The sequence below is a fragment of the Anolis carolinensis genome, chromosome 1 (genome assembly GCF_035594765.1).
Source record: "Anolis carolinensis isolate JA03-04 chromosome 1, rAnoCar3.1.pri, whole genome shotgun sequence".
Classification (NCBI taxonomy): Eukaryota; Metazoa; Chordata; class Lepidosauria; order Squamata; family Dactyloidae; genus Anolis; species Anolis carolinensis.
The window spans coordinates 236,873,715-236,945,803 of NC_085841.1; the positions used below are offsets into that span (position 1 = coordinate 236,873,715).

At 39.0% G+C, this 72,089-nt stretch overlaps 4 protein-coding genes across 5 annotated transcripts; all 4 read left to right on the forward strand.

Annotated features, from left to right (window-relative positions):
* The first annotated feature begins 8,288 nt into the window (after positions 1 to 8,288).
* Positions 8,289 to 10,430, forward strand: LOC100552440 (olfactory receptor 5AR1). The gene has a single exon (XM_016994480.2). It carries the CDS (start codon positions 8,996 to 8,998, stop codon positions 10,034 to 10,036), a length of 1,041 nt encoding a protein of 346 aa, XP_016849969.2. The 5' UTR covers positions 8,289 to 8,995; the 3' UTR covers positions 10,037 to 10,430.
* Positions 10,431 to 17,894: 7,464 nt separating this feature from the next.
* LOC100552637 (olfactory receptor 5T17) lies at positions 17,895 to 22,543 on the forward strand. The gene is made up of 2 exons (XM_003215023.4): positions 17,895 to 18,335; positions 19,648 to 22,543. The coding sequence occupies exon 2, from the start codon at positions 19,677 to 19,679 to the stop codon at positions 20,634 to 20,636; it is 960 nt and encodes a 319-aa protein (XP_003215071.1). The 5' UTR covers positions 17,895 to 18,335; positions 19,648 to 19,676; the 3' UTR covers positions 20,637 to 22,543.
* A 6,985-nt stretch (positions 22,544 to 29,528) lies between these two features.
* Positions 29,529 to 48,972, forward strand: LOC100553036 (olfactory receptor 5F1-like). Of its 2 annotated transcripts, XM_062967177.1 has the most exons (2): positions 29,529 to 31,435; positions 47,412 to 48,972. In XM_062967177.1, exons 1-2 carry the CDS (start codon positions 30,842 to 30,844, stop codon positions 48,363 to 48,365), a joined length of 1,548 nt encoding a protein of 515 aa, XP_062823247.1. In that variant the 5' UTR covers positions 29,529 to 30,841; the 3' UTR covers positions 48,366 to 48,972. The 2 variants fall into 2 exon arrangements, with proteins under 2 accessions (XP_062823247.1, XP_008109448.1); XM_008111241.3 differs by lacking the exon at positions 29,529 to 31,435 and having other exon boundaries at positions 47,364 to 48,972.
* Positions 48,973 to 63,417: 14,445 nt separating this feature from the next.
* On the forward strand, positions 63,418 to 65,805 carry LOC100553224 (olfactory receptor 5AS1-like). The gene is given in 2 exon segments (XM_062967178.1): positions 63,418 to 63,628; positions 63,630 to 65,805. Coding segments are annotated over 2 exon segments (942 nt in total). The 5' UTR covers positions 63,418 to 63,448; the 3' UTR covers positions 64,392 to 65,805.
* The last annotated feature ends 6,284 nt before the right edge of the window (positions 65,806 to 72,089 follow it).

A 72,089-nucleotide genomic window follows, 5' to 3' on the forward strand; every position in this document is an offset into this window, starting at 1 on the left:
TCGCACAGGCCTACTATTCCATAGATAATAGACAGAATTTTGTTTAGTTGTGTTCCATTTCCTCTGCACTTTCTAACTTTATTGTGAACATTAAAAGAACAGTCCATGCAGACGTTGCCCAGGGGATGCCCGGATGTTTAGATGGTTTTACCTTCATTGTGGGAGGCTTCTCTCATGTCCCCGCATGGAGCTGGAGCTGATAGAGGGAGCTCGCCCATGCTCTCCCTGAGTTGGATTTGAACAGGCAACCTTCAGGTCAGCAACCCACCCTTCAAGTCATAGGTCCTGATGGCACAAGCGTTTAACTCACTGCACCACCGGAGGCTCCTGAGAGTCCAGGTTATAGGACCCCAGACCAACATTAAGAAGATAAAGGAATATCAACAAAATCCTTATGTGAAGATGATAAGCTTCCTTCTGTCTTTCAAGCTCTCTCTCTCTCTCTCTCTCTCTCTCATGAATATGCATCTTTCTCTCCTTTCTTTTTCCAACATAGGTGATTCTGCCTCTCTAGCTCCTACCTTGTTTAATTTGGTTCAGTGTGGTTTATTCCCACATAAGGCCATCATATCCTGCACCTTTTCATGTTTGTCTGATTGTTTAGAGCTCAATACCTTACTCGAGCAATTTCAATACAGAATTATGTTTCCTGTGGGATTTTGGAGACAAGAATGAGTGCGAGATTGCACAAATTGGCTGCAGATATTTCTCTAGGTAGGAAGGCAGGGCTAAAACCCTGCAGATGATGGAATATTGTGGGGAAAGAAAAGTATGAAAAAGAAAATAATAACGAAGTACTGAAACTGTGTCTCTCTTGCTTAATGTTAGATAGAAGATCAGGACTGTTCTCTTGAGAATACAGTCTATTATAGCATGTGAAGATAAAGAATAGATGCCACATGAGAGTTCTTTGGAAGAACTCCAAATATGATAGAAAGAGATATAAAGAAACCGAGAAAGAAGTACCGTCCTCAGCACATTATTTTCCACTGTTGTGTATCTCCTTGGTCTTTTAGACTTAGGATGATAATGCTGGTGATAGCACCTGATGAAGAGCTGGATATCATGTGGATCTCCATTTTTTACGTTTTTCCATATCATAAATCAGGTGCAGACACTAATAATGCAAATTTAAATAATGCAAGTCATACTTGGCCACAAGATATCACCTATGATCATGAATGCAAATATGCAGCTGAGTGGGATTTAATTACAAAAAGCTTAGAACTCTTAAGGTTTCATGAGAGAATAATAATAATAATAATAATAATAATAATAATAATAATAATAAACACTTTATTTGTATTCCGCCCAATCTCCCCAAGGGGAGATGGCAGTACTGGTATGCGGCAGGACTCTCCTCTACAGTTCCATTTCGCAAGAATCCTTAGCATTGAACAGTTGTGTTGTTAAAGTGCGAAGTATGGAACCCTGCGCAGACAATCGGTCAATGCGACTTAAGCAACATGCAGTCACTGAATTCTTGAGGGCAGAAGGTGTCACCCCAAAGGAGATTTATCAGAGAACACAAGCTGTTTATGGTGATTGTGTTGATGTGAGTACTGTACGTCATTGGGAGAGTAAGTTTAAAGATGTTGAGGTGGGAACATCTGACTTGCATGACAAATAAAGAGTTGGATCTTCCTATAGCCAAGCAAAGCAATAATGTGACCCACATGGTCTTGTGAAATGCTGATTATGCTTGAAATTTCTCTCTGAGTGATACGGCGATCGTCCTGAATCAATCTGTCAACCTTTTGCTTGTGAAACCTGGTGGTTGCTGTCACAGGACGTCCAACTCTTTGTTTGTCACACAAGTCAGATGTTCCCACTTCAACATCTTTAAACTTACTCACCCAACGACGCAGTCAGAGTTACGTAATAGGTATACTATTAATGGTTATCCCCATAGCTTATGGCAATTAAAATATCATAAATGAATAATAATCTAAAGTACCAAGAAGATTTTAACCTGTATTTTACTTCTATCTTTTGCAGCCAGCACTGAAGAAAAGATGCCTAAAGAGAATAGCACTATAGTTGTTGCACCCCTAGATTTCAGAGACACCTCAAACCACACTGGTCTCAGACTATGAGCAAAGCAAGTTGTTTATTGAAGAATATGTTTAAGTAGAAGTTCAAAGCCAATGAAACAAGGTTTTAGTCCATCAGGTACAAGATATCTGAGAATCTTGAAGCAAGGGTCCATGGAAATCAAACACAAGAATAAACTTCAAACAAGGTATCAAAATTAATCCAAGGAGCAGGAACAAAACTGGAACAAATAACAGGATCTTTAACTGGAACAAGAAATCCAAACTGCAAGGCTTTCAGGAACATTGACTTGATAATCCAAAATCCCCAGGAACAAGAATCAAGACTGGAACAAAACTCAAGGTACACGGCTACATGAACTTGGCATTAAAGTCTACAGGAACATGAAACAGAATTCCAGGAAGCATAAAACAAAAGTCCATGAAACAGGCATGAAACATGGGTCTATGAAACAGGAACAACTCTCAATGAGCAAAGTTACCACATCTGAAAATCTCTTTCAGAAGCAGTTCCTCTTAAATCTGAAATCAAGGCCTCTTTCCATGGGAAGTTTGTTCAAAACCATTTCTCATTAACAGTCATCTGCTTTATCTCAAAACCTCCCTTTCTTGTCTCTGTTGACATATATATATACCTCACAATCTCTGAGGATGCCTGCCATAGATGTGGGCAAAACGTCAAGAGAGAATGCTTCTGGAACATGGCCATACAGCCTGGAAAATGCACAACAACCCAGTGATTCTGGCCATGAAAGCCTTTGACAACAGTATACTGGTAGTTTTTGTATGAATGATTATGCAAATAAAAAAATAAAGAATCCCGAGTACTAATATATCTGGAAACAAACAACAACAAAACCACATAACCTTAGTTGCAGCTCTGTTTCAAATACAACATTATTTTATGTTCATGAGCTCAAATTAATGACTGTACTTCTGGGACAGAGTTCGTCCTTCCCAACACAGGCATGATCACAAAAGTCTCTTCTGAATATTCTCATCATACTTCTTGTCAACACCTGAATCTGTTCTGACTATTCAGGGAGGAAGACTCTCACAAGCAATAGAAGAATTGGGAATTGTTTGTTGCTAGAAAATGACCATCTTTTGCAGCTGATGACATTATTCCCATTAAAAGGTGATGTGCTGCCAGGACAACAAAGGGGGTTGAGGAACTAGCACAGTTTGCTAACTAAACAAGAGCACAAATCAATTAAGAAGAACATAATTATATAATTTGGGGTTTAAATAGTGGAGAGCTCTCATAAGGTCTTTTTGATGTGCAAACTAAGCACAGGCTTCAAGTCTTAAAACGTAAATTAATGTTATTAGGAAAATAACTATCAACAAAACTACAGTAAAATGATGCAAAGCTATCCCAGAAAGGAAGCCAAGGTATTAGCAAAATCATGTTCTCCTGCACAAGCTTGCTTGGGATTAGTAGTCTTATTCAGTTTGTGCCATCACCAGCAGAGACCATGTAGGTAAATATATGAAATGGTTTATTTCTGTATTGACCCTCCAACTATTAAATTGGATCATTTCTTCTGAGCATTCAAATTGTCTTGCCTGCCCATGGGGGGAAATTCTACTTGCTATCACAGAAGAATTTGAGTATTTTTAAAATTAATCAAAGAATAGCTTTTGAGTGTTTATCTATTTCAAGTCAAAATGATTTCATTTGCCTTTGAGCTTATTTTTCCTACACATATGGCACTGGCTATACCTCTGCATGATTCATAACATTTCATATCATGTGCATTTTGCATTAAGAGGAAAAGATATTACTTATCTGATTGTTAGTTATTTAGGGCTAAAGTGTATACTATAGTGCATATTTGACCGATTAGATCAATGGTAATTTAAAGCTATACTTATATGCATCCCACAGATTCAGTGAGTCTCTTTTAATTGGAGATTAACAGCAGGATCCAAACCCTAGTGTGATGTTCAGGATCATTATATTTTTCTAAAACCCGTGAACAGAGGCGGTTCAACCACCAGGCCAACTAGGCAGTTGCCTGTGGCGCCATCTTGTTGGGGGCGCCATCGAGGCAACTCCTGTCTCCTGCAGCCTGCCTCTGCAAGGTATTGAACTGCTTTTTCTGTTGATTTGTTGTAAAACATGATGTTTTAGTGCTTAATTTGTAAAATCTTAATGTAATTAGATGTTTTCCTTAATCCCTCCTTATTATCAAACATTTTCACTTATCCAACGCTTTTATTTTTCAATGATTGGTTTGGGGGGTGGCGCCAAAATTCTGTTCGCCTACACTTGAAAAATACCTAGAGCCGGCTCTACCTGTGAATGAACTGTGTGGTATGAATTTTTTACTTTAAAAAATTACCAAAAAATGCATTAAAAACAGCTACAACATTGAAAAAAAAGTTCGTTGTAGCCTGTATAATCACATTAAAGATATTTTTCCATATTATATTATATTATTGAGGGGAAACAGTTATTAAGATCAGCATGATTAAACATCTCTAGTTTCATTTAACATTATTGTGATTTAAATTTTACCTTACCCGCAACTCTACAGTCTAACAGATATTGCTGAATTTAATCTTCTAGAGCTGAACAGCCAGCCTGGACTCTTAACTGGAAGATAGTTCCACAGAAATAATGAGGCAGGAGATGGGGAAAATAATACCAAGTTTCGACATGGTCCAGCAGAGTTTGCCTGATACAATGTCAGACTACCCTGCTTACTGTGAGATAAGGACTGGGGAAAAGAGATTGTAAAGATGCTTTCTCTCACTACATTCAGTGTGTGTGTCAGACAGGAAACTGACATATTGAAACAGAAATATCTTCATCTTCTTCTGTAGAAATCTATTCCATATAATCAAACTGAAATCTATTCTTGTTGATTAGCACTGAATTGGTATCACTTGTATTCTGTTTAATAATACAATGTTTTTAAAAGTAAAGAAAGTATATTATTCATACTAAGATATCCCTGCTGCCCTCAAGGTTTTTAAGGCTAGGATCTGTTCTCTGTCCCTATATGGCTCCCCTATTGGGATTTCTGCAATCAATAAATCGTTTAATACACCACATTCCAAATTTCTCCAGAAACTAATGGAGCTCTTTAGATGTGTGCCTTACGATGTTCTATGCGTTGAGACAGGTCAAATCACGCTTGAAACCTTGTCATGGATGAGAGCTATAACGTTCTGGCTGCATATACATTTCAAGCAGACCCTGATAGCTATATTCCCTTTCTGTTATCAGATCATTTAATTTCAGAACTGTATTCGTTGATTCTCAGAAAGATCAAAGCAATTGGCCTGTCATTGGAAGTACTCTTAATGCTCATAAAAGTGGAAGCCTGCAAGTCAGTCAAGAGCAGACGTTTGGATCTTGACTTTCTTGCAGAAAAAACAACTTGTTCCCTTACAACATCATTAATTCCATGGCAGCATATCTTCACATTTTGACTAATCCCACCCAGAGGAAAGCTTTGGCGACTGCAAGATGTAATGTGTTGCCATCAGCTCTTTTGGGTGGGAGATATAAAAAGTGTAACGTTCCAAAATTGTTTGTTCTTGTGACTTGGTCTCTGATGAAACACTTCATAATTCTTTGTTTGCTCCAAATATGATAATATATGGATAAAATACCCATTTATTCACAGTGTTCTCAATGGCAAAAGTGTTATGAAATACTCTGACTGAGAAGTTGTCTGTATCACTTAGACTATGTCTGCATTGTGTAAAACCACCGCATTCAATACTTGGCCAAGGGAGTTAACTTGGGTTGGCAAATTACAGACAGTGTGATCTCAGGAGAGCCCCACACTGGCATATACATTTTTACAGCACATACTAAACAGTCAGTTACCTAGGTAAGTTATTTCAAATGCAACTTCATCTCTTCTTGTCTGTCCCTTTTTTCTACAACTCCTCGGAGCTTCACAGATGCACATGTGAAAAATGCACCAAGATTGTATCCCAAGGTATGTAAAAGTGCCTGTTACATTATGCTTGGTTGTTTTGGTATAGCAGCATCAGAAACAAAAAAAGTAATCCACATGGATTTTCTATCAGCTCTGAGCATAATTTAGATACAAATTGAATGTCCTTTCCCTGAAGTGATTGAGGCCAGAAGTGTTTAGGATTTTGGATTTCTTTCAGATTTTAGAATACCTGTATTTGCATATACATGCATATGGCATATGCAAATCTTTGATATGGGACCCAAGTTTAAACACAAAATTCATTTGTTTCATATATGCCTTATAAGCATAGCACGAAAGTCATTTTATACATTTTTTTCAAATAATTTTATTTCAGAAAATTAGGATTGTATATATATATAATAGTTTTGTGAATGATACAAAGTTTGTGTACATTGAACCAAAAGAAGCAATAGTGTCTCAGCCACCTCTGGACAATTTTGTATTTTGGAATGTTTTAGATTTTGGAATCCCAGGCAAGAAATACTTAACTTGTATCAATAAAGAAATACCCTGGTAATTTACTTTTTTGGACAACTCCAAGATCTCCTAACCACCATGATCATAGCCCATGTTATTTGAGGATATCTGGCAGTCGTAACATGAATACAGTAAAGTCTCACTTATCCAACATAAACAGGCTGACAGAATGTTGGATAAGCGAATATGTTGGATAATAAGGAGGGATTAAGGAAAAGCCTAATAAACATCAAATTAGGTTATGATTTTACAAATTAAGCACCAAAACATCATGTTATACAACAAATTTGACAGAAAAAGTAGGTCAATATGCAGTAATGCTATGTAGTAATTACTGTATTTATGAATTTAGCACCAAAATATCACAATGTACTGAAAACATTGACTACAAAAATGCGTTGGATAAGTGATTGTTGGATAAGTGAGACTCTACTGTACTAATAATTCTTACATTTTATCATGGGAGTATGTTTAATGATTATCTGAAAGATTAGACATTTACAGATCAGTTTTGTTTACTGAGATGTAAGTCTTACAATGTGCAGTTGGGTTTATTCTCCGATGAGTAGCCAATAAAAAAGTACCATGTGAGAAATTCTAGTGTAATTTCTATTAATATTATCTTACAGAGATTATAAAAAGATTCTCATTGATCCTCCCCTCTCCACCATATTCAAAGTCATAGACAGTAGAAGCATGCTTTCCATGACAGAAATATAATTAATATAGACAGTGCCAGAAAAAAATGTTTAAGTCTGAGCTCTGAGAGGGTGGCGTAGTCAGATCTCTAAACAAGGCTATAGTGCTTTCCAAAAACATCCATATTAATGCAGAAGGGCTGTGGTGTGCCCTTATATACATACATTGCTCTAGTCCTTATTTCACAAAGTAGACCGTGTCTACATTAGAGCTGGTTCCAGTATTAGTCGGATCAGCATCGCTGGGACCTCACAACAGAAGCACAAGTGAGACAATCTTTCTCACTAATTTTTTCATCTGAAATATATCATGTAATGGACATAACAAGGTGATTTCTTCTTGATAGCTCAGAGATCTAGGACCTGTCTACACAGACCAAAATACTTGGCCTCACCACAAATGCACAATTGCCAGATTCTTCACAATGCACAATAACTTCTGGTGAGTACTCCAGGATATTTTTGGGTTGTTTTAATCTAACTTTGCTCCACTTTAGGCAAAGTCATGGGATACTCCAGAGTTTGCTTGAAAGTCAGGGGTGTCCAAGGGCTTTTGGGCAGTCTCCACAGGTGGATCAGATCTGATTTGGATCAATCCCCCCCTCTCTCATAACAGATGTGATAAGTAATGGCCAGGCACTCAGATAGAGCTTAGTAGCTATTGAAGAGCAGTGGAAGTGACTCACAGGACAAGCTGATAGCTCTTTCTTATATATTTATTATTTTTCAAGTATCATGAGATTTGATCCTAAGATTAGCTGCTCACTGGACCATCTCTTGAAGGTTTGCACAATTATGACTTGTAAATCCCCTTTATTCTCTTGCAGCCTGAACTTTAGGTAAGGATTATGAAAAGACAATATTGATTAGATCAAATCTTCACCCCTCCCTTTTGTTTTCTTTTTTTGTATACTGTTGACCAGTTACATCTTAACTCTGCAATTATTTGGACTTGGATTTGGAGGGGGGGTTGGTAAATTATGAAGCATATACTACAGTATCCAGGGCCGTAGCCAGAAAAAAATTTCGGGAGGGGTTTTGAAAATTTGGGGGGGGGGATTGAACCCCTGACCCACCCGCCCCCCGGGTTCAGAGCTATCAATATCTGCTTGAGATATTGCCTGGAGGGACTCTTAATGTTTTACGTCTCATAGACTTAGCATGGGGATTTGGTTAACCAGTTAAAATTCATGAGTAAACCAGATTTTTTTTTTACCTGAAAAACCTGAAAAAACCCCTCGCTACAGGCCTGACAGTATCCACAATGTCTCATTTGGGTGTAGTGGCAGTTTTAACTAAACAAACTTCTCTGTTTTTTCAGCATTTTGGGGACTAACTTGGTAAAATGAATTAACACTTGAAAAATTTAAATTGAGACTTTCAAAATATGTAAGCAGTAAAATGCAATCAAATGGAATGTTTGCCTGGCGTATGATTTAAGAACACATTTCTTTAAACAAACTAAGATAAAATAATTATTACACAGACAAGCAAATTAGATAAGGATCTAAGCTTAAAAACATAATGCATGTATTTGTCAAGTCTCTGATGGTTTTCTCTGATTATGTCTCTGGAAGCCAAAAAGTCCTATCCTTTAAAGATCTGTCAAACTCCCTTGTATAGCCATACAAGATAGTTTAGAATTCAGAAAACTGACTTATTGGACTATAACTCTCAATATGAATCCTCCATTCAGCTATGCCCATATTGTGGCAATTGTGAGAATTGTAGTCCAAAAAGTTACTTTTCAAGATTTTGAGCTAGTAGCCGTCCCCTAAGCTGATATCATTGAATTCCAAATATGGCTTGTTTACTGAATAAAGAAACTGTAGAGTTAACAAACTATGCTGTTTTGCAGGTCTGGGAAAATAATCTGGATGTAATGTTTGAAGAAAACACCACCACAAAAACCAAGGAGTTTATATTTATAGGATTAACACGAAATTCTACACTGCAGTTCATTTTCTTTTTTGTATTCCTAGGTATTTATGTAATTACATTGGTTGAAAATCTAGGAATGATCAGCTTAATAAGGACCTGTCCCCGACTCCATACTCCAATGTACTTCTTTCTCAGCAGCCTATCTTTCCTTGACGTATGCTTCTCTTCTGTGTTTGCTCCAAAAGCACTGATGAACTTCCTAGCAAATAAAAAGTCCATTTCCTTTACTGGATGTGCAGTGCAAATGTACTTTTTTGTTGGACTGGGGAGCACAGAATGTTTTCTTCTGGCTGCCATGGCATACGATCGCTATGTAGCCATCTGTAAGCCATTGCTTTACCCAATCCTCATGTCTCCTAGATGTTGTATTCTTTTGGTGGCAGTGTCATATTTTCTTGGGCTTTTGCATTCTCTGCTTCATACAATATTCATCTTCAGACTGTCATTCTCTGGATCCAATGTGATCAATCATTTCTTCTGTGACATCACTGCACTCTTAACAATTGCTTCTTCTGATACCTACATCAATGAACTCCTGATCTTTTATGTGGCCGGGCTTGTCGAAGTCATTACCATCCTCAGTGTCCTCATTTCTTATTCACATATTCTTGCCAACATAGTGAGGATCAGCTCAGCCTCAGGCAGACTCAAAGCCTTCTCTACTTGCACATCACACCTGACCGTGGTCACCATCTTCCACGGGGCCATTCTCATTCTGCATTTCCGGCCCAAGTCTAGCAGTGGATTTTCTGTCCAAGATGTTGGTGACAAAATTCTGTCTGTGTTCTACACCATTGTCATTCCTATGCTGAATCCCTTGATATATAGCCTGAGAAATAAAGAGGTGAAGAATGCTCTCAAAAATATTCAAAGGAAGGTGTGTGAAAAAATGAGTATGTAATGAAACTTTGAATAGGGAAACCAATGTGACTGTTTAAAAAACAATAACATGTTTTAAAATGAATGATTGATACACTGATAGATCTTTCAGAATACCACTGCTCTTATGTATGTCATCCCTGCCCCCCCAATGATTTAGTTGACATTCAATTGAATCAATAAGTGAATAAATCTCATTGATGAATCTGCTTTAGCAAGGGCTAGCAACTGGATTTAGTCTTTAATAGAAGGGGGAAATGTTCTTTGCTGTAATGTATCAGATGCATGGCATATTAACTGCATGGCATATGGAGATGTAATGATATGTGAGCAGAAGTTAGTATTGCATCCTAAAGGCTTCAGATATAATAATGTTTAATGTTTTATCAAGGGATTGTCAATTTGATGTTTTATATTTTTTTATCGAGGGCATTGAATTGTTGCCAACATTGTGAACCGCCCTGAGTCCCCTTCGGGGTTGAGAAGGGCAGTATATAAATACCGCAAATAAAATAATACATAAATACAGTAGAGTCTCACTTATCCAAGATAAACGGGCTGGCAGAACATTGGATAAGCGAAAATTTTGAATAATAAGGATTAAGAAAAAAGCCTATTAAACATAAAATTACATTATGATATTACAAATTAAGCACCAAAGCATCATGTTGTACATGAAACTGACAGAAAAAGCACTTCAATACACATTAATGTTATGTAGTAATTATGTAGAAAAAGCAGTTCAATACACATTAATGTTATGTAGTAAAAAAATATCAAGGGCATTGAATTGTTGCCAACATTGTGAACCGCCCTGAGTTCCCTTCGGGGTTGAGAAGGGCAGTATATAAATACCGCAAATAAAATAATACATAAATACAGTAGAGTCTCACTTATCCAAGATAAACGGGTCGGCAGAACATTGGATAAGCGAAAATCTTGAATAATAAGGATTAAGAAAAAAGCCTATTAAACATAAAATTACATTATGATATTACAAATTAAGCACCAAAACATCATGTTTTACAAGAAATTGACAGAAAAAGCAGTTCAATACACATTAATGTTATGTAGTAATTACTGTATTTATGAATTTAGCACCAAAACATTGCAACATTTACTACAAAAACAATGACTACTAAAAGGCAGACTGCCTTGGATAATACAGAACTTTGGATAAGTGAAGCTTGGGTCAGTGAGACTCTACCGTAAATAAATAATCAAAGGGGTCCCACTCCCAATAGTGCTCAGATAAGAATGGGAGAGGCACCAAAGCAGTATATAGATACAGGCTGGAGGTAGGAGGAGCTCCTTTCCTGGATCCACAGAAAGAAATCTCCTTCCCCAGTAATTCCATGCTGGTGAATCAATGATTCAACCTTAATGAAAGAGCTGTTTTTCTGTCCCACACTCCAATAGACCAGAATCCGAACTGAATAGACCCTTGATTACAGTACTTGTATAATATAGATACCAGTTCACTTTGATTTGTGCTGGGAAAATTTTTATCCAACTAACATGTCTGACTAGTGACTTCATCAGATTACACTGGGAAGTGTTCAGAAGAAGAGAGTTCAGTCTAACTCCATTCCATAATAAAAAGGAGTTTTTCCCTACCTTGGGATCACACTGTTTAGTGTACTCAGTTGTCTTGTATGTTTTTCAATGAAGAGGTTTCCACACACTGCAGACATTTGGCCCCGCCCACCATCCCTCTCGGTGCTTTTTGGTACAGTAGAGTCTCACTTATCCAACATTCGCTTATCCAACGTTCCGTATTATCCAACGCAGTTTGCCTTTTAGTAGTCAATGTTTTGTAGTCAATTTTTCAATACATTGTGAAGTTTTGGTGCTAAATTAGTAAATACGGTAATGACTACATAATAATTACTGTGTATTGAACTGCTTTTTCTGTCCATTTGTTGTAAAACATGGTGTTTTGGTGCTTAATTTGTAAAATCATAACGTAATTTGATGTTGAATAGGCTTTTCTTTAATCCCTCCTTATTATCCAACATTTTCACTTATCCAACATTCTGCAGGCCTGTTTATGTTGGATAAGTGAGACTCTACTGTACTTCAATCCCCACAATTCCCAACAGCCAAGAGGGAGAGGGAGAGAGAAGGGGTGGGAGAGAATCCTATTTGGAACAGCAGAAGCAGAGGCTCAGCTGGTGTTTTGGACTACAATTCCCACAATTCCCAAAAGCAGAGAGGGAAAGAGAGAAAAGGGGTGCGAGGGAATCCCATTTGGAACGGCAACAGCACTGGCCCTCCTAGCACAGACAAATCATGAAAGGAAGGGAAAGGGTACCCTAAAAGGCTATTTTATTTTTTTGCTAAGTAAAAGCATTATGAGGTAGCTTACAACCAAACCTTCCTGGTTGGGGAGCGAAAGGAAATGCCGGAAATTGCCCAAAAAATATTATTTTGACTCCTCCCCCAATTTCTCCTCCCACAAATTGCGTGATTCTAACTTGAGAGCAACGAGGGCTACTTCATTCGAAATTTGGCAAAACATCCGGAGTTTTGAAAAAAAAATCAATTTCCTCACCTCTTCCTGATACGTAGGGGAAAAATTGATACCCACCACGTTTAAAACACTCAAAAACTGCACTTTAACCAAAACGAATGTAGTGGACCCACAGAATATCAGATTTTAAGTGTAGAACAAAGTGGAATTTAAGTTATATGATGAAATGGTAGATGTTTACCTTATCTTCCCAGACTAGACGCTTCTTAGTTAGCCTAAAATAACTCATATTAGTGTGTTCTTCCCCTTCAGTAAGGATCTAGGAAAATGACATTTCTCTGTTTCATCTGCTTGCAAAACTTTGGGCATTTGCTGTTCTAGATGTCCCATCCTCTGTTTTCCTAATTGGGAATGATGCTTTCTTCAGGATGTAAAGGCAGACTACTGCAACTGTCAAGGGGGTATTCTTCTTCTCCCTTGCAGGTTCAGGATCTTGGCCAGTACTTTAGGTAATAAGAACTTAATCAATTAAAGAAATCCAATTTGTTGGCAGTAAATTGATTTCCCATTTTTCCAAAATTTAATCTTTGTTGTTGTTTATTCGTTCAGTTGCTTCCAACTCTTCATGACCTCATGGACCAGAAATTTAATCTCGTTGAATCAATTTTTGAATTTACTGTTTAAAACTCTGGAGAAATGGCATGGTTGTTCTTGGAAATGAATAGTGACAGATGATCTATCTATTCCTATAAAAATAACAGGAGTTCAATAAAGTGTTTACCTTTAATTTCACAGTTATATCAGTTTTAACTGCAGCTTTGTATTGATTTTGTAACAGTGTCACTCCTCTAAGTTTTGAAAAAGTAGGTTACAGGATGAAAATGTGGGAGGAGAGTATGGAGCCCTGATAGTGGTAGGAGAAAGATCATAAGAATATTCAGGAGTGGGGCTTGAATCAATGGGGATTTTGGACAACTACAGATTTTGTCATATGGAAGAATTGTGGTTTTGTTTTTTTTATCAAGCCGACCAACCCCTCCTATGACTGCTGGTTAGGTAACTTACATGCAATTCCTTGGAGTCATGATACATGGCATAGTGAAACTGGCTTGCAAGACCTGGCACCGTTGATCTGATGATATATAGGTTATCACATATCATTTCTCTGGTTTTATGTTGGATTTACCAAGATTCAATAAAGTCTATAAATTAACCCCACTCCAGTGTTTTTCTATTCATTTTTTCTGCAATGACAGGTGGACTCATCATTAATTCAACCCCATTGTCTCCCCCAAATTCCCCTCTCCTTCACCCGCAACATTTTCACAAAAACAAAATTTTAATTGACACTGGAAGTAAAGTGCCTGAATATCTTGAGCTTCATCTGGATCCCAGTTTCAACTTTGCTAGTCTTGAAGGAAAGCTTGCTCCACTTTGGAAGACAGAAGATCTGGTCTGAAGGAGCATGATTCTATTTCAGCTTTGGGCTTCTTCCACATCTGATGTATAGCCATAAAATTAAATGATACCATATTTGTGTCTTCTCATTTGTTATGTATTGTTGTTAGATTTTATCATATTTTTCTATCTTATTTGAGGCCCACTGAGGACTCTTATGACCTCATCATATTGGTGAATTTGCCCGTCATACGCTGCTTGCTAGCCCATTACACTGTGCACATCTATTTCTGGAGGGGATCCATGGCAAAGGGGGAGAGCAAGCACCGTATGCTGTCACCACGGCCACACAGGAGGCATCTCACATAATAGATGAAAAGCTTTCCCTGCCTTAGAATCTGTCAGAGAAATCTCTGCTCTAAACTCCTACTTGACATAGTGTTGATAAGCAGCTAATCCCATGCTACTAGAAACTGAGTTGATGGAAGAACAGACATTCTATCTATAGTACCTTTAGATAGCCCTGGGAAAAACCACTACATGAACTCCCAAAGAACCACTCCCAGCCAGTTAAGACAATGTTGAAGTAGAAGAACCAACTGGCTCAATCAATGCATGGCAGTTTACTTTTGCATAAAATAGTACCAGTCACTCTTAGTCTGTAACGTGGTATTAAGCATATTGGCTTTTAAGTACAGATTAGCCAAGAAACAGGGACAGTGGATGAACTGACATTTAGTGGATTCCATTCATATACGGGGAAGACCTAGCCGGGGGCAAAATGTGGGAGAGTTAAAGGAGGAATAGGGATCCTGGTTTCCACCTCATTACATGTCTGTACTAGGCCCTACCTCCATCCAAAAAGAGTGCAATAGCAATGTTGATCCAATTCCAACATCACACGCTGCTGGTAATGTATATATGCCCCCCACTGAAGAGGAAACCACAAATCAGAACCCAGTGATCCGATTTGGAAATCTATGTTGGTGATCTCATAATGCAGAACTCAAATGCTTCTGTCATTTTGGGAGGAGACTAACACTAAGATGGGCCCAAATCTACCCCTCCTTATGCGATAATATTGAAACCAGGAAATATTTTTATCTAATTTATTCATTTCCTGTTGTGTTTTTAGTGCCCAATTCCCATTTTTTATTATTAATAGATCTTTATATTTGAGCCAATTTTCCCACCCTATTCTTCTTCTTTGGGAGGCCTCTAATGTTGATATCCATAATGGTGTTTTTTCATATAACTTTTTTATATTTCTCCCATATCTTAAGAATTGAGGACCTTATAAAACGAAATTATTTTCTATCTTTTTTCATACCAGAGATAAGAGTGCCACCCTAATCTCAGGTCTATTCCCTTCAGATTCAAAAATTTTAATATTTTCAAGTTTTGCCCAATCTGTGGCCCACAATAGTGCTGCCACCTCAAAGTATAGTTTTAAATCAGGCGTAGCTAAACCTCCCCTCTGTCTTTCATCAATCATGTATTTTACTTTAATTCTGGGTTTCTTGTTTTTCTTTTTCTGTTTTTTTTTCTTTTTGCAAAATAAACTTCATTATAGCTTTATGCCCCCCCCCCCCCCCAAAAAAAAAGGCCGGCCAGAATCCTGCACGGGATCTTTTTAACAGCTTGTTTATTTTAGCTTCTTTTGTACCGCGGGTTCTATGTTGTATGTATGTCTATGTGCTAAATGTTTTGATACAGCCGATGGGCTAATCAATAAAATGTGATAGCCTTTATCCTCTTCTCCTTGTTTCTTCACATAGTATTTCCTCGTTTCTTAAGGGGAAGCTGCAGTACCATAATGGCTTTGAGTCACTGAGCGTGCACACTTCCCAAGAGATTATGATGGATGCTGAGAAGTCCTCCAAGGACACAGAGCCCTGAGAAATGTGACTGGTGTTCCAGGAAACAATTGCATGACGATATATAAATGTTTGTAACAGTTTTAGAGCAATATCATGTACTTTTGAAGAAGTGGATTTGTTAACTAATGCTTTAGTAAATGTGTTTGCTCTTATGTGATTCTTCTTGGGCCTTGCTTGCTTCAACAGACCAGCATTGTTGCCAGTTGCCACTCTAGAATTAAGTTTTGTTCTATGTTGATTTGCTCTGATCATCTGGCATTTCATTTCCCATCACGAGTAAGTATGGACATATGGATTTGGAGAAGAACAAGCATCATGTGGTTGTTCCATTCTTCCCACTTTTTGCAGCTCACATTTATTTTGAAGCGGATCTTATTCTCAGCTATGCTGTTGGCAATCACCCCTTTGTTTGTTGTTTATTATCTCTTTGTCTATTCATACAGATTTGTATGCTTAAGGATTATATATTTAAATATTGATGACAACTTCTTTATTTTTCTAAAGTAATTGCTTGGGTTTTTTAAGACGGCAAGCTGCTCTCAAAAGAGAGCAGCGGCTGCCTGGCTAATCAGCATTCCACACTAGAGTATATCTATGCATCTTGTTTTTCAGAAGGTAGTTCTCCATTTCATCTTTTTGAAGGGATGACTAGATCAAATATGATTTAAAGATAAAGACCCATAAGGAGCAAATGAGGGATCTGGAAATTGCCTATCCAAAGTAATAGTCCTGGACAATGGACTGATTGACTGGTTAGTAGTACTCTCCACTATGATGAAATAGGTCATATTTGTATTGAAATTAGGTAACGATGTCTAAATTTGGATACACACACACACACACACATATATATGAGTATGCAGACATAGATATCAATATATGTAAATGTTATCCTTTCATTGTCTGTTTTGATGATGAGTGAGTGACCAACTACAGTACTCTGCATTAGCTACTCTGTTCTACATGGTGAAATCCTTTCCCATTAGCAATGATCCCCGGTCCACTCTACATCATCCCAAATATGTGTAAGGATTTCCCCAAGGAAGGAGGAGCTAACTGTAAGCTATAGCAACTGGATTGGGCAGAAGAAAAACATATATAGTCCATTATTTGTATTATTTGCTTAACCTAAAATGGGGAAGAGGAGGGAAATTAGAAGAGTATTGAGTTTTAGTCAATGAGCCTGTTTTCTCAGTATAGCTTACTTGACCTCGCCCACTGCCCTGGTTACAAATTACCATATATACTCGAGTATAAGCCAACCCGAATATAAGCCGAGACACCTAATTTTACCAACAAAAAAACAAAAAAAAAACAGGGAAAACATTTGACTCCAGTATAAGCTGAGGGTGGTAAATTTCAGAAATAAAAATGGATACCAATAAAATTACATTAATTGAGGCATCAGTAGGTTAAATGTTTTTGAATATTTACATAAAGCTCAAATTTAAGATAAGACTGTCCAACTCTTATCAAATCATTATTCTCATCTTCTTCAATGTAAATGTGCTTATGTATCCTTTTAATAATAATAGAGTAAAATAATACATGTAATAATAATAATAATAAATACAGGAAAATAATACATGTAATAATAAATAGAGTAATATAATAAATGCAATAATAATAATATCAGAGTGAAATAATAAATGTATTATTAATAATAATAAAAATAGAGTAAAATAAATGTAATAGTAGCAACAATAATAGAGAAAAATAATAAATGTAATAATACCAATAATAATAGAGAAAAATAATAACTGTACCATATATTCTCGAGTATAAGCTGACCCAAATATAAGCCAACCAGGACCCTCACCCAAGTATAAGCCGAGGGGGGCTTTTTCAGTCTTAAAAAAAGGGCTGAAAAACTAGGTTTATACTCGAGTATATACAGTAATCTCCTTTCCATTACAATCTAGCAGGGTTTGGCCAGAATTCTGTTCATGACATGCACAATGTGGCATTACAGTTGTGTAGATCTTGTAAAGGTCGTATGGGATTTACATATGTATAATCTTCAGAAGTTCTGATATGTCTGTCAGAGGCAGTCTGATTAGTCCTCCATTATTCCACTTTTCCAATTGCTTTTAATATGTTTTTTTTTCTTTGCACTTTCAGTTTTTGCCCCTACTTCACTTGCTGTAAACTGAGTTCAATGGGCAAAAGAGACATGTGCTGCTGTTGCTTACTGGTAGAGAAGATTGTGTGAAAGCATTTCAAGCCATGAAGCTACAACTCCTCTGAGCTCCTCAAAGAAGGAAAAGGAGGGTGTGCTCTATTTGAGCATGCCCCTTCATTTCTACCCCTATGACAGAGCTGAGATCACTGCTTCTCCAGGATTCCTCTTCCTATCTTGCTTTTTTCTTGAAATGTCCAAAGGCATCTATGTGCATAGGAAAAGATATCAAATCATCATTCCTAACATGATGCCCTCAAGATATGTTGGAATGTTATCTAGAGATGGTGACAGCTGTGGGCTCTTTCTCTGACTGGAGTGATGCACTGGGGGAGCTGAAGAAGAAAGTGATATGGGGACAAGCATCCTCTGCTGTTCTTCTCAGCACATGGTATGGATATATCTTAATAGATGAGAAGAGATGGTATTTTTATATGCTCCTCATTTCTTTGCTGCATTTATTTCCTGCCTTTTCTCTAAACACTTCAAGGCAATGCATATGTTCCCACCCCATTTCCCCTGCTAATAGCTGTCTGAACTAAGTGTAACAGACCACTAAAGAGTGACTGCTCCAAGATCACATGGTGAGCTTAATGCAGTAGTTATTGGATAGCATACCTGTTTGAGAATATGATGAAAGTGATGGGACCACTACTCCTCAAAAACTGCATTCAAAAAAGCCCAGATAGGCCATCCATTTATTTATTTACAGTATTTATATTCCGCCCTTCTCACCCTGAAGGGGACTCAGGGCGGATCACACTGTACACATATAAGGCAAACATTCAATGCCATATAACATAGAACAGAGACAGAGACAGATGCAGAGGCAATTTCAACCTTCTCCAGCTTCCAGCTTCCTGAGGGTATGCTTGATTCCAGCCATAGGGGGAGCAGCTGTTTCATCATCCACTGCAATGGCAACTTCCTCATTCCAACGGCGGCTGGATTATTTTTATGGTGTCATAAATTTGCCTCCCCACATATAAGTAGTACCTAAATTTCCTACTTGATAGATGCAACTATTTTTTGGTTGCTTAGGTCAGCAACGAGCAGGGGCTATATTTTATTTTTAATTGTCGGGTGCTCACCCCGACACGGGCTGGCCTCGAACTCATGACCTCTTGGTCAGAGTGATTTATTGCAGCCGGCTGCTAACCAGCCTGCGCCACAGTTTCTGAATTATAACAGTTTGACACCACGTCTACTGTCATGGCTCCATCCTAGGGAAGCCTGGGATCTACAGTTTGTGATAGCACCAGAGAAGGATAAATATCTCACAAAACTGCAGATCACATATTTCCATTGCAGTAAGCTATGGCAGTTAATGTGGCATAAAACATATAATTCTTCAATGTGGATACAGCCAAAATCTCCCATTTTTACCCCCTATTCATGGTTCTGCTAAAATCCAATAATGGATTCCTTCTGTGCAGTGTGACATAGAGGAGCACAGATCACAAATAAAGAATCTCTGGTTTAATGTCTCCATAGGGAGAAGAATCTGGTTGTCTCAAGTATTAGGCCATCGTGCCACCACTGCACCATATCAACTGTCCTGTATCTTTCACAAATATTTCTAACCTTGTAGTAAAGTAGAGCCCTTTTTCAAAGGTGGTGGAAATATAGTCCTTATGTTGGCTATTGGTGCTACAAAGAGATCATTGCATTTGCCTGAAGACCCACATTTCTTTATTTTTCAGGTCTGAGAAAAACAAAAGGTCTGTGTGCAATGACAGAAGAAAACAATACTACTCCAATCAATGAATTTGTATTTGTAGGCTTAACAAAGAATCGTGTACTGCAGATAATCATCTTTCTAGTATTCCTAACTTTCTATCTTACTACTTTGGTGACAAATCTTGGAATGATTGCTCTGATCATTGTCAGTCCACGTCTTCACACCCCAATGTACTTCTTTCTTAGCAACCTCTCTCTATTAGATGTCTGCTTTTCTTCTGTGGTGGCCTGTAAGACTTTAGTTAATCTCTTAGCGGAGAAAAAGTCAATTTCTTTTACTGGATGTGCTATGCAAATGTATTTTGTAATAGGTCTGGGAAGCACAGAGTGTTTTCTCCTGGCTGCCATGGCATATGATCGCTATGTGGCGATCTGTAAACCATTATTGTACCAAGTCCTTATGTCTCCTAGACTCTGTATTCTTCTTCTGGTGGGATCATATGTTCTGGGGCTTTTGCATTCTCTTCTTCATACCGTCTTCACCTTCAGACTCTCATTTTGTCAGTCAAATGAGATCAATCATTTGTACTGTGACATCACTGCACTTTTGTCGCTTTCCTGTAATGATATCTACATCAATGAGCTCTTGATCTTTTATGTGGCTGGACTTGTAGAAGCAACAACACTTCTGAGTGTCCTGGTTTCTTATGTTTATATTCTCACAAATATTGTTGGGATTGGATCAGCTGCAGGTAGACTCAAAGCCTTGTCCACGTGCACCTCCCACCTGGCTGCTGTTGCAATCTTTCATGGAGCCATTCTCATTCTGCATTTCCGGGCCAGGTCTAGAGGGGGATCTTCTACCCAAGATGTGGTTGACAAATGTTTGTCTGTGTTCTACACCATTGTTATCCCCATGCTGAATCCTTTGATTTATAGCCTGAGAAACAAGGAAGTGAAATATGCCTTAGGAGGTATTCAAAGAAAAGTATGTAATGAAATGATAAGCTAGAATTGTTTGGCAACAAGTCATTGTTAAATCTAAATGTCTTTTGAAAGGAAAGAGAGAAACAACTATAATACAACCGGCTGGGATTCATGTAACCTGATTCCCTTTATTACTATGCACACACCCCTTTTCTTCTATCCATATAAAAGGAGTCCACTTTCTTCTGCCAGAAAGCATGTAAAGAATTACAGCAGGGGTCCCCAAACTAAGGCCTGGGGGCCGGATGCGGCCCTCCGAGGTCATTTACCTGGCCCCGCCCTCCGTTTTATAATATAATATATTGTATATACATATAATATTGATAATAATATTATAATGTAATACAATATAACACTAATAATACCATATAATAATATTAATTATATATTCTATATTACATATAATATTACTAATAATATTACAGTATAGTGGTATAGTTCAACATAGTAATATATAATGCTAATATTGTGCTATGCTAATAATATATATTGTATGTACATATAATTTGTAAGCCACTCTGAGTCCCCTTTGGGGTGAGAAGGGTGTGATACAAATGTAGTAAATAAATGCAGTAAATAAATAATAAAGACATTTTAGATTTAGGCTCGCCCAAAGTCTGAAATGACTTGAAGGCACACAACAACAACAACAACAACAACAACAACAACAACAACAACAACAACCCTAATTAACTTGACTATCTCATTGGCCAGAAGCAGGACCACACTTCCCATTGAAATCCTGATAAATGTATGTTGGTTAAAATTGGTTTTAATTTTAAATATTGTATTGTTCTTTCGTTGTTGTTGTTGTTGTTGTTGTTGCACTACAAATAAGATATATGCAGTGTGCATCGGAATTTGTTTGTATTTTTTTCAAATGATAATCCAGCCCCTCAACAGTCTGAAGGATTGTGGACCGGCCCTTGGCTTAAAAAGTTTGAGGACCCCTGAATTGCAGGATATATGTTCCAGATATTGATGTGGTTATGCAAAACCATGCATAATAGAGAACCTTATGGAATGAACAATTTCCAGCAAAAGCATAGTATAGAGTTGCACTGGGTGACTTAGGAAATACCTAGATAAGACAAAAACCAGAAGTTTAAAAACATTTGAGCTTCATTTCACAGTCATTATTTAGCAAAAATTATATCCTGTACATTCCTTCATTTTATGCTGCATAGCATGAGAAGAATGCTGACCATTCTGAGAAATGTTTCTCATCTCTTAACAAGTTTAATTATATGACTTACCAAAATTTATTACAGCCATAAAAGCAGAACTTGAAAATGATTAATTAAAATGAAATGGTTTCTCTTCACTCATTAACTTGTTCAAAAATTTGAGTAATGTCTACCACGTCCAATTATTTTAATGAAATTACTTTTGAAACCTATTTTGTTTTCGGCAGCAGGCCATTTTTATTAATGTAAAGGGATTTTTAATGTAACAATTCCATAGTTATTGTGTGTTAACAATGAGTGTCTTAAACAGTTTTTTTTTATAAATGTCTTCTAGCAGTTTTGTAAACAGTCAAGGAGGTTTTTTTTATGAACGGTATTTGCTGGCAATTGGATTTCTACTTTAATTTTGATACTAAGTTTTGATGATGTGGTTTTGCCCCTTTCAGTTTTACAAAAACAGTTTAAACTACCTTTATTAGTAGTTTAAAAACTGAAAATAGCTACAACTGAAACATGTGTTATAATTCAAAAAAAAATCTGATGAAGTAGACTTAAGTCTATGAAAGTTTATGATACCAACTGCTTTCTCGGGGTGCTGTAGAATTTGTGCAGTTTGACTCTACTTTAACTGCTGTGGTTCAATGCTGAAAATAGCTACAACTGAAACATGTGTTATAATTCAGAAAAAATAAATAAATCTGATTAAGTAGACTTAAGTCTATGAACGTTTATGATGCCAACTTCTTTCTCAGGGTGCTGTAGAATTAGTATGGTTTGGCTCTACTTTAACTGCTGTGGTTCAATGCTAAGGAATCCTGGGTGATGTAGTTTGGGGAGACACCAGCACTCTTTGGCAGAAAGGACCTACAACTCTCCAGATTGCATAGCATTGAGCCATGGTGTCAGAATGCACCCTCAGTTAGTATCTTAGATCCCTTTACATATATAAATGTATTTTATGTACAGATAAATATGTCACGAAAGATTTAAAATGCAATAGAGAATTGGAACATGAAGGTATGATAAGCAAAAAAAAAAAAAAATCCCACAGAGAATATTGTTCTTGAAGACACTTTATTAGAGCATTTTGATTTCATGTTCATTATTTTGGATGAAATGGACCTAGAATGAGATAGAGATATTTCAGACCAGGTCCTCTAAGTGTTTGGGACATCAAATTGGCCAAGTTGGCTGGGTTTTCTGGGAGTTGAAGTATCAAATGCCTGGAAGAGCAAAGGTTAGATAACATTACCACCATCTAGATGTCCCATAATGCCTACATATTTTGAAAACCATATGAGTAAATTTGGTTTTGGAAAGTTCCTTAATATAAAAGTGTTGAGTAATTTCAGCTCTGCTAAATCATGGGTTCAGGGAGCCTGGGGTGTTTAGCTTTCCAGAAGGCTGAATGAGACACAGAGAAGTAAAAGGCAAACACAGAGGTTTTATTCTCAATGGCCAGAGAGGATGTCAGTGGAGATAGCACTCCAACGTACTGACATACTGCAATTGCAAATACAGAACACTTTTATTTCATCTGACAGCTATTCAAGAAACCTGTCCCAGCTCCTGATTGGTTCAGAAACTGTATAGCTAGGATCCGAGTGGCTCATGATTCTGTCAGGCATAGTTGCTGGTTGGCCCTTTGGGGTGGTGGGAAAATCAAGAAATGGTCATTGGAGCCATACACAGAAGAGAACTGGGACAAGAAAAAATGGCTCACTTATAAATAGTTGTTAAAAAAACAAAATGGAGATGTGATACTAAAAACACAGGAGGAAATTAGTCAAATAGACAGAAACATATCTTGGTTTCAATATGGACAAATGCGAGAAAGCTACAATAAAGTAAAAAAAATAATCGGATTCATGGAGAAAATTTTGGAAGAAAATGGCTACAGAAAAGAAATTAATTGTGAAACTGTATCAAAAGCTTTTGGACTGGTCAACAGAGGAAGAACAGATTAAAGACTGCATGGTCAAATGGGCTGCAAATATAGAGCACACATTCAAATTCAAAGAGTGGGAAAATGTGGAACAGAAATTAAAATACACATATTTGTATGATTTGAAAGAAAACTGGTACAAGATGATGTATCAATTGTATTTAACACCACAAAAACTCTCAAAATGTTACCAAAACAGACAAATGTTGGAAGTGTGAAGAGACTTTCTATCACATGTGGCGGACATGCAAAAAAGCAAAAAGATATTAGAAGGAAATATATGAGAAAATAAAAAATAGATACACATTTCCAATTTAAACCTGAGTATATTTTACTCTGAATGACAGACTTTGAAATGGGAAAAAATGAAAACAAATTATTCTTTCCCAAAAATAGAAATCAAATGAATTACCAACAATGGAACAATGAATACTAAAAGTGATAGAGATAATTAAAATGGATCTATAAACACAGGCAATTACTCAAGATTAACAGAAAAGAAGCACAACAGATTGATCAGTAATTATACAGTTTATGAAACAAGAAAAAATGAATTGCATAAAATAATTAAGTACTGAAGCAAAACCCATTTCCTAGAGGAAGAGACACAAAGAGGCGAAATTATCAAAGGAAATTTATTTATTTATTTATTTACAGTATTTATATTCAGCCCTTCTCACCCCGAAGGGGACTCAGGGCGGATCACAATGTACATATACATGGCAAACATTCAATGCCATTAGACATACAGACAGAGACAGAGACAGAGACGAAGACACAGAGGTAATTTAACATTTTCCAGCTTCCAGGCTTCATAAGGGTATGCTTGATTCCAGCCACGGGGGAGCTGCTGCTTCATCATCCACTGTGACACCGAGTCCTTGATGGATTACTTCCACATTCCTTTTCTGAACGCTGCTGGACGATTTTTATGGTGTTGTAAATTAGGTAAATTAGCCTCCCCGCATAAGCGGTACTTACATTTTCCTACTTGATAGATGCAACTATATTTCCGGTTGCTTAGGACAACCACTGAGCTGGGCTATTTTTAATGGTCGGGCGCTCATTCCGACACAAGCTGGCTTTGAACTCATGACCTCTTGGTCCAGGCTATTTGGCTGACTGCATCCCCTTGTCCGAACCTGCCTGGGCCCTGAGATCTTCAGGAGAGGGCCTTCTCTCGATCCCACCTCAACCTCAAGCTCGGTTGGTGGGAAAGAGAGTGCGGACCATCTTTCTCAGTGGCTGCCCATCGACTCTGGAACTCCTTTCTTCCCAGGGAAGTCAGAATGGCCCCCACCTTGCTGTCCTTCCAGCTAAAACCTTTTTATTCAAACAGGCATTTAAAAATAAAGGTGTTTAAGATCTAGTCAGGGGTGCTGTGGTTTGAATATGTTTTGATGGATTTTAACTGAATTATACTGTTGTTTGTGTATATTTGTATATTTTAAATTCTGTGCTAATGCTTTTATGTCAAGCCACTTTGAGTCACCTTTGGGGAGATAAAGCAGGGTAATAATAATAATAATAATAATAATAATAATAATAATAATAATAATAATAATAATAATAATAATTCATTTTCCTCAGTAATATTCCTAGATCATCAGCATGTAGGTTTATTTCATGTTGAACAAAGCAAGTTCTTCCAATGGTACATTATCAGCGTACATTTTTAGTTCTTGTGATTACAGACTGCATCCTTTAGGGGAAGATAGTTGTGGCTTTGTGGTCATCTGCAGCCCTTTGCTGTGTACATCCATCATTTCCCACAATCAATGTATCAAAATGACAGGTGGAATATTCCCAGCTGGGATCTTTAATTCCATTATTTATCCCACTTTGGTGGGCACTTTATCTTTCTGCCAATTAAATGAAATTAACCATTTTTCCTGTTAGCATTCTCCACCCTTCGACATGTCATATTGAGACACCACTATGGCTGAACTACTACTTTTGCTTTGTGCTCAGGGCAATATGCTAAATTCTCTCCTAATAAAACTGAGTCTCTCAATGTACATTGTTTCTACAGTTCTCCACATGAAGTCAGAGTAATGAGTAGAAATTTCAAAATAGCCTAAAAATTGATTGGCCCAATGCATCTACATAACTCATGATTTGTGTTTGCACATTCTGATTGCTTCCGTGAGCCCCCTTCTCTAGAGGAGACTAACAGTTGATCCAAGTCAAGATGTTTACTTACAAGGCAATACAAACTATCCAGAAGGTAAGAGTAAAGCAGTGTCCTTTTTACACCTTTGCTATTTATTATTTATTTATTTACAGCATTTATATTCCGCCCTTCTCACCCCGAAACGGACTCAGGGGGGATCACATTACACATATAGGCAAACATTCAATGCCTTGACATAGAACAAAGACAAGACAAATGCAGGCTCCGAGCTGGCCTCGAACCCATGACCTCTTGGTCAGAGTGATTGGTCTCAGCTGGCTGCTCACCAGCTTGCGCCACAGCCCGGGCCTATCACAACACTCACTCCTCTAATATGCTATCTGAGAGATAAAGAAGTGAAGAATGAAGTATTACACCCAAAGGATGTCAAGGTAGACAGGCTGTATTTTAAAGCCTAAATCACTCAGGTTTTCTTCCCCATGAATTGGCAAGTCAGCTGACTGATGTTTCTAACTCCTCTCATTTGAGTAATCTGTACTATGCAGGGGGAGTATGGCAGGGGTCCTGCTTCTGTCTGTTGCACCAGATATCTGTTACACTAGAGCCCTAAAACATATTTTACCACAAACCACACTCTGTCCAGATTTTTTTTTCATGTCAGGAGCAATTTGAGTCGCTTCTGGAGTGAGACAATTGGCCGCCTGCAAGGATGTTGCCCAGGGACGCCTGGATGTTTTGATGTTTTTACCATCCTTGTGGGAGGCTTCTCTCATGTCCCCGCATGGAGCTGGAGCTGATAGAGGGAGCTCATCCACACTCTCCCCGGGTGGGATTCGAACCTGGCAGCCTTCAGGTCAGCAACCCAACCTTCAAGTCACGAGGCTTTGGTCCACTATGCCATCGGGGGCTCCACTCTGTCCAGATAATTCATTAAGTAAAAGTTTATTTGGAGTAGGGTATATAAAAATAAGAAAATCTAAAGAAGAAAATCAAAGTTCCAAAACTTATTTCCAAGAGTGCAAAATCCTCTCAGATAAAGTCTCAAAAGTCAATCCACAGATATATCCATAAACATGATAGCATGAATCCAAGGCAGGCACTCTATGCCACACATGAACTAGAAACAGGAAGAAACTTAGAAACTTGAATACATGAATTCCCAAAAACATAAGACCAAGAACCAAGAGCTTTTCACCTGAATACAATGTTACTCTCACAAAAAGATGTACCAGCAGAAACCACTTTAAAAGGCCTCAATCCCTCCCATGACATCACTCCTCATACACCTGCTTTTCTTCTCCTTATCTCTAAGCCTCTGGGAAAAGCGAGTCTGTCTTTGTTGTATGCCCTGCCTCTGAAGTTCCAAGCACATGGGTCCTGACAAACATTCACCTCCCACATTTCTCTCAGCCTGCACTTTTGGCAGGTTCAACAATATCATTCAGGGGAAATAATATTCAACTGCTTTTAATTAAGTATCGCCTATCTATCTATCTATCTATCTATCTATCTATCTATCTATCTATCTATCTGGATTTCAAAAACCTAGCCAAAATGAGGTCCTAGTTGCCCTATCTGAGCACACTGGCCAAGATGCATCTTGCACACCTGCCTATAAGAATACAGAAAGATAATCTGCTGGGTGGGATGAATCTTTTGTGTTCTGTTTTCTATCCTGAAGCAACAGAGGCTGGTGGCTGTGCTGGCAGCACTGGTTTGGTGATTCTACCAGGTGTTTTAGTCTGGATGGTGAATGAGTTATCTAAGGTAACTCCCTCCCTAGGGACAACCGGCAGGCTCCATCCCTTTTGAGTTTTAGAAAGAAAGGGAAGACCTGGCTATGCGAGCAAGCGTTCAAAGAATAAGTTTCGTTGGCTTCGACTTGGTCTGGACTAAGGTTTATGTACAAGGTTTTGTGGATGAATGGCTCAAGTATTTTGTATTATTTTAAATCTGTTTTTAATTGCTTATATTTTATTATTTTGTATTGTTGTATATTGGCTTCGAATTCTGCCAATTTTGTAAGCCGCCCTGAGTCCCTTCAGGTGAGAAGGGCGGGATAGAAATGATGTAAATAAATAAATAAATAAATAAATAAATAAATAAATAAGGTGCTATAGCCTATTCCCAAGTTATATTCTGTATTTTGGAGAGTTCCTTCAAAGTTTGGATGAATAAAAGGAGTACATTCACTGGCCCTAGGACCTCCTCACATGGGACAAAATAGCTCTGTTTTGCCACTTTTATTTGCAGTTTGGATGGGGCCTGCCAAGCGCCATCAGACAACACACAGCAGGCTCTGGTCACATTCCTCTACCATGGGGAGAAAAGTGTGTTTTGAGTAACTCCAACGGAGCTACCCACACTTTCCTCTCCTTTTCCCCATATGTTGGAAGAAAGGGCAGCGGGGCAATGTGCATTGCTGCCCTTTCTCCCATGTGATGAGGACAGGGTGCCAATGCACCTTGTCCTATCTCCACCACATGATAAGGGAAGGCGCATAGGGCACCACAAGCCGCCCCATGCGTCTTTCCTTTTGCCAGAGAAATGGCATTGCCCAAAAGAGCTGTATGAAGAGGTCCTTAGTCTTCATTGTTTTGATGGTGATGCCATTTTGGGGTGCTGAAATCTTAAATTGTTCATTGTTTATTCTTGTCTTGAAACCACTGCTCTTCTTCAAGTTCTAACAATAAAGTGGTAGCTGCTGACTATCTAGAAAGTGCTTCATAGTCTTCATTCTGGCCAATAATAAGGTAACAGAAAAAAAAAGTCTTGAGTCTTTTTATCCCTCAAAGGATCAAGTCTCTCAAATTAGTGAGCACTGCTCCCTCATGAATACGCATAAAAGGAGTAGAAAAAAGAAATAGTACTTTTAAAGTCAGTAAAGTGAGTAAAGCCTAGGCATGAAGAAGATCAACACCTTCTAAGGTTCATGGATTGAAAACAGAAATGTGTATTGTACTTCTTCAAAACGTACAAAAGAAATTGCTTTGGAGATGCTGCAAAACAGTTCATTTGTTGACTTTCATCTTGCTCATTCAGATGGATCATTTATGATTGCATCTGGTCAGGTGAATTTTCTCATTCTTTTCCTAATTGTATGTATGTGTTTGAATGGGAAATGTGTTGGGAAGTGATGTTTGTATGAAAAGTACAATAATGAAAGCATAATGGGACATTTATTCATGAATTCTGGTAAATTTCCAGTAGCTTAAGTATCTTCTGTACTGTTTAAACTCATGCACATACTTTTATAATAAACAGAAAAATGACAATTTCCTCATTCTGGAAGGATTGTTTGAGCTGGCATTCTGTATGTCATGCAATGTGCAGGTGGAATAATGATATAGACAGGTCCCTCTTTCTAGGTAGAACTAACATATGACCTATGCACTTTACTTATTAGCCTAGACTTTAAATCATTGTTGCACTAGTCCCCCCACCCATGACAATAAGTGAAATTGATTTTGATTGCTGGTTTGATGCCTTTTTATATATTGTTATAATGTCGTTGTCTTATTTTGTCTTACATTGTTGTAACACATTTTAATGTAATTACATTTTAAACTGTCGTTTGGGCTTTGCCCCACGTAATTTGCCCTGAGTCCCTTCAGGGAGATGGTGGCGAGGTACAAAAATAAAGTTGTTGTTGTTGTTATTATTATTATTATTATTATTATTATTATTATTATTATTATTATTATTAACAAGGAAACTTGTATGCACAATGGCACAGTCACACTCTGAATTTAAGCGAGATACGTGTGTGATGTGTGTGTGAATCTCTCTCTTTTTGTACCCACACACATATATGTACACACACAGTAGTGATGTAGGTTAACACCTGGAGAGAGAGAAAATGTGCTGATTACTTGCACTCATCAGAGATCACATTTATTTGCAGAGCACCTACATACAAGCTGGACTTAAGGTCTCTAGATCTACTGCTACTTTGCTCTCTACAGAATTTTTTGAAAACCATGAAACAAGTCTCCATCTACTCCCATATCCCTAAAACAATGCTGGTTCTGTCAAATATATGCCCTGCTTTTTTCTCTCAACTAAATTCATAGATACATGTGCTGAATCTATCCAGAGATATAGGCGCATATATCACTAATTAGAGCTGGCAACTTTGCAAGAAGTGACTGCATTTATGTTTTGTTTTGTTTTTTCTAGGAAGAAGCAGGGGCTCAATGGACAACTGTCTCATTAATGCTGCTCAGGCAACTCTTGCTGTGTACTGCCTTAGGTAGGAACTGTCGACATATGTGGTGCCTGTTTCATCAGAAAATGACAACCACCCTCCTAGCCTTCTTTGTCCATCTAGAAATAAAGTGAAAATTCTTACTCGAGAGTATAGTAATGAAATTAACAAAAATGAAATAGTTTAAGAGTCCTATAGAGATAGTTTTCAGTACTGGGGAGGGATCATATACAGTGGTGTAGTAAAACTGTGCTCCTTATGTGAAATAATGAATAACTCAAATGAATGCTAGAGAGAGCTTGAGGTTCTGTGAAATGGTGGGAGGCTACAGCAGGGTATACAACACATCCACGTAGTGCTTCGCACATGGTAAAATCTAGGTTTGCTTTTTGGAATTATTATTTTTTGTCTGAATAATTTTGAGCCGTGTTTGATTGAATCTGTGGATTTTCAGGGCCAACTGTAAATATTAAATAATATATGTAAAATATCAGGAATATTAAAAATGTTTGTATGTCATTTCATGCCCTAGACTTTATATTGAAGTGTGTTTATATTTTATATTTACAGGTTAAGAAGGCAAAGCAAATAGTACTGTTTGGTCTACAACTTAAGGGGAACATGCAGTGAACAAAGAGTGAACTTCACATTACTAAACATAGTAAGACTTAAAGACATTTTTGTTTATTACTTCTGAAGGCTTCAGCAATCCAGATTTATTCACCGCAAACATCCCCTGGGAACTCCTGTCATATAGATGTCTATGGAAAATAGCAGTGTGATATCTGAATTTATTTTTCTGGGATTTGATGATCAGCCAGAACTGAAGATTCCCATTTTCATAATGTCTTTGATCATCTATATTATCACAGTGGTGGGCAATCTTGGACTAGTTTTGCTGATCAGAATGGACTCTCAGCTTCACACGCCTATGTATTTTTTCCTTGGTAATTTGGCTGTTCTTGATTTTTGCTACTCTTCCAACATCACTCCTAAGGCCTTGGAAATTTTTCTGTCAGGAGGGAGACCCATTTCTTTCACAGGCTGCTTCATCCAAATGTATCTCTTTGTTGCTCTTGCGAGTACTGAATTCATCCTTTTTGGGCTGATGGCCTATGACCGTTACGTGGCCATCTGCAACCCTTTGTTGTATACATCTATCATGTCCCACATTCAGTGTATAAAGATGGCAGGTGGAGCATTTGCAGGTGGCTTCCTGAACTCAATTATTCATACCACTTTGGTAGGCACTTTGTCTTTCTGCCAATCTAATGAAATCAACCATTTCTTTTGTGAGATCCCCCCTCTTCTCAAGCTCTCATGCTCAGATACATTTGTGGCAGAAATGCTTGTTTTCATTTGTGCTGGAGCCAACATGTTGGGTTCTCTCTTGATCATACTGAGCTCTTACACTTGCATCCTTTCAACGGTGCTCAAGATGAACTCAGCAGAGAGCCGCCAAAAAGCCTTCTCCACGTGCAGCTCTCACTTGGTTGCTGTAATTGTATTCTATGGAACTGGCCTGTTTATATATTTGCAGCCCAGTTCCAAACTTTCAGAGAATCGGAATAAATTTGTCTCTTTGTTTTATGCTTTCATCATCCCTATGCTCAACCCCCTGATCTATAGTTTGAGGAACAAGGAGGTGAAGGATGCACTGAGAAGACAAATTGATAAGAACAATTTTCACATTTACTCTAACTGTTTTGTCAATAATTTTTCAAGCCAATAACTACAACAAATTGGATCAACTAGGAAGTAGCTATTTAAGGAAAGGAAGAGAAGTACAAAGAACTGAGGCAGGCATTTGTGTAATTTGTTTTCTGCATAGGATCTTGTTATATCTCTCCCCTTACCCACAGCCCACTTTGTAACTGCTTACCAGATGACTTGGGGTCAGAAAGGAGCAGAAAATACAAATGCATGCAATTGTCAGAACTGTGTACACGTGGCCAAGATGGAGGACAAGAAATTAGAAGGTAGATCACAGGTAAGGAGAGTAGAAGGTGCTGCCTTGAATCTTAGGGAAAGGGGAGTTATAGATAATGTGCTTCATTTGATTGAGCTACTAAACTTTCTATAAGATCTGAGCAACTGCTGAGAGAGTAAAACTGGTCGAACTTAACTAAAACCCAGAGAAACTGAGATCGGTAGAGTCCCTAGATCTCTAAGGATCTCATCACATGGACTTTCAGAAAAGGGAATCGTACTATTAAACCCCCACTTGTCCGTTTCAGGTTCTGTCTTCCCATCACATGTGTTTCTCTCTTCAGGTTTTTGCCCGTTGTTGCCCACATTCGGAACCATCACACGGGGAATCCTTTTCTCTGCTCTCTCCATATTACTTTTTTTTTAATCAGGGAAAACTTCAGAAGTCAAGATTGCTATGGATATCATCCCATTACTGGGACAGGAAGAAATTTTAAACCCCTTTGCCATGACAAGTCTTTCCCATGGCTTCCTTCCCTCCATTGTACTAGTGCAATTATACAAGCATTGTACCAGGTTTCTAACTGGAGCAAATTACAGGGCGTGTTCAACGCCACTGTTTAAGGAGCTCCACTGGCTGCCGTTTATTTTCTGGGCCCAATTCCAGGTGCAGGTTATCACCTACAAAGCCCTAAACGGTTTGGGACCCACCTACCTTCGAGACCGCATTTTCCCCTACGAACCTGCACGACCTCTTCACAATCTCGGCTGGTGGGATGAGAGAGAGGGCCTTCTCCATCGTGGCCCCCCGGCTCTGGAACTCGCTCCCCGGGGAAATTAGGCAGGCCCCTACCCTCCTCTCCTGAAGACTTGGCTTTTCCGGGAGGCTTTTGGTGACTGATCTCTGTATCATCGACCGGTTGCCCATTACAGTGAATGCCTTCCCCTGCATTATAATGGCACTTTATAGCCATTACAGCTGAGTAACCTCCTTCCCTTGATGATATGATTTATTTGCACTCTTAGCACTTTGGCCTAGATTCTCTGAACCTAATCCATGATTTTAACATTTTATCTTGTATGTGGTTTTTATGACTTGTTTTTATGGTTTGATTATTGGTTTCATTGGTTTTCTTGTCTTGTTTTATTGTTCTGTTCAGGCTTGGCCCCATGTAAGCCATCCCGAGTCCCTTCGGGGAGATGGGGCGGGGTATAAGAATAAAATTATTATTATTATTATTAATTATAAATCCCTTTACCACTATCTCTTCTTGAAAGGCTTTGCTTCCCTTCATTATACCAGTGTAATTATAAACCATTTTGCCACGCTCCCCTCCTGTTAGGCTTTTCTTCCCTCCATTAGACCAGTTTTATGTTAAAAAGCTAGCAAGAGCACAATTTCAAGCCTAGATTACTATTAAGGGGAAAATGTAGTGAAAGCAAAGTGCTGAGTAATGCCCATTCCTCCACGTCACTGAAACGATTCAATACGGGCAAATCTGTCAGATCCCATCACTTGTTTTTCAGCGTTAGTGATGGTTCTGGTGCACATTGGGGGCTAAGAACATGATTATTCGCTTATGTTCTGAACTCCCTACTTTCAGCACTCTCTTCAGCTCCATTTCAAGGAGAAATGGTAATGGATGATGGCTGGAAGTAGGCAAACGTCATCTGATGGGCACCATGCCACTTCTTTTTAAAATAAAATAAAAAACTTTGACTTCTTAGCCGCTTCTCTTCATGGCTCAAGGTGGGTTATAAAACAATTAAAACACATAAACATTGCAAAAATCCCACAAATACATATATTAAAATGTATTTCTATAAAAGATACATATTAAACATATTTCTATAAAATACACTAAACAGAGATTAAACAAAGGACACACATTTACAATTCATGTTTAAAAACTGCCTCGATAGGCCTGCCAGAAGAGAGAGGTCTTTAGATGTTATTTTTTTTTTAAGCTCCAACAGCTCATTTAGCTGTCAGAGCTCTTCTGGCAAGTTGTTCCACAATCTTGGAGTTGCCAATGAAAAGGTCCTCTGGGTGATGGGTTCGGGCTGGTTGAAGTAATCCCCCCCCCCCCAAGTGTTCGGGGCAGATTGTACGGGAGAAAGTGATTGTTTAGGATTGTATAGAAGAGGGTGTCCTTGAAATGGACCTAAAGTGTCATACAATGGGGCAAACAGCCCATGTGATGAGGTCCTAGGTCTAGCATTGAGTGTCAGGGGCTGGAACCTTTGTATCAGTTCTCAGGGAGAAGAGAAAGAATCTCTGGGTAAGAGAGCTGCTTTGAAAATGTGTGCATATATTCTCTTTATTATACCTGCTTTTTAAAAAATGACATTCTGTACAAGTGTGTCTGATGCTTAATGTTTCATGCTTAATTACATAATCAGGGTATGACCATGTAAAATCTAGGTCTTAGGTTCCATCATAAATATCTCAGGGCCTGGGATAACCTAGACATAAGTGATTGGTGAATTTGGGAATGACCCCAAAGGATAGTGAGACCATATAGCCTGGCTAGGCTGGTCAGGTGCAAGCTCCATCACAGATGAAGATTTAACTAAAAGCATAGATCCCCTTGTTCTTCTAAGTGTAACTTGCTTAACTCTTAAGAAAGTTGCAACCACAATGTCAAACCACCATATGACTGTATCTGGCTCCTTCTTGTGGGTGTGTTAGTTGAGGTATTTGAGGAAAGGAAGAACTGCACTTAGATTTTGTTGATCCAGGAGATGGCTGGAGTCAGTAGGGTGTTTGGATAAGTCAGTTATGATGATGTCAACTGAGTAAATTGACTGCTGAATGAAACTCACCATTCGGGATGGGTTAATTCAACTGGTTTAGAACTCACATAAGGCAAATTCACAGTCCAAATAAAAGTGACTCTGACTTTCATGGTTTGCCAAAGCTTCAATCTAGTAAGCGATACTCCTTGAAACAGAGCACCTAATAGGTATCAGATTGATATTTGATTAGAACTGAACAATAATATACACATACAGGAAATCAGGGAACTGGAAAAGTTACTTTTTGGACTACAATCCAGAGGAATTAACTTCCTCTGGTTAGCTGTAATCTAAAAAATTAACTTTTACAGTATCAAGGAGTCCATATCTCTAACTTGGCAGCCCCTCTTCTAAAGAATCTACTTCTGACTTGGTTCATGGTAACCTCCTAAAACCATCTCTGCCCTTCTTTTCCAAGTACATGCTTCCTATTTTCCAGTCTCAACTTACTATGGATAATGGGCATAGATCTACAGAGAGAAGCATTTACTGCATGTGGTGAACTTGTTGAGCTAAATTCTTTATGTTGAGATCTGTTAATCCTGAACGTATTGAGGATTGTTTAAAGTTCAATACCTGTCTTTGAGATATATTCTGTTGTTTGTGAATCTAATGAATAAAATTGTGACCTCTGAAAATACAGAACTTGCCTCTCAATCTACCTTCTAATTGGTCCAACAGCATGGAAACATAAATGAACTGCGGCATAGTTGTATTCCTCTGAGATGAAGTATCTCACATTAGAAAATAGGGCAAAATATATGCTCCTACATGTATGTTTGCAAAGGAGTTTAAAGGAACAAGTAGAATAGCAGAAAAAAATAGCTCACTCCTCTGTTTTTAAACATTGGTGGTAAGCCATAGACACTAATAAGGCAAACATACATAATATTAATTAAAATTGTTAGATGAATGAGTTGTACAAGAATGAAGTTGTAGTACTGTAATACAGACAGGTAATGCTTCTGAAGGACTTGCAGGTAATTTGTTCTGCAAGGAGATTTTCTTTCTGGATAAAAAGGTAAGTCATAATCTCATATATCCTGGAGAAATGTCTAATTCTTATCTTTGATCAGTAGGTGTGGGGGAAAAGAAAGAGAAAGAAAGAGAGAGAACATAAATGTGGATGGTCTGAGACAATTATGGTCTGTGGCAATTGTGCCCAAAGCTGAGCAGTGTATGGGCTTATCATGTATAAATGCAGGATTTAATTGTGAAATGTGTTTGAGTGTGTCTGAAATAACTTTGTGAGGTGACAATAGGGTAACCTCAGTAGAAATATTAGCAATTTGCTACTTGTTAACAGAACTTTTATTTTCTCTTAATCTCTAAACACGTACAATGTCTGTCTGTCTATGTACTTATTGTCATGAAAGAAATAGTTATTTAAATTTGTATTCTCTGTGCCCTAAGATATGTAGGCTAGTTGTGGTTCTTGTCCTCACAATCCCACTGCCATCCTCATCACATCCATTTCACATTGCATTGAAATTTGTTTCCTTTCCATGCAGACATTCATGTGAATGTTAGTACATTTTCTTTCTCAATATGCATACTTTTAGGCACATATTTTTTTTCTTTAAGGCTTTTCTTATATTACCCCATAGATAGAATCATGTTTCTGTGCATTTTCCATATATGCATTATTTTATGTTGTACACATTGGGAGGTGGAGGTCACTGCAGGAGATTTTCACTGAAGGGATTTCCTGTTTACTCCAACTCCCTTAATTCAACCTTGTTCTTGCAGTGACTCCTCTCTATAGCCATGAGGTGGGGAGAATAAGGGACAATGGAAAAAGTGTTTACTGTGTCTATAGCTGGGTGCACAATGACAACATACTGTAACAAGTCGTGGAGGATCCCTTCATTATTGTGCATACAAAGCTAAAATATGAGGGAGAAACCACAGTTTTCTGTCTCCTCCTCTATTCCTTTGGTAAAATTATTTTTTATCCCAGGATATGTTTCCCTAGTGTTGGCCCCATTTTAGGAGGCAACCTCTGGCAGTGAGACCAGGGAGATGCCTGTTGGGAGAAACCCAGGCAAGTGATTCACCTAAGCTGCCCATTTTAGCGAGTTCCTGCTATGGCGAGCATTCAGATTAGGCCCAGTTGAAATTAGCCAGCAAGCAAGGAGAGAAGGTGATTTTCAGCCAAGGAACATTTTATTATCTGCAGATAAGATGCTAGATATATTCACAAAGTAGATAGCATACAGAATACAGTTTCATAGCCCTTTTTATACATAGGCTGCAACCAAGCCTCTAATTCTGACCAGTCACACCCACTGGCCAGCATGGGCTAGGAACAAATGATGATTGTCAATGAAGGGGGTTCCTTTTACTGAACAGGAAAAATAGCAAAGTGATTGAGGGCATCTTTGGCCCTACCCAGGAATGCTATTGTCTTATGAGATGAACATGACATGGCCCCTTAATAGGGATGGCTGGCATTCCAGACTCCAGAGAAACAAATCATCATATATTAATACAATCATGCAAAAATGACAGAGGATGGGTTTGGCTGTAGACATGCAGATTTTCCTTCCGATGCGAGAGGTCCCGTTCATCAAAGGCACAGGTGGTGAAACTGGTTCTTCCCCGGGGGGCAGGAAGAGGTGATAGCCCTGCCCGAGTAATAATAATATAATAATAATAATAAAACTTTATTTATACCCCGCCACCATCTCCCCAACGGGGACTCAGGGAGGCTAACATGGGGCCATGCCCAGAGCAATACAATATAATAAAATATAAAAACAACATATCATAGCACCATTAAAATACAATAAATAATAATAGGCATTACATCAAGAAATCAAAAAACAATAAAACAAGGGCAGGCCGCGTAAACACAAAGATAAAACCTGGAGTGAGAGGGACAGAGGGGTACTCCACTGCGGGCAGGGACATATGGAAGTGGGGTAATCTAGAGGATAGATGTTCGGGGTGGGAGTAACACAGAAATATATGACAGAAATTACTCACCGAAGGCACAGCGGAAAAGCCATGTTTTCAAGTCTTTCCTAAAAGCTAACAGCATGGGAGCTTGCCTAATTTCAGTAGGTAGTGAGTTCCACAATCGGGGGGCCACAGCAGAGAAGGCCCTCTCCCTTGTACTCACAAGGCGGGCCTGGGATAACGACAGTGGTGATAAAAGGGCCTCCCCGGATGATCGTAAAGATCGGGCAGGTTTATGGAGGGAGATACGGTCACGGAGGTAGGTGGGTCCCAAACCGTTTAGGGCTTTATAGATGACTAGCTGTGCCCGGCCACGCGTTGCTGTGGCTTAGTCTGGTGGTGTTGGTCAGTCTACATTAGGTTGTATTTATGCTGTGACCTCCACCCTTCTTTATATTCACATTAGTAGTAGTATTTGAAGTCTGTTACCGTCTTCAATTTTTGTGTTGATTGATAATTGCTTGAGATCCCTGTTGTCTTTGGTTTGTTGTTAATTGTAATGTCTGATTCTGCTGAGTGCGGTTTATATTTTTATTGTGGTACAATAGTCTTTTTTTTGTTTTGCCTGTGTAGGTGTTTATTATTATTGTTGTTCTAGTGGTCATGAAGGTTGGATAAGTTAGATGCTACTGTATTGTTTTTTGGAGGCCCAGTGTAGCACTGACTGGCCTCTCAGCCTCAGTGCCTGGCTGCTTCTTGCCTGTGATGGTGTTGATTCTTGTTGTTGTTGTTGTTGTAATTGTTATTATTGTAATTGTTTTTTTGGAGGCCAAGTGTGAATGTAGGGATTGGGGAGGTGGATGAGTTGTGTTGTCAGATTTTGTATTTGTTATAGTCACAATGCGTTGTTGTGAGTTTTGTGGGTCCAGATTGTGGTTTTGTGGTGTGGTTGTGTTGTTACAACTGAGAGGCAAGGCTTTTGTGTTGTGTTGCCAAGTTTTGTATTTCTGGGGCGTTTAGTTGTGTGCCAAGTTTTGTATTTCTGGGGCGTTAAGTTGTGTTGTTATAGTCACGATGCATTGTTGTGAGTTTTGTGGGTCCGGATTGTGGTTTTGTGGTGTGGTTGTGTTGTTACAATCAGGAGGGAATGCTTTTGTGTTGTGTCGCCAAGTTTCGTATTTCTGGGGCGTTTAGTTGTGTTGTTATAGTCACGATGCGTTGTTGTGAGTTTTGTGGGTGTTGTGTGGTTTTGTGGTGTGGTTGTGTTGTTACAACTGGGAGGCAAGGCTTTTGCATTGTGTTGCCAAGTTTTGTATTTCTGGGGTGTTTAGTTGTGTTGTTATCACATGATGTGTTGTTGTGAGTTTTGTGGGTCTGGATTGTGGTTTTGTGGTGTGGTTGTGTTGTTGTAACCTGGAGGCAAGCCTTTTGCATTGTGTTGCCAAATTTCGTATTTCTGGGATGTTTAGTTTTGTTGTTATAGTCACTGCGCAAACAACTTTATCATTTTATATATATAGATGGTCTGCACCTTGAATTGGGACCGGAAGATGAACGGCAGCCAGTAAGTGTTGCAATGTCCAGGTAAAGTCCAAGAGATAAAGTCCAAGAGGTAAAGTCCAAGAGCCACTATTGTGTTGCAATGTCCAGGTAAAGTCCAAGAGATGGGTGAGGCTGGAAATGGATGAGGAAATTCCCAGCTTGGTTTCTTTCCCCCAGGCTATGCAATTGTGTGGGATGCAAGACATCTTTGGGTTCAGGAACAAGGTTTCCCCCCAAAGGGAAGGAATGGGGATCTCAGGAGCATAAAACATTAGGTTAACACAACATATAGGCAAAATGGGAACACATAGGGAAAAAAAACATGGAGCATTTAGGGCAAATTATATACATGAGAGACATAGTTTTCCAAAGTACCTTTAACAAGCCAGGCTTCCCAGAGGAAAAAGGGGAAGAAAGGCAGGCAGAGTGGAAGAAATGGAGGAAAGGGGGGAAAAAGTGAGGAAGGAAGAAAAAGGGAAAGGGAAGGAAAAGAGGGAGGAAAGGAGGAAGGAAGGAAGGAAGGAAGGAAGGAAGGGAAGGAGAGGGAAGAAGGAAGAAAAAGGAGGGGAAAAAAACTTCAGTGAGTGAGGACCTGACCCAGGTAAACTAGACATCCCAAGGACCCAGGGCTGGTTTTTTCATGCAACACTAGCAAAACATGAGTAGCATACTAATGCCATGTGTTGGAACACATGGGAAATACCTTGCAGTGTGCAAGACCAGTCTCTTTAAAAGAGAAGCTTATATGGAACTAAAAATTATCTCTCCTTTGTGAGTGGCCATAACTTAGAAATCTAACCAGGACAGTGGTTCTCAACCTGTGGGTCCCTAGATGTTTTGGCCTTCAACTCCCAGAAATCCTAACAGCTGGTAAACTGATTGGGAATTTTTGTAAGCCAAAACACCTGGGGACCCACAGGTTGAGAACCACTGAGCTAGGATTTGTCAAGAGAAGCTGGTCTGCTGCATACACGACATGCAAGTTATTTTGTTCTTCATGTCTGTTTATAATCATAACTCCTGTCATTGTATAGTTAACTTTTTTCTTCTGCCTTCCTATACTTCAAAAATGAAATGGAAAGCAAAGTCAATTTATAGCAATACTCCTCCTGCAAACCAAAGAAATGCAGACCCTATGTCCCCCATACTAATTTAGTATATTTAAAGATAGTCCTTGTAGTTTCTACCCCAAGTAAACATGAGGCTAGCACTCTAGTGTTTCTATTAACAGGAAAGGCTGATGGTTTAAAGCCACAGTTAAGATTGTTGGACTATACCCACAAAAAGCACAAAAAATTGAACCACATATCACACACATATCCCATATGCATTCACAGTCCTAAGTTTTTTGGCAAATAAACAATACAATAAACACAAAAGGTGTACTTCAGCTTCAGATGTCAGTATTTGGTATCTATCTAACCATCATTGTTTCAGAACTGAAGGGATTGTCGACATTTACTTTCCTAAGGGAGAAATTTGAAAGTCACTAATTTTGATTTTTTTAAAAATTCTTCCCACGGCAAAAAACGGATTGGTTTTCAAAGATTATTCACAGTTGAAGATTTGCTTTGTGCTAAATGTCCACCTGCTTCTTTTGCATTTAAAATACCATTTTCTGCTCAAGAAACAATATTTGCTTACAAAACCATGTACATTTATCATAGAATAAACTCTCAAACTGCAAAGATTCACTGCAATCCAGAATTCTCTTCTTTACAGTTTCCCAGTACTTTAGAAATGTACTTTCAATTATTTGTTAAAGATTTCTGAATATTCTTTCCATTTCTAAATAGCAAAATTTCACTATAGTTAGTGAATGTTTCACTTAACTTTTTTTCTAGGAATAGGAAGAAACAAGTGGCACAGTAAAATGTGCAGTAACATAGAACTATTTAATGTTAGGATGCAATACAATCCACAAGTCATACCAAATATAGTGGAATCCCATATACTTAGTTTGCATGGGACAACCCAGTAAACACAACAAGACTTACTTCTCTCAAATACAATTTGGTTGTTGTAAAGATGTTGCAATTGTATACAGGGCTGTGTTGCAGATCTCTTATTAGATGCCAACATGTCTCAAAATCTATTTCTACAGCACTGAGGATACTCTATGTAGGTTTTGGAGTTAGGTAAAGGTAAAGGTTTCCCCTGACGATAAGTCTAGCCGTGTCCGACTCTGGGGGTTGGTGCTCATCTCAATTTCTAAGCCGAAGAGCCGGCGTTGTCCATAGACACCTCCAAAGTCATGTGGCCGGCATGACTGCATGGACCACCATTACCTTCCCGCTGGAGCGGTACCTATTGATCTACTCACATTTGCATGTTTTTGAACTGTTAGGTTGGCAGAAGCTGGAGCTAACAGCGGGTACTCAGTCCGCTCCCCGGATTTGAACCTGGGACCTTTTGGTCTGCAAGTTCAGCAGCTCAGCACTTTAACACACTTCGCCACCGGAGGCTCCGGTTTTGGAGTAGCTTATGGGATAACAACAACAACAACAACAACAATAAATAACAATAATAATATTTATTTATACCATGCTCTCACAAAGGGACCCAAAGTGGCTTCCAACATATTAAACAGCATACAAAATAGCAGCAATCAAACATATATATAAAACAAATAAAATAGTCAATAAACACAAACATTTTAAAAACAAGGCTTATTTTAAAAACAATCATTATGTAGTATTTACTGATCATAGCAAGTTATGCAATATCTACTAAGCTAAGAAAAAGTTTTATCAATGTGTTCTTTGTTTTGAGTTAGTTGGAATGGAGATGGGTAGCAATATAGCTCCATCAATGACCGTGTCTTTAAGACAACGCTTTCTTATTTGGAGAAATAAAAACAAACCAACAACTCATGTAAACTCACACAACAGCATCTCAAAAAAGCACAGAACACAGCAACACAGACATGTACACACCTACTCACCAAAATCATTTTCCTTCAGGGCATCAGACTTCCTTTTAGAGCAGTAGTTTCCAACCTTGGGTTCTCCAGGTATTTTAGACTTCACTCCCAGAATCACTGCCAGTTGATCTACAGCAGTGGTTCTCAACCTGACGTCCCCAGATGTTTTTGGCCTACAACACCCAGAAATCCCAGCCAGTTTACCCGGATTTCTGGGAGCAGAAGGCCAAAAACATCTGGGGACCCCAGGTTTAGAACTACTGATCTAGAGCAGTGTTTCTTAAACGCTGCTCCTCCTGATGTTTTGGACTTCAGCTCCCACAATTCCTGGGATTTCTGGGAGCTGGAATCCAAAACACCTGGAGGAACAGAGTTTGAGAAACACTGACCTAGAGGACCAAAGGTTGGAATCCACTGAACTACATAATTTAGTACACTAGGATCCCTATATCCATGGTGGATAAGTTCATGCACAATAAAATATAAATATATTTTAACTATACTTGGGTTGGAAGCATATCATAAAATCGCATTGGAAGGCCTAGAGAATCCCACAAACACTTTGGGAGGGAGGAGATATTTTTGTAGCATTGGTAAGTGAAACCATGGATCTCAAGTCCACAAATAAGTGGGTTGTAGCTACTAGGGTTGTCCAAATTTTCGTTATGTTTCTCGTTTCGTAATTATTTCGGATTGTTCTCGTTTTTTGAAACGAGTATTGAAACGTTTCCCTGGGCGCAACTGGCAATGTAATTCGAACCATTGTTGGCCCATTCTCTAATTGTTTCTTAAAATTTTCGTTAAATTTTTTCCTTCCAAAAATTTTTTTAAATATATTTTTTTTAAAAAAATTTTTTTGTTTCTGCAACCTAACATGAATGGGAGCCTAGCGCAGCCTAACATGGCTACCACTCCCTGGCCAATCAGAGACTTCCACGATGGCTGAAAAAGGTGGGGGCTAGCGTCCTCCGCGTCCACGTGGAGGATCTCTATAAAAATCCCCTCCCCAACTGAGCCAAGCCATTCTGGGCTAGGATACCGAGGAGAGAGGGTGGTTCGCGTGCACTGGGAAGCTGCTTGCTTACTTGGGGGAGAGAGGGCTAAGTGACTGTTCTGGCTATAGGGGGTAGAGTGTCTGTCTGTTCTTGCTGGTTCAATATTGTGTTTTTTGGGGGGGAAATTGGCTTGGGGCTTGTGGCAGAGTCCTTGCTGTGGCTTTAGGGAACTTTTATTTTCCAAAGGACGTCTGCGTTCCTGCAAGTGCAGAGCTTGGGGTGCTTTACTTTTCTACTCCAGAGGGAGTCCCTTTGCCTTTCTGTTTTCTTTTTTGGAATTTAGCAATCACCACATCAGCCCTTATTTGCAATCCTGAAAGGGGGGGGGACTTGAAAATAATAGTTTCCAAAGGACGTCTGCGTTCCTGCAAGTGCATTGCTTCCCTCCCGCTCCGTTTGTAATCCCAAGCCTGAGTGTTATTGCAGCAATCACAAAGACACACATTGTTTTCAAACCTAAAGGGTACATTGGAAGAAATAGTTTCCAAAGGACGTGGGGCACCCGCCAATGCATTGCTTTCCTCATGCTCCATTCCTATTCCCAAGCCTTGGGCTGAGCTTTATTTCTGCAATCACAAAGTCAGACATTGATTTGATTCAATAGAGGGTCCACAGCAATTTATAGTTTCCAAAGGACGTTGCCAATCCTGTCAAGGCATTGCTTGGCGTGTGCTGCATTTCTAATCCAAAGTCCTCAGCCAGAGTTTCATTTTTGCAATCACAAGGTCAGCCAGTGGCACCATTGATCAAAAGGTTCAAAGGCAATTTATAGTTTCCAAAGGACGTTGCCAATCCTGTCAAGGCATTGCTTGGTGTGTGCTGCATTTCTAATCCAAAGCCCTCAGCCAGAGTTTCATTTTTGCTATCACAAGGTCAGCCAGTGGCACCATTGATCAAAAGGTTCAAAGGCAATTTATAGTTTCCAAAGGACGTTGCCGATCCTGTCAAGGCATTGCTTGGCGTGTGCTGCATTTCTAATCCAAAGTCTACACAAGTAGAAGAGGGACTTTTATAGTGATAAGAACCCAATTGAACAGGAAATAAGACTTTCAAACCAGGAACAGGTTTCTTCAAATATTGAAAAATAGTGTATTATAAAAAGTTATGAAAATTCGCCAAAAATCATAGGAGACAGGAAACATTCTGCAATTTGTTGAGCAAAGAGTGTGGAATGTGTTCTCCCACTGTACCAAATTTGATGAGACTAGCTCAAGAAATGAGGGCGGGAGACCCCCAGAAAAGCCCCCCCCAGTTTCCTGTTTTTTGGCGATTGCGCATGCACGTCCGCCATTTTAGAAACATTTTAGAATCCTTATGAATTTTCGGAAATATCCGAAAATTTTGGGTGAAAAATTAAGAAATAATTTCTATATCGAAGAGCCGGCACCCCCTACTTTAGAAAAGAGAATTGAAACATTTTTTCCATCGATCGGACAAGCCTAGTAGCTACATCTCAAACTCCTTCATGCCCTTTGATCCTGCTTGGGAAGCACTCCATAGTTTTACTCTTACTCTACATTTCCCAGTGAAAGGATTCATCTCATCATAATCTTTTATTTATGCCACAAATATAAAACAAATATATCCATGCTGGAAAAGGGTAATACGTGAGATCATACTCCTTAAGGTTTTTGAATAGCTTTTAAATTATTTGAATGGGCAAGAGACTTCTCCAGCTAAAATCTGTTAATCTATGTGACTCTGTTTGTAAAGAATAGAGATGGCATGAAACAGATATGGCAGAAGAATGACTGGACTGATCATCTTTGTGGATGGAAGAGCTCTGCTGATGGAAGGTACAGCAACCCAATTTGGGGAGTTAAAGTGCATGAAATCTCATCCCATTAATCAGGGTCTCATGGACCTTTGTGGTTTTCATACCCAAACTATAAAGCCTAATAGGAGACTCATGGTCACTCACAATTTGAGTTAAAACGGGGGAAAAAAATTAAAACTGTATAGCAATTTCAGGATGGGTAGAAAGAGTTTCATGTGGAAGAGGGGGGTACTGAAGACTCATTGGCACATCATGGTTTTCATGTCAGTGGCTAGTGATTTTACAAATGAAGCACCAAAACATCATGTTAGACAACAAATTTGGCAGAAAAAGTAGTTCAATACGCAGTAATGCTATGTAGTAATTACTGTATTTATGAATTTAGCACCAAAATATCACAATATATTGAAAACATTGACTACAAAAATGTGTTGGATAATCCAGAACATTGGATAAGCGAGTGTTGGATAAGTGAGACTCTACTGTAATTACTACATAGCATTACTGCGCATGGAACTACTTTTTCTGTCAAATTTGTTGTATAATATGATGTTTTGGTGATTAATTTGTATAACGATTACCTAATTTGATGTTTAATCGGCTTTTCCTGAATCCCTTCTTATTATCCAACATATTCACTTATCCTGCCGGCCTGTTTATGTTGGATCAGTGAGACTCAACTGAATATTGATAATCTTATATTATCTTATATATTATGCACACTGAAGTGAATTATATGGTAGTGTGGAGTTAAGATAATCCAGTGCAAAGCAGATAATATAAGATTATAAATGGGTTATATAGCTGTGTGGAAGGGCCTTGAGTCTACGCTGCCATATAATCCAGTGCAAATTAGATAATCTGTGGAAGACGCCTAAGTGAGGCCTAAGTCTGCCTGTCCCCTGGGCTGAGTTGGTTGCTAGGAGACCAAGTGGGCAGAGATTAGTCCTTTAACTGGCAGCAATTGGATAAAAACAATTATTCCTTTCCCTCTAATTAGGACTTTATTTTTCTTTTCTTTTTGTTGTATCAACCTAGAGGCGTGGATGATGGGTTGTGTTGTCAAATTTCGAGGTTGGGAGGCCTGTTGTTTTGTTGGTCGCTGTGATGCCATCACTCATTTATATATATAGATGGAAGCAACAAGCCATTAGTGCAGTGGTTCTCAACTTGTGGGTCCCCAGGTGTTTTGGCTTACAACTCCCAGAAATCCCAGCCAATTTTCCAGCTGTTAGGATTTCTAGGAGTTGAAGGCCAAAACATCTGGGGACCCACGGGCTGAGAACCACTGCATTAGTCGGATGACTTAATCTGCAGCTCATTGGTAGCTGCCTCAGTCTGAATACAAACCTGATGGTGCTGCCAGCTGTCTTTCTGGAGAACGGCTCTGAGACTGATACCAGTATATTTTGGTAGGCTTTGGAGTTCTTCAATGGTGCTTCCACTCCAATCTGTGTACTTGTTAATAAATTGGAACATTCACAAATGCCCATCATTGTCCGCTGGCATCCTTAAGAAGAAAAACTGGGTAAAGTTTGAGCCAATAGAACCTCTTATTGCTCAGTTTTCTGAAAATAAAGTTAAAACTATTTTAAATATACCAGTATATATTTAACAATGCCTTTCTAAGGGTGCATCTACACTGTAGAATTAACACAGTCTGACATCACATTGCCTTAGCTCAATGCTATTGAATCATGGGAGTTGTAGTTTTACAAACTACGAGCCAAAGTATGTCACCGAATTACAAATCAAAAGATTCCATAGCATTGAGCCATGGCAGTTAAAATTACAACAAACTGCATTAATTCTATAATGTAGATATACCCTGAGTCATATTTGTATTTAAATCATATGCTTCATTTTAGGAACATTAGATATGCTACATCGATTATTGATACTATGATGTGGGATCATATTTATTTTGTATTATATTTACAGACTGAAAGAAAAAAGGAGACAATAAGCAAACAGCTACTTAACAAAAAAAGTTAAGTTACTGCTGAAGATATAAAGGTAAAGGTAAAGGTTTCCCCTGACGTTAAGTCCAGTCGTGACCGACTCTGGGGATTGGTGCTCATCTCCATTTCTAAGACAAAGAGCCGGCATTGTCCATAGACATCTCCAGGTCATGTGGCCGGCATGACTGCATGGAGCACCGTTACCTTCCCGCTGGAGCGGTACCTATTGATCTACTCACATTTGCATGTTTTTGAACTGCTAAGTTGGCAGGAGCTAACAGCAGGCGCTCATTCCGCTCCCAGGATTTGAACCTGGGACTTTTTGGCCCGCAAGTTCAGCAGCTCAGTGCTTTAACACACTGTGCCACCAGGGGCCCCAAGATATACCAAGATCCATATTAATTCATCATAAATACCCCAGGTATCATTCTGCCATATAGATGTCTGTACAAAACAACAGCAGGGTATCTGAATTTATCTTTCTGGGATTTACTCATCAGCCAGAGTGGAAGATTCCCCTTTTCATACTGCTATTGCTGATCTTCATTATAACTGTGGCGGGCAATCTGGGACTGGTTTTGCTGATCCGAATGGACCTTCAGCTTCATACTCCCATGTATTTTTTCCTCAGTAATTTGGCTTCTCTAGATATCTGCTACTCTTCCAACATCACCCCCAAAGTCTTGGAAAATTTCTTGTCAGAAAGGGAAACTATTTCATCCACAGGTTGCTTTGTTCAAATGTTTTTCTTTGTTGCTCTTGCAAGTATAGAGTGCATCCTTTTGGGGCTGATGGCCTATGACCGCTATGTGGCCATTTGCAACCCTTTGCTGTATACATCTATCATGTCCCACACCAAGTGCATCAAGATGGCAAGTGGTGCCTTCATAACTGGTTTCTTGAACTCACTGATAAATACTACTTTGATAAGTACTCTGTCTTTCTGCCAGTCCAGGGAAATTGATCATTTCTTCTGTGAGATCCCTTCACTTCTCAAACTCTCATGTTCAGATATATTTGTAGCGGAAATGTTAGCTTTCATTTGTGCTGGGCTTGTTCTCTTGGGACCTCTCTCTGTCATTGTCAGTTCCTATAGCTACATCCTTTTCACCGTGCTCAATATCAACGTTCGTGAGAGTCAAAGGAAAGCTTTCTCTACTTGCTTCTCCCATTTGACTGCTGTGGCCATATTCTATGGAACTGGCCTATTTGTCTATTTGCAACCCAGCTCAAACTATTCTGAAGGTCAACACAAAATAACATCTCTGTTTTATGCATTTGGCATCCCAATGCTTAACCCCTTTATCTACAGTCTAAGGAACAAGGAAGTCAAGGATGCACTGAAGAGAGTGAGGAAGAGAAATGTGCTACAGAATTGTAGACTGGCTATGTGAGGAATTCAAATTCGTATTCAGCTTGATGCCAGACTTATAAATGTTTGCTCTCGTGGTTATCTGTGAGCATCATATTCTGGGCTTCAGACAAAGAGGTTTTGCTAAACCAGAAAATAACTGTGTGACTTCCTCTTGGTGCACAATATTTTCTAACAGTGCATTAATGTTTTGGCCTAGATGTGTTAAGTCATAAACAAACACAAACACAAAGTCAACATCTAGTTTCTGAGAGTATCAGAAGTAATGGCTGGGTCTCCTATTACTAGTCGTATCACTAGTGTTGATCTCAACCAGTGTGATAACTTATGCTGGCACCCACATGGACCTCCTTCCATACCAGAATCCTTAGTAATGTTTTTTTTTGTATTAATGTTACTCATAAATTGCAATTCTTGTATATTTTTGAGTGAAAAGACAAAATGAGTTACTACAAAAAACTCAACAATGAAAGCAACCAGGCATGCTTGTAGCATGGGCAGATAAAACCACATCACTCAAAGCATAATTGTAACCGAGTAAAAATTACTGCTTTTTTTTTTCTTTTTCGTGTCAGGAGCAACCGGAGTTGCTTCTGGAGTGAGAGAATTGGCCGTCTTCAAGGACGTTGCCCAGGGGATGCCCGGATGTTTTGATGTTTTTTACCATCCTTGTGGGAGGCTTCTCTCATGTCCCTGCATGGAGCTGGAGCTGATAGAGGGAGCTCATCCGTACTCTCCCCGGGTGGGATTCGAACCTGGCAGCCTTCAGGTCAGCAACCCAACCTTCAAGTCACGAGGCTTTCATCCCCTAGGCCACCGGAGGCTCAAATTACTGCTTTGACTAGAGTGTATGTACATTTAACGATTCAAAATGTAATTCTGGATTGAGAATTATATTGTGTATATATATATTATATATATAGTACTTTGTAACCTGTGTTTAGGAAAATGTTTTTGTGGTTATAACTAATAACAGGGATTTTAAAAAAATAAAAATAAAAAAATAGCTGAAACACTGTACAAAAAATGTAGAAACTCATTTTCGAATGAGCCCCATTGATGGTGTCATCCAGTGCAGTCTGCACCCCCTGCAGTGCCCTAGTGACCCCATTAGGTAGAATGGGATGCCCATTGCAGGCAGAGGAAAGTAAGGGTAGGAAATTGCATGCACATCTGCCAAGAGGGCCCCATTGCTGCTCTAGAGATTGTCAATGGCTGCTCCTGGAAGCATCCAGCCAAGTTCTTCAAAGTAAGGCATGAGAAGACACAAATGAGCTGCCTATTCTGATTTTCCTTCGTAGTGAAGCCATAGCAGAGAAACATCCAGGTATGTTTTTTCCAGAGCTAATCAAGCTCTTCTTGCTTTAAGGGGTCCTCAGATCAAGCAATGTTTGCTGAGTTGCCCTGGAATATCTGGGCCTGACAAAAGACCACCCCAAGCTATAGTCTGGCTGTTTGGTGCTGTGGATGCTACTCTCCATAGAGATTGCTCACCTCCATAGAGACCACCCAGTTTGCTCTCAAAGTAAGAAAGAGGAAAAATGATACTAGCGATAAAAGGATGGTGATAGTGCTGATGATATGGCAGGTGGTGGCATGACAACATGGGTCCCAAATGTCAGAATCTGTGATGTACAAACAAAGCCCAGCTCTTAAGATACAGAATGTTTATTTAAGAAAAAAGAGTGAACCACAGTAAACCGTATGTTGTTAGGTCTGAGGTCTAACTACACAATACATTTATAGATAAAACAATTAAAATATTTTATTACTTTTCACCTCCTTTGTCAGTGAGCAAAGCCGGTTCTTCTTGTGTAGTGGTTTCCCCACATTTTATCAAACTATTTCAGAAGCAGCTCTCCATTCCCCCTTCATACCAGTCCCTCAGAAGAATGACCTTGCAGCTTCTGGCAGTTGTAAATTCCCTCTGCAGATGGTCATAAATCTACTAAATCAAGATAAGAAATTCCTAGTTAATGAGGATAGGAACTCCTGGTGGTGGTGGTGCAATTGGTTAAACCCTTGTGCCGGTGGGACTGAGGACTTGAAGGTTGGGTTGCTGACCTGAAGGTTCCCTGTTCAAATTTGAGGAGAGTGTGGATGAGCTCTCTCTGTCAGCTCCAGGGGGGGCATGAGAGAAGCCGCCCACAAGGATGTCCAGGCGTAACGTCCTTGCAGACGGCTAATTATCTTACACCAGTTTCTCAAGTCGCTCCTGACATGGAAAAAAAGCTAATGAGAGAAAGTGGCATTCCGCATTAACCCTAATATGCAAGTATGGTTAAATGCATGGCACAAGACCCATCATCCACTATACATAATACGTAACCAGTACAAACATCTAAATCTAATCTAATCTAATCTAAATCAGCAGCTGGATTGGGCAAATGAGGTCCATTCAGCTTCTGATATAAGGAAGATGACATTTTTACCTCTCTACCATGAGTGAGTGAGGCTGTGTCAATCACAAACAGGGCCCCATCACAAATCCTATATATATTTCTGTATTGCAGTCGATGACCAGCAACAAAAAATGTACAAGCATCAGAATATAATAGAAACATATACATTTAGGTATTAAGAAACACTGTCAAAAGCAGGGTTAAAACCCAGTATTGAATATGGTAGTTAAAATGGTATTAAACATTTATATGCTAAAATGACAAAGGTAAATGCTGAAGTAAATATTAAAACCTTCTAAGACTGTGACAACATCTTGCGCCAACAAGCTATTGCTACTGCACAAAAGCTAACAACTTTGGCAGTAATTTTGGGGTCTTGGTCCACCAAAAGATAATCAACATAAAACCTTATAGATCTCCCTGGTAAACTTTATAAAATTGGATTTATAAAATGTTTATGAAGGTCTCGGTAAAAAGAGCAGTACAACAAGACATGCTCCACAGTTTCCACTGCCTCAGCCTCACAGCGACATAGGCGTTCATTGTATGGTACTTTTTTCTATCTTCCCACAAGTATAGCAGAAGGGAGTACATTGAATTTAGCCAAAGAGAAGGCCTTCCTATGTTTTGGGATAATAAGGTTATCTAAGTGCTCTGTGGGAAGAAGAGCCCTCCCATTGTCTTTAAAGACTGGAAGAACAGAAGCTGCTGTTTAGGTAGTTTTGCAGCTCAGTGTCCCAGATATGCTGTCAATATGTTTTCTTTGGCTTTTGTGTAGTACATAGTTAGGATGGTGTTTAGTGAGAATTCCAGGTTTAGGATTTTCTCATCAACTAACTTTTTCCATCTTTATTGAAATAGATCACCAAGGGTCAATGAGACCAAACCTTTAGGCTTTCAGTTTTAACCAAAAGTTTAGTTTATATATCCAGATCCAAGACTCGACAGAGATCTGACCCGTCTCTAGTAGCAAGATTACATTAGGCACACAGCTTGGGAGACTAAGGATGCTTCTTAAAAATTTTGTCTGGATGGCTTCTAAAGCCTTGACACTTTTGAACACACACAGTTGTGCTCCATATAACATTTGTGGCAAGATTTTAGCATTAAAAACTTGAATTGCTGAAGGTACATGCTGGCCTCCTTTACCATAAAAACATAAGTGAGTTGTAACTCCACTGAGCATTTGCTATAGTATGGGACACGTGAGCTTTCCAGGAACCGGAGGACTGGAAAATGACTCCTAGATATTTATAGAGTTTGACTTGTTCTATTGGGTGCCTATTAATTTGCCAGCGGTGTGTGCATCTTTTCCAAGTAAAGACTAGCACTTTTGATTTGTCATAATTAATTGCTAGCTGTTCAGTATTACAGTACACATCTAACTTTTTTAGAAGCCACCTCAGCCCAACTCATGGTAATGATAAAAGTACTGTATCATCTGCATAAAGTAAAACTGATATTGCTCTCCCAGCCAATTTAGAGGGTGAGGGTTTATTTCTGAGAGTGAGTTCACCAAAGAGTTAATATAAATATTAAACAAAGTGGGAGCAAGAACACAACCTTGCTTTACTCCGTAAGTGAGGGTATTGGTCTAGTCAGATGGCCTTCACGGTTACATCTCACTCACAAATGCATTTTTTCATAAAGGCTGCGAATGAGAGCCAGCAGGCACCTGTCTATGTTGGTGGTCACAAGTTTGCTTCAAAGTCTGTTTCTTGAGATTGAGTCAAATGCAGACCTAAAATCTATAAAGGCTGTGTAAAGTGCTCCCCGGGAGGGAGAGGAATATTTTTCTACTAAATGTTGCAATATTAGGCCCTGATCAACAGTTGCATGTCCGATCCTAAAACCAGCTTGTTCCTCTTCTAAAACGTTTTCTTCCTCCAACCAGGTTAATAGTTTGTCTAGGAGATGACTAGCATACAATTTGCTGATGATGCTTAGAAGGCCTGTAGTTGGCAGGATCTGATCTATTGCCTTTTTTATATATATAAATGGGGATAATTATTGCAAGCCCCCAGTCAGATGGTATACAAGCAGACCGGTCAATGCATGTGAACAGAACTGCTAAGACTGCTGTCCACCATTCAGAGTTTGATTTCAGCAGTTCAGGGGGCACATGATCACTTCCTGGGGCTTTGCCCAGTTTAAGTTCAGAAATGAGTCTGCCAATTTCAGATGTTGAAACAGGGGGCCAGTTTGGTAGACCATTAAGATCTTGTGGTGTTAGTAAATCACCAGCTTGCCTCCCTCCACTCATACTGCTGAAGAATTTTCCCCATGATTTCACAGGGATGTGGAAGTCTAATCCATGAGGGTTGCTTTGCCAGCTCCCAGACACTATCTTCCAAAAGGCAGCTGTGTCATATGTTCGCAAAGCAGTGATTCGTTTATGCCAGTTTGATCTCAATGCCTGTTTCTTTTTTTCCTTAATTAAGTTTTGCGTTTCTTCTTCAATAGCAGCCATTCTGAAGATAGTGATGCCAAGTCTGACTTCCTGTACCCTTTGTACTTTTTGAGGAGCAACTTCTTCATTTCTAGACACTTTTGGTCAAACCAAGGTTTGGATGTAAAATGGCAAGAGTGTTTTTTAGTGTGGTTATTGCATTGCAGGCATTTTTGCAGTTGTCTAACAAGGTCCTGGTATGAGCACAGTACATCTTCGGGTGTTTTTGCAGATAGGAAGGCATCTCTTAATTTGAGAGTACTTTCTGAATGTAGAGCAGCAGCTGAGGTTTGCTCCAGATGGATGGTCCATTTGATGCGGGAGAATCTTATATCAGCCTCACGTCTGATTCCAGGTTCTGACTCTGCAAATAAGCCCCATGCCTCAAGATTTTGGGCTGCAGTTAAAGCTAAATGGTCACTTTCAGTTCATACATCACAAATCTTTGACATATCCTCTCTTGGTAGTAGGAGAGTGGAAAGGTCACCCCTTTAGTCCTATCAGAAACTGAATGTTCCTCCTTCGCTCAATCTGTTTGCTTACTCTTGAAGTAGGATAGAAGGGGATTATTTTTTTGTCAGTGGTTGTAAGTCATATCAGATTCATTAAATTCATACATACGATACAATATCTAATGCGTGGGCATGGCCTGCGCCAAAAGCAGAAGAATCAAAACTTACCCAATACTTTTTGTTTGAGTTTTGTAAATCTTGGAAGCCTTCCAAAGTCAGTTTCATTTTCAGTGCCAAGAAGCAAAGCAAAGCCAAAAAGGCTGCCTTTCCTCTTTAAATTAATGGTCTCTCACCATTAGGAGGAGCAGCAGGGAGAAAGCAGAGTTCGCTGGGAAAGAGACTGAGAAAGCACAGAAATCTGGGAAGTGTAGTTTGGGAAGACAAGGATCCCTATGCCAGAGAATTCAAAAGGCCCTGCCCTAAACTATATTTCCAAGAATTCTGCTCAGCATTGAAAGCCCCAATCAGGATAAAGGAGAGATTTGTCCCTCCATAGCAGCAGCCAGCCTGAGTTCCAATAAATTGTTGAATCTGCAAAGAGGAGGACTGACTAATACTTCTAGTAACTAAATCTCTGCTGGACTGGGAAGAAATCCCTAAATGGAACTTATATTGGTTAATATGAGAAACATTCAATGAGATAGCTGTTGTGGCTTTTATTCATTTATTAAAATATTTTTGTCTAAACTTTAAAAATTTCCCTAAAATCAGTTGGATTGGATAGGTCCTATGGTATTTTCCAATTTTATCATTATATGATTGTGAAATTGTTGCTCTAGTGGTTTGTTAAACGAAGTACACTAGTATTACTCATAAATTGCATATTTCTGTTGGGACTGGCACAATCACCACATTCTCTAGGTTTTGTGCACAGGGACATATGGTTTTTCTTTTAGATTTAATAAGGATCATCCAACCAGGGGAAAGATTAACAACAGAGCCTTGGAGCATTACACATTAAAAATACAAATAATCATAGCAAATTGTAGTGTCAGTGTTTGTTTGTGTACTATTAAACAATCTCCTTTGAGCATTAATATGTCCTTGGATCACTGAACAGACTGTTATTATTTTGTGTTTGCTCATCACATCACAAGATTTGATTGTCATTCAAATCTCTATGGGACAAGATTCTTCTAGAGTGAATAAGAACAAGCCTTATTATACATTCAACTGTTGGAATCACAATGCCCTCTAGAGGAATGGGAAAGCTGATGTGGGGAATAAATTTGAGAGACCTTTATGAAAAAGCAGACCCAAAGGCCAAAAGTGTTGAGGAACAAAGTGGGATTTAAGAATCTGTTGAAAAATTGCATGACTTCAAGAGTGTAACTTCCTGGGAAGGAGTGGCAGACAGGGAGCTACCTCACTTGCCCACCCCACAGCTTTTCCATCTGGCTCTATTTTATTTTTAGATTTTTTTTTCATGTCAAGAATGACCTAAGAAACTGCAAGTCACTTCTGATGTGAGAGAATTGGCCATCTACAAGGACATTGCCCAGGGGACGCCTGCAGGGGCATTTCCGTGTGGCACCGTATCCAGTAGGGATGCCATTGAGGTGCCTGGATGGAAACGGGGAGGAGCTGCCTGAATGACGTGCAGCCCCGGGCTGTCCGTCATTCAGGCGCCTCTGCCCCCTCCCCTTCCCGGCTGAGCACTCTGCAAGGCTATTCAATGCTAATCAAGGTGGCCAATTGCAACATTAGGAATTGTGGGAGTTAGTGGAAATAATAACCATGAAAATGAACAAAATCTGGCTACAAGTGTTAAAAAACCTCTAAAATCAGGACAGTAAACACTCAGAAAAAGAGGAATTCCAGACATGAAACAATCAGGATCAGCTAACACCTCCCAACAATTATGCCCCCAGGCAGGAGGCAACCAGGCTTTGAAGCTGCAAGGCTATTTAATGTCAGGAGAGAATGCTTCTGGAACATGGCCATACAGCCCGAAAAACTCGCAGCAACCCAGTGATTCTAGCCATGAAAGCCTTCGCAACACATTCTTGCGGGAGTTTGTTGCCTGGCCTTTGCAGCAGTTTCAAGCTAGTTTCGATTTCCATTTGCTTGTCCCATAGTGGGTCAGCCATCTATTCTTTACTCCATCACATTTGACGATCTCTCCAAAGCACGTGTAGAAAATGTCTGCGGCTGCATTTCCAGACCTGTGTTTGCTGCCAGTTATTTCACTTAAATCTGGCATCTGTTGCGTTTCTTTAGAGTCAGATCCTGATATGAGAAAACCAGTATGACCTTTGTACCAGTGCATCCAGAAACTGCAGCTTCATTTATGTATATGCAACAAAATGTATCATTTTCTATGACATAGTTCCACTGGAAGTTACCATATAATAATAATTATTATTATTATTATTATTATTATTATTATTATTATTATTTATTTATTTATTTATACCCCGCCACCATCTCCCCAACGGGGACTCGGGGCGGCTTACATGGGGCCATGCCCAAAACAATACAATGTAAACAGCATATAAAAGAACAGCACATCACAATACAATAAACAATACAATAAATAATAATATCCATTACAAAATAAAACAAGGAGACAATGAAAACAAGGGCAGACCACATGAACATTAAGTTAAAACTTGTGGTGAGAAAGACATAAAAATAAAAACCACAGCGAACAGGGTCATAAGGGAGTAAGGTATTCTGGAGGATAGATATTAGAGGGAGCAACGGAAAAGAAATATAAAATGGTTACTCTCCAAAAGCACAGCGAAAGAGCCATAGAATCATAGAATAGTAGAGTTGGAAGAGACCTCATGGGCCATCCAGTCCAATCCCCTGCTAAGTAGCAGGAAATCACATTCAAAGCACCCCTGACAAATGGCCATCCAGCCTCTGCTTAAAAGCCTCCAAAGAAGGAGCCTCCACCACAGTCTGGGGGAGAGAGTTCCACTGCCGAACAGCCCTCACAGTGAGGAAGTTCTTCCTGATGTTCAGGTGGAATCTCCTTTCCTGTAGTTTGAAGCCATTGTTCCGTGTCCTAATCTGCAGGGCAGCAGAAAACAAACTTGCTCCCTCCTCCCTATGACTTCCCTTCACGTATTTGTACATGGCTATCATGTCTCCTCTCAGCCTTCTCTTCTGCAGGCTAAACATGCCCAGTTCTTTAAGCCTCTCCTCATAGGGCTTGTTCTCCAGACCTTTGATCATTTTAGTTGCCCTCCTCTGGGCGCTTTCCAGTTTGTCAACATCTCCCTTCAATTGAGGTGCCAGAATTGGACACAGTATTCCAGGTGTGGTCTGACCAAATCCAGGAATGTCTCCCTTGCAGATATGTGGGTTCTACTTTAATAAATGACTCCACCATAAAATGAGGCTCAGAACATTTGTTATCAAAGATAATGAGTCTTGAAGTACAGGGCTTTGTGTTGATCTTCAAATACAAGATGAAAAATCAATTTGAACAATACTTCCTTCTCAATAATTCCTTCTAGATCAGACAGTTGAACAGAAAATCCATTTTCAAATTTATAAAAAGGATGATAAATGATGCAACAATGAATCACCCCATCTGAACTGAAGTACTGCCATCTATATACAGTCAATAGGCCACTCAATAAAAGAGAGATCCTCTATTAACTGTCTCATTCATTTTGATGAAAGAGGAAAATAAATCCCCTTCACAATTCTTTCAGTTAGTGCCAGCTAGAGAAGATCTATTAAATCCACTATTAAAAAGTGAATCAACATGTATGTAAATCTATTTAACTCAAGAGTAGTCAGGATTAATAATAAGATTTAGGTCTTTGTTTCCAGAAGGTGTCATCCTTCTGCTGAAGTGAGTGAGAAACATCAGACATCCTGCATACATGGTGGCGACTGGTGCTTCCATACCAGTGAAGTGGTTAGTCTTCTCCAGGACTTAGAGTCAACTTTAAAGGAGCTATCCAGCAGTTGAATCTTATACCACCAAATAGGTTCAGTACTTTGGATAACTCCTTTAAAGTTCAGACCAAGCCCAGAGGAGATTTGATGACACACTGAGATGGGAGCTATCAGCCACCACTGTAACTAGGTTGGGACAAGAAATCATTTCAAATGAAGCATTCAAGCTTTTGACATGTAAAAGGAGGGAAAGATACAAATAAGGGTCAGACAACAGGAAGTGAGAGAAATCAACCCCTAGGAATGGAAATGCATTCCTGAAAGAGTTATCATGGGGGAAGGGTATCTCCACTAAAGCTTTATCACCAATCTTTGTTTCTACCACAAGCCAATTCTTGTCAAAATCCAATTATCACTGGGACAGAAAGTGAGGCAAAATCTTCTGAACAGGGGCACAGACAGCAAAACAAACACCATGGAGGTATTCAACCTGTCCTATGCTATGAAATATGCATTGACTGGTGTTACACTTAAAAATGTACCTGTCCAATTAACTGTCGCACCTCAGGGTAGCTTCACCTTGCTATATACACCAAACTGCACACCGGTTGAAGTCTTTTTTGTTTATTAGAAAATAGAAAATAAAAGGTTCTTTAAAAGCAAAAGTAAAGTTCCAAAAAATGGTTACAAAACAAAGTCATAGAGAACAAATGCAGAAATCCCGAGGAGTAAACAAGGTCCCAATAGAGCATGACAAAGTCCCAAGAACATGAACACAGAAGCTGCAAGGTAATCCAGGAAAACAAGAGCTTGCTTCTTGGTTAAACGAAAGATGCTTTGACAAAGCTTTGTCTCCAAACACATTGTTTTAATACCCTTTGCAAAGCATGAAAGCCTTTCTCTGGCCTCTAATCTCCCTCTTGTTCGCAATTCTCACACCCCTCCGAACCCTGAATTCCAAATGGTCAGCTCGATCTAAGGAACCTGTTTCGTCAAGGTCAGCCTGCTCGTTAGTTTGCTGAGCCTCATTATCAGACTGAGAACAGTCCTCCTTTCCCAAGTCCATTTGCACCTGGCTAGTTTCAGTATTAACAACCTCATTCCTTGCTGTGGGAAAATGAACTTGCACTCCCTGATCCTCATCTTCTACAACAGGGACATTTTCAACCTGATTGTGTACCTGAATCCCATCATCCTCATCAGAGTCAATCTGAGGTTCCAGCTGAGTCACTTTAACTTAAAAACAAACCTACAATACCTATCTTGTTCATAAATTGGGGACTGCCTGTATATCGCTAAAGGCACTGCCGGAAATAATATTTATCAATATATGGACAAAAATATGTGTTATTTTGCCAGTGTATCATGCACACATTAACATGCAAATTTTCATTTGTGGTTTTGAACAACACCATATCTTTTTATGCTGGGAGTGGGTGACACTGTCTGAACTGAGATCCAAACAACATCCAGTACAAAATATAGGCTTGAGACTGTATGATTTCAAACATCTTTTGCCTGAAGAAAAATCCAGTGGAGCTTTGAACAATGTCTTTTGTGCATTTCCGTTGACCAACAAAGCTATCACTCCTTTGTGGATTTAAAAAATTGTTGTATTCTGCACATGCAGGCATGTAGCCCGGAGGGGGGGGGGGGCTTGAGGGGCTTCACCCCCCCCCCCAAATTCTCAGGGTGGTCCGTGAGAAGGCCTTACTGGTACATGGCACGTGGTACATGTTTATTCATATTATGATCTGATCACCATGCCCAATATATCCCATATGCATTGGAGTATTGGGATAATGATACAAAAGGTTTGCTAGGGTAGATCCTCTTTCACTCAGACTCAGCCCCCCATCCCCACCCCGAATCAAAATCCTGGCTACGGACCTGTGTACATGATATGTATCTTGACATCCTTTCATAGGGAGGTGCTGACCTATTTGTTTCAGAAAGCTTTCGAGAGCTAACTGTGCAGAAAGAAAGAACACTTTATGTTCTGTGTTAGCTATATTTATTGTTCTTTTTAATGATTTTAAAAACTGTGGCGCAGGCTGGTTAGCAGCCAGCTTCAACAAATCACTCTGATCAAGAGGTCATGAGTTCGAGGCCAGCCCGTGCCTGCGTTTGTCTCTGTCTCTGTTCTATGTTATGGCATTGAATGTTTGCCTTATATGTGTGCAATGTGATCCGCCCTGAGTCCCCTTCGGGGTGAGAAGGGCGGAATATAAATACTGTAAATAAATAAATAAATAAATATGCTTTAAATTTTATTGATGGTTTAATTATATGTCTAAATTTTGGACAATGTACAGTAGAGTCTCACTTATCCAACATAAACGAGCTGACAGAATGTTGGATAAGTGAATATGTTGGATAATAAGGAGGGATTAAGGAAAAGCCTATTAAACATCAAATTAGGTTATGATTTTACAAATTAAGCACCAAAACATCATGTTATACAACAAATTTGACAGAAAAAGTAGTTCAATATGCAGTAATGCTATGTAGTAATTACTGTATTTATGAATTTAGCACCAAAATATCACAATGTATTGAAAACATTGACTACAAAAAGGCATTGGATAATCCAGAACGTTGGATAAGTGAGTGTTGGATAAGTGAGACTCTACTGTATTATTTCTTTGACTGCATGCCTCCTCTTCCCTTTGAGAATGCACTCTAGCTTTTGAAAAGGTAAAGCACAATGGTGACCCATTGGTATTCTAGAGAAGTAAACAAATAGGCCACAGAAGGTTGACATCCCTCCCTGATAAAGAAACATATAAAAGAAATTGATGTAGTGTCACCCATATTGAAGAAGCACTTTTCAGGTGTGGGGATAGTACATGCCAGATGTCAAAGTTTTTTTGCCCTGTAGGGGTAAGCCCTTTGTAAGTGGGGACCTTTTCTGGTATGCACCCAGAAGACTTTCTTTCTCTGTATAGTAACATTAATTACTGTGATTTTAAAGCACTCATAGCAAGATAGAGGTGCATTTTCAATGCACAATTATCTAGCTTAGATTTCCAAGAAGAAATAAAAATAACTCATCCAGGAAAGGGCTCGTTATCACACCTGAAATTATTCATGTTTTGCCACTGCTGCATCCTAATAGGTATTTTCATCTTTTGCACGTACGGCACCTCTCCCCACCCGTCTCTGCACCCAGCCGCCTTCAGCCCCTCCGGGGGACTGGCCTCCAGTGGCAGAGTGATGGATGCTGAAGCCTCAAAAGCACCAGCCTCCGGTAATGAGGCAGAGAAGACTCCTTTACATGCTTCTCAGGTAAGTCTCTAACAATAAGAGCCAGTAGAGGAGACCTGACTTGGAATATGGGGCATTTGCTATTTTTGCGAGTTGGAAAGTAATAATGACAAATTGTTGTGCTCATTCTTAGAGAGAGCTCGGTAGTTTATTTTGGGTGCAACAAAGCATGAAGTTCTGTGAGCCCACGCTACGTGGGGGGCAAAGTATTTTGAGCTTCAAGGAAAAGATAGGAATCTCATTTGTAAATGTAATATTTATTATGCAGTAATGTTTGGAGCTGAATTTCAAGTAGGGCTCATGCCAGTAAGCTATTTTCAGTCTAAAAGGAAAATCAACTTTAAAAGCAATTGTGGCTCCGAGTAAGTAGACAGTGCTTTTTCTCCTTGTCAGTGTCCAAAAGTATATCCAGATTTGACAAGTGTAGTCTCCATATCATCAGGGGCAGTTTCCAGTCAAATCCAAGCTCGAGCACTCCCCTGTTTTACAAATTCTCCATTTAGAGGACTTTTACACATAGAACAGAAATTCATTTTCTGGTTCTCATGTAAATTTACTAGTAAAGCATACACTGGTATGCATGCATAAACCAGTTCTATTCACCATTTTGTCTCATGCTTATAAGAATTGCCAATGGTAGAAAAATAATTGACTTCAAACAACAGATATGGGCTGATGATTAAACAACCATTTTAAAAAAAACATATTTTCCAGATACATAAGATTTTTTTGTTCGTGTCAGGAGCAACCTGAGTTGCTTCTGGAGTGAGAGAATTGGCCGTCTGCAAGGACGTTGCCCAGAAGACGCCCAGATGTTTTGATGTTTTTACCATCCTTGTGGAGGCTTCTATCATGTCCCCACGTGGAGTTGGAGCTGATAGAGGGAGCTCATCCACACTCTCCCCGGGTGGGATTCGAACCTGGCAGCTTTTAGCCTTCAGATGTGATCAGCATGAACCTTATTTTTTGCAGACAGGTCTGCTGGATTCCAGAAATCCCTAAATTCTTACAAGAATAGCTCAAACACCAGGAGTTGACAAGTGCTGTCATTTTTCCACCCTCCATTCATTACATATATGGTTTTCGTTGACTGACTGATTTTTGGACCACTGTGAATGAGTCCCACTTAATGCTCTCCCACAGTCCACATGAATGCTGTCATTCTTTTTTGGTAGAAATGATAAGATATGAATGAATCAGTGAAAAATAAGCACATATATGTATGAATGCAAGACCTGAGCAGGGCTGTTGAGAAGAGGGTGACTTGGAGGTATCTTGTTCATTGAGTCACCATAAGTTGTAGTTGACTTGATGGCAGCTAACATCCAGTGCTCTCTTTCTGCAAAATGTATTTTTCACCAGGGTTCTTACTCTGTTAAATATTTTTTGGTTTACTTCTAATACAGGAATATAGCCAGATGTTTCTCCAGTGGCCCAAACTCACTAGCACTTTCTCAATTTTCTGCTAATCATGACATTATTATTATTACGTTTCCAATAATTTTTTAATTTTAGGACTTTTTATGGAAATATTAACTGTTGTAGAATGTCTGTTTTCTATGTAAAAACATTCTATTTGTTCTAACACAACTTTTTTAGCAAAAATGAAATTTTGTAAACGCAGTCTCAAAATGTAAAAAAAAAAATCTTGTGAAGGTTGACCATATTTTTCAAACTTTATTGCATACATTTTAGTGTTATATATATAGAATAAAAGGGGGAAAAGAAGAACCCCTCCCCCCAAAAAAACAAAAACAGAAAAAAATATAAAAAATAAGGTTGACCATATTTTTGGAGGTTTCTCAAACACTGAAAAAGAGAAAATACGCATGTATTCTTTACTTCTCTACCAGGATGTAATCATGGCTATATGGCAAGAGTGTTTTACCTTATAGAGTTTGTCCTAGGCAAAATGTAATAGGATTGTGGAGGTGGAAAGGGGAAAGAGAAATAGAAGATGGTATAAAAATAGCTGTGAAATTTCTTTCTTAAACAGGAAAAGGAAGACGCCAAACATAGCCTGATGTTTCTCTCTTCTTTGGGAAAGGCGCTGTTGGCAAGGCAGCCAGAGTTGTGCAAAAGTAATCGTAGCCACTACTGGAATCCTGACATCTAAAAATCATGTGAGGCTAGGGTCATCTGCAATATAAGGACCTGTTTTTTCAAGGGAAGTTTAACCAGTAGTGTCTGGTGGGTTTGTTTCAGTGCCACAGTGAATCTGATGTAGGTTTACTACACACTTTAAAGGATCCACTATCCAAGGTGCCGAACCAATTTGTGAGATAGTGTTTAGGACCTTGGAAAGCTCCTTTAAAGTCTGGACTAAAAACTATGGTGGATTCACTATCCCGCTTACATGAAAACCACAAGCCATTGCTGTCCAAATCAAATAAACAAGGGTTAGTTTTGCTTGTTAGTTTGCTCCCATCCTTATTTCAATTTTTTTTTTGCTGTCTCATTCAGAAAACAAAAAAGCTGAGAATATTTGCTGTCATTATTCTGTTTCATGGGGAAGCAGATGAAATAATTTTCTAAGACCAAAACAGGTCAAGAGTAGATTTTTCTCCTTGATTTTGTCTTTCAGTGATCCAGAAGAAGTAAAAACAAAACTATAAAAATGATGAAGTGGAATAATAGCACAGTGGCTGAGTTCATTTTCCTTGGCTTCACAGACTGTCAAGGAATTAAGGTACTGGTCTTTGCTCTCTTCTTGACCATCTATGTGACTACTCTGCTAGGAAATATCGGGATCATGGTGTTAATCTAGATCAGGCCCTGCTTGCATAGTCCAATGTACTTTTTTCCTCAACAATCTGGCCTTCCTGGACCTCAACTATTCCTCTGCCATTGCTCCCAAGATGCTGGTCCATTTTTTAGCCAAAAAGAAGACAATTTAATTCCCAGGATGCATTGCCCAAATGTATCTGTTTGCTTCCTTTGCAGATGCAGAGTGCCTCTTGCTGGCTGCCATGGCATATGATCGCTACATGGCCATTTGCAATCCACTACTCTATCCAATTCTCATGTCTCACAAAGTGTGCATTTTTCTGGTAGCTAGTTCTTATCTCATAGGCAGCATGAGCTCTTTGGTGCACACTTGCTTTACTTTCCACTTTTCCTTCTGCAACTCCAATGTGATCAACCATTTCTTCTGTGACATCCCTCCATTGTTAGCTCTTTCCTGTTCCAACGCTTACATCAACGAAATCCTCCTCTTCACCCTATGTGGCTTCATCCAAAGTAGCACGTTTTTGTTCATCCTGGCCTCTTATGCCTATATTGTTTTTACCATCTTGAGTATCCCCTCAGCAAAACACCGTCATAAGACTTTCTCAACTTGTACCTCACATTTGATAGCTGTTGTCCTTTTCTATGGTGCCCTCCTCTTCATGTACCTGCACCCAAGTTCCGAATATACCTTGGACAAAGATAAAATAATTGCTGTTTTTTATACTGTAGTGTTTCCCATGTTGAACCCCTTGATCTACACTCTGAGGAACAAAGAAGTGAAAGATGCCTTGAAGAGAACATTGGAAAGAAATGTGTGCTGTCATCAATGATGAATACTCAGCTGTGGGGAAAACACTCACTAAATTACGAATTCTCAATGAAACAGGCTGTCTCAATAAATTTAGCTACCTTTTGGCAGTTCATAACATAAGACTATGATCACTTGTTGTTGCTGTAGTTTCCACAGTTAGCATAAAAGGTCGCTGCTCAAAATCAGGGTAATTTCTTTCTTCGAAGCACAGCAAATACAGGAGAGCCCTGTGATTGATCAAATGGATATAACACATCCTCAGATGCTTCTGAGTTTTCATGATCCATGCTCCAAGGAAGCAACAATTGTAGTTTAGCTATGAAATAGGTTCAGTTAACGAAATTTGTGCCAAAGAAGACCAATGCAAACTATTGTGTTCTTTCAAATGTGGTTTCTTTCACATTTCCAAAAGAGTCAAGCAAGAATTAACTTCCCTATTCCCAAAATACAAGCTTCTAGGCATTATGTCAGGGATGGGTAGAAGGTAGTTGTAAGTCTACTCAGAAGACAGGAAAAATATTGTATGGGTCTACTCTGGGCAGAGGGTAGGTATGGGTCTATTCAGCATTTAAGTAGAATGTAGTCAAGGGTAAGTCTTATGCAGTAGGTCTTTAAAGATATTTGACTCATAAAAATTATTATACCTCATTCTCAAATTATATTGCTGAAATGTAAGATGCTTGTGGTGACCAAGAATAGCTTTTGATATGGCAGGATTTAGAAATGTGTGCAGAACAATAGGGTTCTTATATAAAAATCTCTAAGTAGACCACACAAATTTGATGTCTGCCCATCCTTGGATCTCTAGCCTTGTATAGATCATATCAAAGTTGCATAGGGCTCAAACACTTACAAACCTGACATACAAAATCACATTATTTCAGAGAGGTACTACTAAAGAGGTATATCCTCTTCCTGATTCTCTTCCTTACGCTTCCCTGTTTTCATTCTGAATGCAAGAATGACATTTTTACCATTTTAAGTTGATACTTAAAATTATTTCTGAGTAATTCCCAAACTACCTACGAAAAGAAGAGTTTGGCTACCAAGTTTTGTCTTCTTTTCATATTTCTCTGATATTGTGTATGTAAAGAATGCATGTGAGCCTAAATGCAATTGCTACTCCCAAGTAGATTAGATCTGCTAAAATAATGGGAACCTGATAAGTCAACATTTGTGTAATTTCTATTAATGTATTGGGTCTATTGCAATAACAATTGGACTCAGCATAATGCACTGTAGAGATACACAGACTCCTTCTGAGAAGAGCAGCCATTTAAAGTAAATGTCTGAACACAATGATTTCATATCGCACATCTTTTGTATTAAGCATTACCAGGAAGTATAAATGATATCTTGATATTATATAGCTGGGGCCTAAACAAAAATAACAGTAGAAACAACACTATAGACTGCAAGCATAGGTAAAGGTAAAGGTTTCCCCTGATGTTAAGTCCAGTCATGACCAACTCTGGGGGTTGGTGCTCATCTCCATTTCTAAGCCGAAGAGCCGGTGTTGTCCGTAGACACCTCCAAGGTCATGTGGCCGGCATGACTGCATGGAGCACCGTTACCTTCCCACCACAGCGGTACTTATGATCTACTCACATTTGCATGTTTTCGAACTGCTAGGTTGGCAGGAGCTGGGGCTAACAGCGGGCGCTCATTCTGCTCCTGGGATTTCAATCTGGGACTTTTTGGTCTGCAAGTTCAGCAGCTCAGCGCTTTTACACACTGTGCCACCAGGGGCTCCAACTTCAAGCATACCTATTGAATATCTGCATCTCTAAGAATATTCCAATTTTTTTTCAAACCACCTTACATTGTTTATGCCAGATTGGATTTCCATTAATGTGGTGTTGCTAGGCATTTTTCATGTACACAACCCACCCAATGGCCTGATTGCACATGATTTTTTCCCAAAAGAGAGTGAGGTTGAATAAGAACCTGAATCAAGATTTTGTTGAACTAGACCCCTGCATAGACTGTCTTCCTCAAACTCTGAGTTATTGTGTATGTCAAAAGAAAAGTTGCAGGAAGAAGAGATGGTGGACCCATTAATCTGATACACTCATTTGGTATACAGTGTTCCCTCACTTATTACGGGGGTTACGTTCCAGGACCACCCACCATAAGTGAAAATCCACAAAGTAGGGACACTATATTTATTTTATATTTATATTTTTAGTAGTTTTACAATATTTTAAGTCTTTATCAACCAATCATGTGTTGATAAATCGCCTCCTTCTCCTCCTGTTGCCGCTTGGGCTCCTTTTCTCTCCCTTTGGCTTCTCCTTCCTCCCTTCCTTAGGCTGTAAATTGTAATTTTTTATGATTTATAATAGTCTTTTAAAATTTATTGAAAAACCGCAAAACAGCAAATCCGCGAAAAGTGAACCACGAAGTAGTGACGGAACACTGTACTTAAAAACCAGTGCAGGGTTCAGAATGTCGTTTGGTTTGAAAGTAACAAGAGTCACTTTTGGTAAATTAAAATGAAGTAGCTTTATAATGGGACTAGGCAAAGTGAAGTCCAATTTTGTTTTGTGACCCTTTTACCCACTTTCTCAGATGACTTTTGGCAATTGATTGGCTGCTACAGAGTGAGGAATGTATATAAATAGTAAATGTTAACTTTTAACAGTACAAAGAAAGTAAAATGCCTCTTGGAAAGATAGTAGAAATTCCTACCAAGTCTAAAAGCAACCAGCAACTGCCTGTACTGCCTAAAATTTATTATTTATTTATTTATTATTTAAACTTATATGCCACCACTCCCCTAGGGCTCGGGGCAGCTTTTAAGATGAACAGAGCAAAGGACAAAAAACAAAGAGCTGACCTGGGAACTGACCTGTAAAACCTGTGGGCTCCTCCTCAGCCTTTCCAAGCCTGGTATCATATACCTTATTGTAAATGCTCACTACACACCAGTCTTCGTACCAGCAGTGAGTAATGGCATCCTTTCGCCGTAGTCTGGCAGGAGTGAGGGTACATTTCTTTTCAAGCAATGTAACATTATTTTTAATGTCGTTATTATTTAATATAATCATCTGTATATGCTTTAATGTTATAATTTATTGCATTTTGGTTGCATTTGCTTAATTATGTCATAAGGCAGTATTGGAAAAATGGAGGGGACACCGAAGAAACAAACAAACAATGATACAAATGGGAAAATGTTTAAACAAATCAACAATACCCAAAGTAGCCTCTGGTTTCAGTTACAAGTATGATGATCTACAATTAAAAGGCAAGCATTTAAATCAGGAAACCAGGAAGTATCTAGACCAGACAAAATTCTGTGCAACATATATTCTATGTAACTCATTCTAATTTTTATGTTAAAAATGGCAATTTAGGTAGCATGGCATCAGCATCAGGTTATTGACAGTTCAAACCAGAGAATCTCTGTTTCTGTGCTTCCAGTACATCCCATCTATTTGTCCCTACCACTACCCACTGGAAGGCATTGAGATGACATTATTTGTTCAAGTATAAGAATCATAAATATTCTGTAATCTTCAGACCTGGATTAGTTTCATGAAATATAACTAATTATTAGGGTTGTCCATATCGTCGTAAAAATTGTCATACCGTTATAATTTCGTTATGTTCCCGTTTTTTGACACGAGTATTGAAACGTTTTCCCTGGGTGCAACTGGCAATGTAATACGATCCATTGTTGGCCCATTCTGTAATTGTGTCTTAAAAATTTCGTTAATTTTTTTCCTTCCAAATATTTTTTTAATATTATATATATATATATATATATATATATATATATATATATATATATATATTTGTTTCTGCAACCTAACATGAACGGGAGCCTAGCGCAGCCTAACAAGGCTCCCGCTCCCTGCCAATCAGAGTCTTCCACGATGGCTAAAAAAGGTGGGGGCTAGCGTCCTCCCCTCGACGTGTAGAATCGCTATAAAAATGGCCTCCGCACGGAGCCAAGCCATTCTCTGGGTTGGGATACCGAGGAGAGAGGGTGGTTAGCACGCGCGCCGTGAAGCTGAGAGGGCAAAGTGGCTGGTTGTTGCCGGTTAGATATTGTGTTGGGGGGAAATTGGCTTGGGGCTTGGGGCAGAGGGTTAGGGTTAGGATTAGGGTTAGGATGTTGGGAATTTTTATTTTCCAAAGGAGTCTGCGTCCCTCCCTGTAACCACTAGCTTTGGGGCTTTTGGGGTGCTTTTTCTTTTTGAGGTAGACTTTTTGCCTTTCCTTTGCAAAGTTTTCTGGAAGAAAGCAATAAAACCCATATAAGGCTTTCCAAGCCTGCAAAGTGTGCACCCCTTTTCCTTGTTGCACAAAAAAAAAAAAACCCCGGCCACCGCTTTTTATTAGATAGGGGCAGGGTGTGTGGTGTGGGGCTCAGGTCACAAGGGAGTGGGACATGAGCTCCCATGTCTTAGGAAGCTGAAATATCACCACCTTATTTTTAGATAGGAGCGGGGGGTTTCCAGTTTCTGCAAATGACCACCATTTTCGCTGATTTCTGGCCACAGCAACAAATATACACAAATAGAAAAGAGGGACTTTCACAGTGAAGAACCCAATTGAACAGGAAGTAAGACTTTCAAAACAGGATCAGGTTTCTTAAAATATAAAAAAATAGAATATTATAAAAAGTTATAAAAATTTGCCAAAAATCATAGGAGACAGGAAACATTCTGCAATTTGTTGAGCAAAGAGTGTGGAATGTGTTCTCCCACTGTACCAAATTTGATGAGAATAGCTCAAGAAATGAGGGCGGGAGACCCCCAGAAAAGTCCCCCCCGGTTTCCTGGTTTTTGGCGATTGCGCATGCGCGTCCGCCATTTTAGAAACATTTTAGAAACATTACGATTTTTCGTAAATATCCAAAAATTTTGGGTGAAACATTTAGAAATAATTTCTACAACGGAGAGCCGGCACCCCCTACTTTAGAAACGAGAATTGAAACAATTTTTCCATCGATTGGGCAACCCTACTAATTATAATTGAGGCTGCCAGTGACATGGTCCATGTTTCTGCCAGAAGATCTCTGGCCACATTAGCATTTATCACTTGTACTGCAATTTATGAGACTTGGGCTATAATCCTGTGCATCCTTATCTGGAACTAAGTTCCTGTGAACTCAGTGGGACCCACTTCTAAATTTGCATGCACATGACAGTTCTGTTAATCCCCATGCCACAGTTTAATTACATTAACCATATGATGTTACTCCCAGTTGTGAAATCAGTTTGTTCTGAAGCATACCCATTAATCTGTTGAGCAATGGCTGTTAATTGAATTAAGGATCATATTCATGTGAGCAAAGGAAGAGGATTGTGATTTATTTCCTTCCTTTAAAATGAGTGGGGGTGTGACTACTATTCAAACTAAAGTTCATGTTCTTTGAACAAATGGCTGAACTAGAGGTAAGCACTATTCTTCTTTCTTTCTTTTTTTTGTTTGGATTTGTTTATATCAACCATTGTCAAAAGTGCATACTCCAAAACTTCCCACCCTGAAAACAAATCAACCCTCATAACAAATCACTATAGTGAAATCAGCATGCCATAGGATCCAAAGACATTATTTAAAGAGCACTTATCCAGAGTTGCATTCACTTACATTGCATGATGCATAGAACCTATATACTGTAATTCATAGAACAGCTGTGTACATTCAAGGGTTTATTTATTTATTTATTTACAACATTTCTACCCCGCCTTTCTCACCCGAGGGGACTCAGGGCGGCTTACAACAACTGGCAAAATTCAATGCCAAACAAAGGGTTGTAAAAGTTCTCCATCTCCAGTAGTTGATAAAGCTCTATATAAATGCTTAGTTGCATAAAATTCTTCAACATCTGAAACACATGGATTGATGAAAAGGGTTTAAGTTTAAATAAAAATCCAAAGAAATGAAACTTTAATCTATCATTTGAAAGTAAGGTTGCCAGAAGTTGAAGCTAGAATTCCTTGAGTCATGAGCAAGAAGCAGCAGATTATCCAAAAGTCCAGCCTGAAGTGAAAGGTATGAAATTCAAACCAACGATATTATAGCCAAAAATCAGATTAACAGAAGTTGAAGCCAAAAATCTTTGATTAATAACTGAGAAGAAGCAGAATCATGTCCAGGATGAGAGCAAACAGGCATTGGACTCAAAACGAGTAACAATGTTGTCTGCTGACAAAGAGTCACAACTCTCAGGGCTTTATATATTGAGATTTTAGCTAGTGTTTCTGTAACAATAATTTCTCAGCTAATCTCTCAGATCTGCGATATCCTGCTGACTCTTTTCTATGCTATAGAGGTATGGGTATGTTTAACCCCCCCTGTACCTTGCTCAGATGTGCTTGCTTCAGCTTCCTCTAAAGGGACTTGCTCAAAATACTGGGGAGTGTTTGCTTCTGCTGAAGGCTCATCTTCAGCAATAGCAGAGCAGGGCAAGGCGGAGTGATGGAAGCTGCTGATCTCTACTTCCTCGGCTGTCCCTTCTATCAATTTCTCATCCAAACTATCCAAGTTGGCCATGATTGGCCTTTCAGCGTTTCAAAAGATCATGCTTCTTGATACCGATAAGAATCAAGAATTAGTTTCTCTGCATTACTATTCAGTTTTCTTATGCAGGATAGTTTCTGTATTTCCATCTTGACAGCCTATTTGGTTTGTACCATAAACTGATCCCATTTTGACATAGCTGAGGATCTGGATTAAAAACTAAAGGTCTTCATAGGAAGAAGAGGATCTGAACTTAATAAGCACTTCAACTAGAGGCCATCTCAGGTAGTAACTTTGGGGGATCTCTTCCACAACTTATTTATTAAATTTATTATTTATTAAATGTTTTATATTTGACGCTATATTTCAGGCTACTAAAGAGCAGGTGGAATTATTCCGAAAGATTTTACTCATCCTGTTTGCTTTACTTCTGGTGTCTTCAGATAATCATGATCTCTATAGACAGACAGGCTGAGCAAATGTTGGCCCTCCAGATTCATGTGATAAGAGAGAAAAGTGACTAAAATAGGTTAAATAAACCTAGTCGCCATCATTTTTTAGATCAATTAAGCTCTAAACAGCTCTGGCCCAGCTTACTTGTCCAAATGTATCTCCCTCTATGATCCACCTCGGAGGTTAATATTGTCGGGGGAGGCCTTGCTTTCTATCCCACCACCCTGGCAAGTGTGATTGGTGCAGACGAGAAACAGAACCTTCTCAGTTGTGGCCCCTCATCTGTGGAACTCCCTCATTAATGAAATCAGGCCAGCTCCCTCCTCCTGTCTTTTTGGAAAAAAACTTAAAACATGGTTGTGGGACCAGGCATTCAAGCAGCAAACGCAGCAATTATAATAAGAACAGTTTATGTGACTGATAATGGACAGACCCTGGACTATGACTTGAACTTGTGTAATTTTAAATGATGTTTTTATAATTCATGTTTTAATTTTCTGTTTTTCATTGTAATTGTTTTATAACTGTTTGCTTTTGGTATCTACTGACTGCTGGTTGTGAGGCTGTCCTAAGCCCCCCCCCCTTGGGGGGGGGGAGAAGAAAAGGATACAAATGTATGAAATAAATAAATAAATATTTCTTTACAATTATACCACTGAGAAGAACTTTAATGCTTTTGCCTTTTGGGTATTTTTTAATGTTTCATATGATTTTCTCCCCTGAGGTCTGATGTAAGACTTCTTCTCCCATTGAAGTCCAAACAGATACTGAATACAAAATGTAGTCT

Bases quoted from the DNA above. Each gene is read 5' to 3' on its own strand.
- LOC100552440 (XM_016994480.2), top strand. From the start codon at position 8,996: ATGGCTTGTTTACTGAATAAAGAAACTGTAGAGTTAACAAACTATGCT.
- LOC100552637 (XM_003215023.4), top strand. From the start codon at position 19,677: ATGACAGAAGAAAACAATACTACTCCAATCAATGAATTTGTATTTGTA.
- LOC100553036 (XM_062967177.1), top strand. From the start codon at position 30,842: ATGTCTATGGAAAATAGCAGTGTGATATCTGAATTTATTTTTCTGGGA. The intron at 31,436-47,411 runs GTTTTCATTTGT...TCTGCCATATAG, and splicing joins CATTTGTGGCAGAAATGCTT to ATGTCTGTACAAAACAACAG.